Source organism: Eumetopias jubatus, unplaced genomic scaffold (genome assembly GCF_037043125.1).
Source record: "Eumetopias jubatus isolate StellerSeaLion01/CBP00866 unplaced genomic scaffold, mEumJub1_p1.0 scaffold_8, whole genome shotgun sequence".
In the NCBI taxonomy this organism is placed as follows: Eukaryota; Metazoa; Chordata; class Mammalia; order Carnivora; family Otariidae; genus Eumetopias; species Eumetopias jubatus.
Genome location: NW_028274814.1, coordinates 70,570,948 through 70,643,036, shown reverse-complemented (window position 1 = coordinate 70,643,036; position 72,089 = coordinate 70,570,948). Strand labels below are relative to the sequence as shown.

Genomic DNA, 72,089 nt, shown 5'->3' with positions numbered 1-72,089 from the left:
AAGTCAGAAAATAAAATAATCCATGTAAATACAGGATTGGGAAATCTAAACTATTTTATTTTTACTTATAGACATGTGTAATAATCTGTCCTTGGGAGGGGACATCAGCTTTTATGCCCCACTGCCCTTCTTCCACATTTGTCCATGAATAGGTCATGTCTAGTCCAGATTGATTGTGTCTGGTTAAATTATGACCGCCAGCTGGATTACTGATTTAAAGATGAAAGTTCCAACTCTCTAATCACATGGTTGTTTCTCCTAGTCACCAACCCCACTTTAGGTGTTTTCCAAAAGTCCCCTTATTAAACTGACAACAGACAACTTCACTGCTCTCATCACTTGGGAAATTCCAAGAGTTTGGGGAGCTCTGTGACAGACGTGTATATTTAATTATAAATCACAATATCACACCAGACCCTGGGTATGGCTTTTTAAAGATTATGGATGAGTGTGGCAGGGATCTTGACCTCCCAGATTCTAGCTTTGACTCCTAATTGGATTCTCCCCACTGTCAGACCCTCAGTATAATCATGTGCTTTCTGACTTCCAGTTGGGTACTCCTGAAACTGGAATCCGACCCCATAACTTCTCTCTTTCCCACATCTACCAGGACTCTCCAAACCACAATATGAGTGTTTATCCTTTAACTGGACACTCTGGCAAATAATTTTATTGTGAAAAGAGGGAGATAATATTAAAGTTTTATAAAAAGGGATTACTAAAAGCTTCAGGTACATAACAGTAATTTAGGCTGCTCTTCAAAAAATTCTAAGTAATAGAGAAATAAGTTTCTCTGACATATAGGTATGTTTAAATATCATATGAATAATAAGGAATTATAGTTATTTGACCATGTTGACTGACAAAACTAGTAATTTAGTATGATTAAAACAAAGAAAACCAATCCTTCTACATGAAGTGCTTACACTATTATTATGCTGTGCCATAGGAGATTAACTTCTTATAAATGTTAAAAAATTGCCTGCTGACTATTCCAAAAGAATTGTTTGAACTTCCCCCACATCGCATGGCTCATTCCTTTTCAGTATTTTGGGGAGGAGGGATCAACAAGATATGTAAGTAGCTTTACTTTTGGGAATATCCACCAAAACAGTTGCAGTAATGTCACCCTCAAGGGCTCAAACTGTATGCCTCAAACCCTATAAGCAGCCTGTACATTTTTGTTCTGTGTAAGTTAGTTGAACATGCATATTAGGATGGCAATGTCAGACAGTGAAACTTTCAAGCTGGCACTAAAGATAGATCTCATTTTTATTAAAATATGCAAGAACTTTCGACATGTGGGTGTAGAAGAGGGCACAGACAGGGCACAAAACCACAGCAGACAGTGCTGAAGAACGATCAAACTCATGGTGTGACAAGCAGATGTGCCACACACACTGTGAGCTGTTGTCACACTGTGAGAGTCAATGTTCTGTAAATGCTGTGGACTTGTTTCATGTCACTGTGGGTCTTTTCATCCCTTCAAGTTTGCAAATAGCAATTGTATTATTTGAAAGTGTGAAATGAACAAAATATTGAGAATTCAGTATAACTTTCCTCTAAAAAGAAGAAAACCACAGTCTGGGTATTTCTCTGAAATATAAATAAATTTTATTTCAAAGCTTTGTGTAGATAAAGCCTGACATTATCCCCTTTTGCCTCATTGTCTCTAGAGAATCCTTTTTGCCAAATTCCATCCAACATGTGACATAGGAAACACCCAGTGTTCCCCTCTCCTCCCACCCCATGGAAATTTTAAAGCAAATATGAGATGTCGTATAATTCCACCAGTAAAAACTCAGGTATGTATATCTAACTGATAAGGATTAAAAAGGAAAGTAGAAAATACAATCATAATACCATCATCACAACCAGTGGAATTAATGTCAGTTCTTTCATATCACTTACTACACAATCTACGCTGTTTTCCCTGTCTCAAAAATGTCTTGTTATGGTTGATTTGTTCAAATCAGGACCCAAACCATATCCATGCATTGTATCTAATTTATGTGATTCATAAGTCCTTTCTAATATAACATTTCTTCCTCTTTAATACTTCTATTTGCTGAAGAAACTGGGTCATTATTCCTTGTTTTGACAGCATACCTTCACAATATCATTGAACATGGTTCTATAATTGGTATTTAGATTTAGAAGCTTGATTGGATTCAGGTTCAATACTGTTAAAATTAAATACAGAATGGAGGCCAGACTTGAAAATTCCTGGAGCAGACAAAACTATTTAAGTCAAGTAAACAAAACTAAATCTAGCATATTTCATGAACATAAGTGAAAGTTAGATTATTTCTTATAAATGACTCTGATAATCATTAAAGAAATTTAAGTCATCTTCCTAAAAGTAGAATGAGATTATCACTTTTAACCACTCTGCCATCTGGATGCCCCCCGTAATAACCAATCATTGTAAATCACTGTTAAATAACTTCATTTTCACTTTATAAGCCATCCTTGTAACATCATTCCTCTAGCTTTTTATCAGTTTTAAATTTGAAAGCTCTAGTTTGTGAACTGTTCTTATATGCACAATAAACTTTCACTAAATACTATTTATTGAGTGGGTGGTTTTAATTTCACTATTTCTGAGTTTTTGACAGTATTTTCACCTAGAATAGCTTATAACTAGTGTTGTTTCTGGCTATTGCAGCACTAAACATAATGTCTGACTTCTCCACTGTTAATATTAATATTACAAAAAATGGATCAGGGGATTTTAGCTTTTGTAAAACAGTCCTAATCTTTTACATAATGGTTTAGGCAGTCACTGATTATCATTGCCTAGATTTGTTATTTCATTAGGAGTTACAACATGGCAATCTTTGAATTCTCTTCTTCCTACATGTATTAGTTTCTATAAAAAAGAAATTTCACTCATCAACTATTCAGTTATTTTATATATACATGCAAGACTGGCTAGATAAATATTTGATTCTTCCCCTTTATTAATTTTTAGAAAAACCAGTTGATATTTAGCAACTATGCTAAGGTGGCTAAAGAGTTTTATTGTTTTTTTAAGTACCATTATAAACCCATGTTTTCTTTATCTGTTTGGTATGCTTCAATGCATCTGAATAATTACTATTTTGATGCTTGAAATGATTTATCTTTGGCAAGTGTGTGCCCTTTCATGTTGTCTTCTGTGTCTTTTTGAGATTTTTAGAGTTTCCTTGATTTCAGAGATGACAAGATACCTCAGGTTTATCTTATACATTTATTGCGCAGATGAGGAATGAGCCATTTTTTCTAAGGAGACCTAGTTCCTTTTAGCGGGAAATGGTGTTTGAAGATGAAAATGGCAGTAGGGGTGCCATTTCTACTAGTTAGTAATTGCTTCTACACAACTAAGTGGATAATACTAAGAAATATACATATTTTTAGAATGAAAAAATACATTGAGTTCATAAAACTGATGCGTCCAATTAAAATGAAAAAATATGAGGTTTTTGCCTAACTTGATTTATATCACATATCTCTTAATCTCTCATCTCTTAATTTTGCCATGAGATACAGGTTTTCTTTTGGCAACATAATAATGAGAGATAATAGTTATGTCCTAAATACTTAGAAATGTCATTTCCACTTCTGTTTTCTCAATTTTTCTATTTGTAAATTGAAATAAAATAATTAGTATGTAAGTCAGTTCATAGAACTATCATAAGATTGTTTTGCAGTATTGAGGAAAGAGAATAACAACACTGAAAACAATATTTTGCTAGGCAATGTGATAGCAGATGTTTATGTATTACACATATTTCTCATTCCAGCCTTAAACAAAACTATGAAGTAGATATTTTTATTAATCCCATTTTGCAAATGAGAAACCTGGGGCTTAAAAAGAAGTTAAATAACTCACTAGGATGGCGATGATAATAATAATAATAATAAAAAGACAGATAATAACTAGTATTAACAAGGATGTAGAGAAACATTGCTGGTGGGAATGCAGAATGGTGCAGTCACTTTAGAAAAGTTTGGCAGTTCCTAAAGATTAAACATAGATCACTGTGAATTGTGTAAAACTGTTGAATCACAGACCTGTACCTCTGAAATAAATAATACATTATATGTTTAAAAAAAAAGATAGCAGGAAGGGAAAAATGAAGGGGGGGGAAATCCGAGGGGGAGATGAACCATGAGAGACTATGGACTCTGAGAAACAAACTCAGAGTTCTAGAGGGGAGGGGGGTGGGGGGATGGGTTAGCCTGGTGATGGGTATTAAAGAGGGTAGTACTGAATGGAGCACTGGGTGTTATATGCAAACAACGAATCATGGAACACTATATCAAAAACTAATGATGTAATGTATGGTGATTAATATAACATAATAAAATTAAAAAAACAAAGATTAAACATAGATCTACCATATGACTAAATATATACCTAAGAGAACTTAAAATAAATGTCCACATAAAAACTTGTACATGAATGCTCATAGCAGCATTACTCATAATAACCAAAAAAATCAACCCAAAATAACAACCCAAATTACCCATAAATAGATAAACTAAAAGTCAAATAGCTCAATAATAAAATATAATTCAGCCATAAAAAGGAATGAAATACTGACATATGCTACAATCTAGATGAATTGGGAAAATTATGCTAATAAAAGAAGCCAGACAAAAAAGGCAAACCATAAGAGACTCTTAACTATAGGGAACAAACTGAGGGCTGTTGGAGGGGAGGTGGGGTAACCTGGTGATGGGCATTAAGGAGGGCACATGATATAACGAGCACAGGGTATTATATACAAATGGTGAATCACTAAATTCTACCCCTGAAACTAATACACTATATGTTAACTAAATTGAATTTAAATAATTTTTTAAAAAGACCACATATTGTTTGACTCCATTTATACAAAAAGGCCAGAACTGGCAAAGCACTAGAAATAGAATGCAGATTAGTTAGTGGTTGCCAGGGGCTGGAGGGAATGGGGAGTAGATGCTAATGGCATGGACTTTCTTTTTGGAGTGATGAAAATGTTCTGGAATTATGTAGTGGTGATAACTGTACAACTTTGTGAATATACTAAAGACCGCCAAGTTGTATAATTTAAAAGGGTGAATTTTATGGTATATGAGTTATACCTCAAAAAAGCTGTTATTTAAAAATGAGGTTAAGAATTTATGTAGTATTACAAAATTGGAACAGGTAAGCCAATATTTGAACCAAAGCAATCTAGCTCTAGAGCCTGCATTTTTAATAGTTCTATTTTCTCTATCTCTAATGAGAAGAAATATACTAGCTGTTATCATTTTATTTGTCATCTGCTTGCCCCAAGGATATAATTTAGTACACATGGAAGGGCCAGGGTGAAGACTTCTATGAATAGTTTTCTCAAACAGAGATTTTGGTAATAATCAGTTATAATTAATTATAATCACAGGCAATAATCTAGAGGATATATACTTCATTGCAGATAAAACTATTCAGTACCTATTAACTTCCTATTATTGATTCCTCTTATTCTCTCACACCTCACATCCAACCCATCACTAATCTTGGCTCTGTCTTCAAAATATGTCAAGAATCTGATCTCTTCTCACTGCTGCCCCCAACATCATCTTCATCCAGGCCACCATTATCTTTCACCAAGACATTGCAATAGCCTCCTAACTGGTCTTGCTTTCCTTCTGTTCTTATCTAGTATATGTACTCTGCACAGTAGCCATAATGGTATGTTAAAATGAAGGTCAGATCAGATTCCTCCTCTGCCTCTTTTCAAAGCCCATTGCTTCCAGTAAAAAATCTAAAATCTTTCCAGGTCCTCCAAAATCTGCTGACATCTCTGTCTTCATCCACTCATGCTCTTCTTTGCTCATTATACTTAGATATTCTAGTTTCATGTCTTAAACAATAATCTGGTCATATTTCAGTAACTTTGCACTTATTATACAAAGAAAATATGACCTTTTAGGTAGCTCTTGACCTAGAAGTCCACATGATCCCCTCACTTCATTCTCATCTCCTCTCAAACTTCACCTTAACAGAGAGGTCTTTCTCAAATGTCTTGCCTAGAAGATATGCTCTCTAACTTCTTGCCCTGCATTGCTTTTTTTAAATAGCACTTGCCACCACCTGACATATATTTGTTTATTGTTCTCTCCATGTACCACTCCTAAACAGATGGGATTACACTGAAAGCTTCTGCCAGCAAAAACAACAACCAATAAAATGAAAAGACACCTTACAGAGTTGAAGAAAATGTTTGTGAACTATCTGATAAGGGGTTGATATTCAAAATATATAAGGAACTCATAGAATTCAGTAGCAAAAGATGACAAGTAATAATAAACCAATTAAAACATGAGCAAAGGATCTGAAAAGATAGTTCTCAAAGAAGACATATAAGTAGTCAACAAGTAGATGAAAAGGTGCTCAGCGTACATAATCACCAGTGAAATGCAAATCTAAACCCCAATAAGTTATCACCTTATGCCTGTTAAGAAGGGTACTATTTAAAAAAAAAGACAAGTGTTGGTAAAGACATGGAGAAAAGGGAACTCTGGTACACTGTTGGTGGGCATGTAAATTGGTGCAGCCACTATAGAAAATATGGAAAGCTGAAAAATAGAACTATTGTATGATCTAGAACTGCCCCCACTGGATATTTATCTAAAGGAATTTAAATCAAGATCTCAAAGAGATACCTGTACTTTCATGCTCATTGAAGGATTATCCACAATAGCCAAGATATGAAACAACTTAAATGCTTATTGACAAATGAATCAATAAGAACATGTGATATATACACACAATGGAATATTTTCAGCCTTTAAAAAGAAGGAAACTTGGCCCTTTGCAACATGGTTGGATCTGAAGGACATTGTGCTAAGTGAAATGAGCCAGACACACAAAGCCAAATATTTTATGATCTCACTTATATGTAGAATCTGAAATAGCCAAACCTATAGAAGCAGAGAGTAAAATGGTAGTTGCTAGGAACTGAATGGAGGGAAAAAATGGGGAAGTGATGGCCAAATGACATAAGGTTTTAGTTATGGATGATAAAAATTCTGGAGATCTACTATATAGCATAGTGCCTACAGCTAACAATAATATACTAAAAATAACTAATAATAGCTAAGCTAACAATAATATACTAATAATATACTGTAATAACTTAGTAAGAGGGTAAACCTTATGTTAAGTGTTCTAACCACACACACAAACATAAGATAATAATAAAGGAGGCAAGAGGAAACTTTGGAAAGTGATGGATATATTTATTTATTTATTATTAATTTTTTATAGTTATGTTAATCACCATATATTACATCATTAGTTTTTGAGGTAGTGTTCCATGATTCATGTTTGTACATAACACCCAGTGCTCCACGCAGAATGTGCCCTCTTTAATACCCATCACCAGGCTAACCCATCCCCCTACCGTCCTCCCCTCTAGAACCCCCAGTCCGTTTCTCAGAGTCCATCATCTCTCATGGTTTGTCTCCCCATCCGACTTACTCCCCTTCATTCTTCCCCTCCTGCTATCTTCTTCTTCTTTTTTCTTAACATATGTTGCATTATTTGTTTCAGAGGTACAGATCTGTGATTCAAAGGTCTTGCACAATTCACAGCACTCACCGTAGCACATACCCTCCCCAATGTCTATCATCCAGCCACCCCATCCCTCCCACCCCCCACCACTCCAGCAACACTCAGTTTGTTTACTGAGATTAAGAATTCCCAATAGCAGTGAGGTCATATGATACATGTCTTTTTCTGATTGACTTATTTCATTCAGCATAGCACCCTCCAGTTCCATCCACGTAGTTGCAAATGGCAAGATCTCGTTCCTTTTGATGGCTGCATAATATTCCATTGTGTATATATACCACCTCTTCTTTATCCATTCATCTGTCGATGGACATCTTGGCTCTTTCCACAGTTTGGCTAGGGTGGACATTGCTGCTATAAACGTTGGGGTGCATGTACCCCTTCGGATCCCTACATTTGTATCTTTGTGGTAAATACCCAGTAGTGCAATTGCTGGATCGTATGGTAGCTCTATTTTCAACTGTTTGAGGAAGCTCCATACTGTTTTCCAGAGGGGTTGCACCAGCTTGCATTCCCACCAACAGTGTAGGAGGGTTCCCCTTTCTCCGCATCCCCGCCAACATCTCTCGTTTACTGACTTGTTAATTTTAGCCATTCTGACTGGTGTGAGGTGGTATCTCATTGAGGTTTTGATTTGGATTTCCCTGATGCCGAGCGATGTTGAGCACTTTTTCATGTGTCTGTTAGCCATTTGGATGTCTTCTTTGGAAAAATGTCTGTTCATGTCTTTTGCCCATTTCTTGATTGGATTATTTGTTCCTTGGGTGTTGAGTTTGATAAGTTCTTTATAGATTTTGGATACTAGCCCTTTATCTGATATGTCATTTGCAAATATTTTCTCCCATTCTGCCAGTTGTCTTTTGGTTTTGTGGACTATTTCTTTTGCTGTGCAAAAACGTTTTATCTTGATGAAATCCCAATAGTTCATTTTTGCCCTTGCTTCCCTTGCCTTTGGCGATGTTGCTAGGAAGAAGTTGCTGCGGCTGAGGTCGAAAAGGTTGCTACCTGTGTTCTCCTTTAGGATTTTGAAGGACTCCTGTCTCACATCTAGGTCTTTCAAATATTTGGAGTCTATTTTTGTGTGTGGTGTAAGGAAATGGTCCAGTTTCATTCTTCTGCGTGTGGCTGTCCAATTTTCCCAACACCATTTGTTGAAGAGACTGTCTTTTTTCCATTGGACATTCTTTCCTGCTTTCTTGAAGATGAGCTGACCATAGAGTTGAGGGTCCATTTCTGGGCTCTTTATTCTGTTCCATTGATCTATGTGTCTGTTTTTGTGCCAGTACCATACTGTTTTGATGATGACAGCTTTGTCATAGAGCTGGAAGTCCGGAATTGTGCTGCCGCCAGCTTTGTTTTTCTTTTTCAAAATTCCTCTGGCTATTCGGGGTCTCTTCTGGTTCCATACAAATTTTAGGATTATTTGTTCCATTTCTTTGAAAAAAGTGGATGGTATTTTGATGGGGATTGCATTGAATGTGTAGATTGCTCTAGGAGCATTGACATCTTCACAATGTTTGTTCTTCCAATCCATGAGCATGGAACGTTTTTCCATTTCTTTGGGTCTTCCTCAATTTCTTTCATGAGTATTTTATAGTTTTCTGAGTACAGATCCTTTGCCTCTTTGGTTAAATTTATTCCTAGGTATCTTATGGTTTTGGGTGCAATTGTGAATGGGATCGACTCCTTGATTTCTCTCTCTTCTGTCTTGTTGTTGGTGTATAGGAATGCCACTGATTTCTGTGCATTGATTTTATATACTGCTACTTTACTGAATTCCTGTATGAGTTCTAGCAGTTTTGGGTGGAGTCTTTTGGGTTTTCCACATACAGTATCATATCATCTGCAAAGAATGAGAGTTTGACTTCCTCTTTGCCGATTTGGAAGCCTTTGATTTCTTTTTGTTGTCTGATTGCTGTGGCTAGGACTTCTAATACTATGTTGAATAGCAGTGGTGAGAGTGGACATCCCTGCCGCGTTCCTGACCTTAAGGGGAAAGCTCTCAGCTTTTCCCCATTGAGAATGATATCCGCTGTAGGTTTTTCATAGATGGCTTTTATGATATTGAGGTATGTACCCTCTATCCCTATACTCTGAAGAGTTTTGATCAAGAAAGGATGCTGTACTTTGTCAAATGCTTTTTCTGCATCTATTGAGAAGATCATATGATTCTTGTTCTTTCTTTTGTTAATATATTGTATCATGTTGATTGATTTGCGGATGTTGAACCAGCCTTGCAGCCCAGGGATAAATCCCACTTGGTCGTGGTGAATAATCCTTTTAATGTACTGTTGGATCCTATTGGCTAGTATTTTGGTAAGAATTTTTGCATCCATGTTCATCAAGGATATTGGTCTGTAATTCTCCTTTTTGATGGGGTCTTTGTCTGGTTTTGGGATCAAGGTAATGCTGGCCTCATAAAATGAGTTTGGAGGTTTTCCTTCCATTTCTATTTTTTGGAACAGTTTCAGAAGAATAGGTATTAATTCTTCTTTGAATGGCTGATAGAATTCCTCTGGGAAGCCACTGGCCCTGGGCTTTTGTTTGTTGGGAGATTTTTGATGACTGCTTCAATTTCCTTAGTGGTTATAGGTCTGTTCAGGTTTTCTATTTCTTCCTGGTTCAATTTTGGTAGTTGATACATCTCTAGGAATCCACCCCTTTCCTCCAGGTTATCTAATTTGCTGGCATAGAGTTGCTCATAATTTGTTCTTATAATTGTTTGTATTTCTTTGGTGTTGGTTGTGATCACCCCTCTTTCATTCATGATTTTGTTGATTTGGGTCATTTCTCTTTTCTTTTTGATCAGTCTGGCCAGGGGTTTATCAATCTTGTTAATTCTTTCAAAGAACCAGCTCCTAGTTTCATTGATCTGTTCTACTGTTCTTTTGGTTTCTAGTTCATTGATTTCTGCTCTGATCTTTATTATTTCTCTTCTCCTGCTGGGTTTAGGCTTTATTTGCTGTTCTTTCTCCAGCTCCTTTAGGGTGTAGGGTTAGGTTGTGTATTTGAGACCTTTCTTGTTTCTTGAGAAAGGCTTGTATTGCTATATACTTTCCTCTTAGGACTGCCTTTGCTGTATCCCAAAGATTTTGAACAGTTGTGTTTTCATTTTCATTGGTGTCCATGAATTTTTTTAATTCTTCTTTAATTTCCTGGTTGACCCATTCATTCTTTAGTAGGATGCTCTTTAGCCTCCATGTATTTGAGTTCTTTCCGACTTTCCTCTTGTGATTGAGTTCTAGTTTCAAAGCGTTGTGGTCTGAAAATATGCAGGGAATGATCCCAATCTTTTGGTACCAGTTGAGACCTGATTTGTCACCTAGGATGTGATCAATTCTGGAGAATGTTCCATGGGCACTAGAGAAGAATGTGTATTCCATTGCTTTGGGATGGAATGTTCTGAATATGTCTGTGAAGTCCATTTGGTCCAGTGTGTCATTTAAAGTCTTTATTTCCTTGTTGATCTTTTGCTTAGATGATCTGTCCATTTCAGTCAGGGGGGTGTTAAAGTCCCCCGCTATTATTGTATTGTTGTCAATGTGTTTCTTCACTTTTGTTATTAATTGCCTTATATAATTGTCTGTTCCCATGTTAGGGGTATAGATATTTACAATGGTTAGATCTTCTTGTTGGATAGACCCTTTAAGTAGGATATAGTGTCCTTCTTCATCTCTTATTACAGTCTTTGTTTTAAAATCTAATTTGTCTGATATAAGGATTGCCACCCCAGCGTTCTTTTGGTGTCCATTAGCATGGTAAATTGTTCTCCACCCCCTCACTTTCAATCTGGGGATGTCTTTGGGTCTAAAATGAGTCTCTTGCAGACAGCATATTGATGGATCTTGTTTTTTAATCCAATCTGATAGCCTGTGTCTTTTGATTGGGCATTGAGCCCATTTACATTCAGGGTAACTATTGAAAGATATGAATTTAGTGCCATTGTATTGCCTGTAAGGTGACTGTTACTGTATATTGTCTGTGTTCCTTTCTGATCTATGCTGCTTTTAGGCTCACTCTTTGCTTAGAGGACCCCTTTCAATATTTCTTGGAGGGCTGGTTTCGTGTTTGCAAATTCCCTTAGGTTTTGTTTGTCCTGGAAGCTTTTTATCTCTCCTTCTATTTTCAATGACAGCCTAGCTGGATATAGTATTCTTGGCTGCATATTTTTCTCGTTTAGTGCTCTGAAGATATCTTGCCAGTGCTTCCTGGCCTGCCAGGTCTCTGTGGATAGGTCTGTTGCCAATCTAATATTTCTACCATTGTAGGTTACATATCTCTTCTCCCGAGCTGCTTTCAGGATTTTCTCTTTGTCTCTGAGACTCGTAAGTTTTACTATTAGCTGTCGGGGTGTAGACCTATTATTGTTTTTGAGAGGGGTTCTCTGTGCCTCCTGGATTTTGATGCCTGTTTCCTTCTTCACATTAGGGAAGTCCTCTGCTATTATTTGCTCCAATATACCTTCTGCCCCTCTCTCTCTTTCTTCTTCTTCTGGGATCCCAATTATTCTAATGTTGTTTCGTCTTATCATATCACTTATCTCTCGAATTCTGCCCTTGTGATCCTGTAGTTTCTCTTCTTCTCAGCCTCTTTATTTTCCATCATTTGCTCTTCTATATCACTGATTCTCTCTTCTGCCTCATTTATCCTAATAGTTAGTGCCCCCATTTCTGATTGCACCTCATTAATAGCCTTTTTGATTTCGACTTGGTTAGATTTTAGTTCTTTTATTTCTCCAGAAAGCGTTTCTCTAATAACTTCCATGCTTTTTTCAAGCCCAGCTAGTATCTTTAAAATCATGATTCTGAACTCTAGGTCCAACATCCTACTAATGTCCGTATTGAGTAGGTCCCTGGCTGACGGTACTATCTCTTGTTCTTTTTGCTGAGGTGATTTTTTTCATCTTGTCATTTTGTCCAGAGGAGAAGAGATGAATGAGAGAACAAAATGCTAACAGGTTAACAACGTCCCCAGCAAATATACTCTATACAAATCAGAAAAGACATAAAACCGGGGAAAAGAAAGGGAAAGAAAGAAAAAAGAAAGAGAGAAAAAAAAAGAAAAGATAAAAACAAAAACAGAACAATACAAAAAAAGCAGAGTATGATCAAATATGATCAGGCTAGTGCATAGATCAGTGCCACACACTAGATTTTGGGCATATTTTGGTCTGTTAGAAAAGAGTGCCTCCTAAAATTTTAAGGGAAGAAAGACATATGTACAAAATAAGGGTTGATACAATGAAGGGATGGAAGATGACTGTAAAGATGAAAATTATAAAAGATTTTATAAAAGGAATTGATAAGAAGTTGTTTGAGAAAAGAAAGAAGAAGATTTAAAAAAAAAGAAAAAAGAAAATAAAAGGGAGAGAATGTGATCAGGCAGGAGACTAGAACAAAGCCATACACTAGTGATTTAGGGTATATTTTGATCTGTTAGAAGAAACTGTATCTCAAAATTTTAAAGGGAGAACAACTTATATATATATATGCCAAAAATAAGGGTAACTATTATGAAGGGATAAAATATGACTCTAAAAATGTAAAATAAAAAATGTTTTTTTAAAAAAGGGATTGATAAGATGTTGGTTGAAAAAGGGAAAAAGAAAAATTAAAAAAAAATGGTTAAAAAAATTAACTTTGATGAACTAATGAATCATGGTAAAAAAAAGCCATAAATTCTATGTGCGGTATTCCCCTAGCGCTGGAGTTCTCCCGTTCTCCTTGATCGGTAAACTTGGTCTTGGCTTGCTGGCTGTTCGTGCTGATCTTCCAGGGGAGGGGCTTGTTGCTGTGGTTTCCAAATGTCTTTGCCGGAGGCTGAATTGCCCCACCCTTGTCCGTCTGGGCGAAGCAAGCTGCTCGGGTTTGCTCTCAGGAGCTTTTGTTCCCTGCAAGCTCTCGGTACAGCTTTGGAGGACCAAGGTGAAAATGGTGGCCTCCCAATCTCCACTCGGAGGAGCTGAGAACTCAGGGCCCGGCTCCTCAGTGCGCCCCCAGAGAAAAGCAGTCACTCCCGTCTCCCCAGTCTCCCGCCGCACTCCGTGCTCACCCGGCCTGTGACCGAGTGTTTCTGTCTCTGGCACCCGACCCCATGTGGAGTCTCCAAACCCAGCAGATCCCTGTGGTGCGCTCCCGTGCCACTCCTCCCGGGGAAGGAAGGGGAGTCTCCCCAGCTCTGCCGCCTATTGGGTCACTGCTGGAGGAGCAGTGGCCTGACTGGGCCGCGGATCACAGTTTATGGCAACCCCGAGCTGAGAGCCCACGCCTCGGCTCTGTCTCTGCAGCCGGCTTCCCCGCTCTGATACCTGGGAGCTCTGCCGCACTCAGGCATCCCCGGTCTTTCTGTGACCCCGAGGGTCCTGAGACCACACTGTCCCGCGAGGGTTCCACCCCCAGTTTAGCCACTGGAGCGACGTCCCTCAGCGGAGCCTACTTCTAAAAGTTCCGATTTTGTGCTCCGTGGCTCTATCACTTGCCAGAAGTGGCCGATGGAGGCCCCCTCCCACGCCCTGTATCCTCCCGAATATTGCCTCGGATTCACTTCTCCACCAATCCTACCTTCCAGTAAGTGGTCGCTTCTCTGTTGTGATGGATATATTTATTACCTTCATGGTAGTGATGGTTTCATAGGTGTATACTTTTCCCCGAATTCATTGATTTGTATACATTAAATATGTACACTGAAAAATTTTCAGCTTTATTGAGGTATAATTGACAAATAAAATTGTAGGATATTTAAAGTGTACAACACAATGATTTTGTGTATGTATACATTATGAAAGGATCCCCCCATCAAGTTAATTAACATATCCATCCCCTACATATTTACATGTTACCTTTTTTTCTTTTTCTTAAGTTCTAATCCCTTAACATATTTTTTAAATTTTATTATGTTGTGTTAATCACCTTACATTATATCGCTAGTTTTTGATGTAGTGTTCCATGATTCATTGTTTGTTTATGAATTGTGCTCCATTCAGTACGTGCCCTCTTTATTTTTTTCTTTAAATTTTTTTATTGTTATGTTAATCACCATACATTATATCATTGCAACAATGCACATACATTGTTTGTGCATAACACCCAGTGCTCCACGCAGAACGTGCCCTCTTTAATACCCATCACCAGGCTAACCCATCCCCCCACCTCCCTCCCCTCTAGAACCCTCAGTTTGTTTCTCAGAGTCCATCGTCTCTCATGATTCATCTCCCCCTCCGATTTCAATAATACAATACAGTGCTATCAACTATAGCCACCAAGCTATACATCAAATATTCAGATCTTACTCATCTCATAACTGAAAGTTTGTACCCATTTACCAACCTCTATTTCCCTCATTACCCATCCCTGACAGCCATTTTCTACTCTGTTTCTATAAGTTCCACCATTTTTTTTTTCAGATTCCACATACATGTGATACCATACATTATATTTCTTTGGCTAAGTTACCTTAGCATTATACCTTCCAGTTTTACCCATGTTGCCACAAAGGGCAGGATTTCTTCTTTTTTAAGGCTGAATCATATTTTGTATTTTATTGTATACATACACCACATTTTCTTTATCCATTCATCTGTCAAAAGACGCTTAGGTTGTTTCCAAATCTATGCTTTTGTGAATAATGCTGCAATGAACATGGGGAGGCTTTTGGAGCAAGGCCACACCACCTTTTGGAGCAACTATTTTATTTTCAGCAAAAACTAGCTTTTTACTGGCTTCTGGCAATAACAGCCAACCATTTTATTTTATTTTTTTTTTAAAGATTTTATTATTTATTTGAGAGAGAGAGAGGGAGAGAGCACAAGCAGGGGGAGCAGCAGAGAGAGAAGGAGAAGCAGGCTCCCCGCCGAGCAGGGAGCCCGATGTGGGGCTCGATCCCAGGACCCTGGGATCATGACCTGAGCCGAAGGCAGACGCTCAACCAACTGAGCCACCCAGGCACCCCAGTAACAGCCAACCATGAACCAGAGCTACTCATTCTGGACTGGGCATTATCTTATTTATCTAGCCATGAAGTTAGGCATTTCCAGCAGCAATCTACTATCCATTTGAAGTCATATATACAGAATGGAACCCCTGCCCTCATTAAGGTCTCAAAGGTAAAAGTCAGATCAATGGATGGTTTCTTAATGCCTGAAAATGTGATTCCTCCTACTTGACTGCCACCTCTTTTTTAAATTTATGCCTTTTTCTTGAAGGGGGAACTTTCTTATGACCAGTTGACACAAAAGAAAGACTCAAAGCTGGATTACCAATGACCCCAAGACCACATTACCAATGGCCCCAGTATCAGTGAAAAGTGAGCTGTGTGGTATTATAGTTTTTCCCAGGCATGGTCAAAAAAGACAACTGGGGAGGAAATTTCTCATTGGTCATTGTGCTTGGTAGAAGGTTGCCTTGAAGTCAAGATTTACACTGACTCCCTAGAAGTAGCAAATAATTTGTATAAATAACCAAGGGAAGAAATGAAACAAGATAATGACCTCATGAGATGAAGAGTAGAAGAGTATATTGGAGAGCCATGATGTTCAGTATCTCCTTGACATGTGGAATTCTTATTGCTATCAAATAAATACATATGCTCACTAATTGCTTGCAAAGTTGAATTTATTTTTCAGATTCAGTCAGCGTGAGAACAAAATGCCTCATAATTAGAACTCACTTTTTGAGTGAGATACAAATTGGAGAATGACACAAAGAACATTCAGAGAAATCATTTGAGTCACGCAGAATTGATCCAGGTCTGAACGTAAATAAGTGTGTGCTTACCAGAGGTTCCCCACCAGGAATTTTCATGGGAGAATCAGGTAATTAACAGTATGTATTAACTGTAGTTGTTACATTTGTCCTTGTCAGTAAATCTTTCCAATCCTACCTAGCAGTTGCTAAATGAGGTTCAGGAATAAGGTAGCAATTAGGGCAGGATGGAGGTCATATGTGGGCTCAAAAGCCTAAATTTGGTTTCCTGAAGCCAGTATGAATATACCACAATGCTGAAAATAAAGTGATCTGCCTTTTGGCATCACCATGGGTGCCAGTCACCCACTTGGTAACAAGTGAATAACTTTGATCTTTTTCTTTTGGGGAGAGAAAAATATTTGTTTGTTTTTTCTGATATAAACTGCTACTGATTTTGATTTTCCTTTTATGTTCAATATGCCTCAGAAAGTACTGCTATCCATAGGCTTATTGAATATTTCATTCACTACCACGAAATGCTACACAGCACTTCTTCCAACCAAGGAATTTGTTTCAAAAAAAACCACAAAAAACAAATAGGTACATGTTGCATGAATTATTTTATAATTCCTTATTACTCATGGATGGTAAATCTTGAAGGATTGGCCTATTGAGAATTCCACTCTGACACCAGCTGAGGGGTATTACCCCCCTAATTTTCTAGCAAGTTTTGTGTGCTGACTGCAGGAGGTGATACTAGCTAAACCATGAGTCAATGTTTACATTCTCTTCCATTTGCTGAAACTCCCTTTTGTGACTCTAGAGGAGCATCCTAAGCAGAAAAGTCTATCATATTGTCTGAGATGATCAATTCTATCAAGGGAAAATAGAGGTACTATCACACAGTAAGGGCCGAGATGTAAGTGTTGTTGACTCTATGCTTTATCATTCCCTGAGGTAAAAGGCATTGAAAAACTCCTACAACTTCATCCAGTTGGATTTTCAAGGGCTCAAATCCCTCATAGTTTTTCCAACTGACAAACTCTGGTACAGCCTGAGAGGAAAAAAGCTGGAATGAGTGACAGACATGGAGGAAAATCAAGAGCCTTGGGACCAACTATAAAATGATACCTGTAATATACACCTGTGTTTAGATATCATTCATCTTTTGTTGGTAGTTACCAATATACTAACATACCAATTTTCTTTCCCTACCACTGGGCATAGTATTTAATGAATGTTAAATTTACCACTAGTCTAAGTTACATAGAAAGGTGAGTAGTACATAAAAGGGTTATGATAAATTAGGTTGGGCAAGTGTTAATAATTGTACATTTTTATTTATGTAAATAATTTTGTACAAAGCACATTTAGAAATATATGTATAAGAAGAAGGATATGTATGTGGGCAGCAAAGTAGTAGAATATACTGAAGATAACAGTCATGACATTATTGAACCTCAACTTCTCCTTTTATCTAACTACCTCAATGTATACAAAATACAAGGAGAGAAGTGGGCTGGGGGAGTGACCTTTAGTTCACTTTTAGTCTTATCGAGTTTGTGGTAGCTATAGAACATCCAGTTATAGGTGTAAATTCAGAGTTGTATCAATGTGTCTGTAACTCAGAGAAGAGCTTGGGGTTAGAGACACAGACTGGAAATCCTCAGTGTATAAACACATCTACCTGTGTCAGTGAAATCATCCAAGGAGCCTGAGTAATATGAGAAGATGAACAGGATGCAACTTTGGAGAACTGAGATGTCAAGGACTGACAACAGCGAAGGTGTCCACAAATGTAGGAACACTATTAAAAATGATGTCACAGAAACAGCAAGAAAAATGTTTCAAGAAAGAGTGAAAATGGCATCAGACCCTACTTCAAGAATCATAAGGCGACTGGTGTTCTAAGAAGAGAAGTTGTCATAGAATGAAAGGGGTGATGTAACTGGCATAGAAAAGTGAGGAAAGAGAACAAAAACAGTTTCAATAAGTTTAGCTGTGAAGGGAAAGGACGAAACAGGATAATGTCCTCATGAGATAAAGAGTAGAAGAATATATTGGACAGCCATGATATGACTAAGTTTCTCCTTGAGGTGTAGCATTCTTATGGCTATCAATAAAAACATATGCTCAGTAATTACTTGCAAAGTTGTATTTATTTTTCAGATCCAGTCAACAAGAGAACAAAATGCCTCATAATGAGAACTCACTTTTTGAGTGAGATACAAATGTTTAGTTATTCTATTTAGTGATCATTTTTGTTCATTTATAAAATAAATAGCTGGCCTGTTCTACCTGGAAAGGTTATAATAGTGTTAACTAACTGGTGGGGTTACAGATTGTTGGCATATGTCTGAGCAAGAACATGTTGTGACGTGCCTATACTTGTAGGGTATTGTACTGCCATCAGGACAGTTAAGAACAACTTCTCGGAACTCGTAGTTATCTTCTCGGCAGCAAAGGCATGAATTTGTCAACTTAAAGAGTGTGTAATTGTACCTAAGGAAAAGAAAATTCAGCAATAAATATTTTTGGGATATCTTCTGAAGCAAATTGACATCAATGCTCAAATTATAATTGTCGAAGTGATTTAGCAATCCTTCCAACCAATTTATTCTTTTCCTACACCTTGCATTTCCCCCTCACCATGAACTTCTGATGTGGATCAGTGATATTAGTATGTAAGACCAAAATAAATAAATCCAAAATGGAAATGTAAAAGCTCATAATTAGAGCATTATGGTACAGAAATATAAACAGATTTCTAAATTTCATGCCAAATTATTATTCTCCATATATTAATCTGTACATGAAAGTGTCCATGAAGGAAAAAAATATATATATTATGTCTAAAATGCAAGTGATGGTTTAGAAACACACTTTTAAGCAAGAGTGCTTGCTTAAGGGCAATCACTGTGTGAAAATAAATACATTTGCCATGAACATACTATGTTTGATTTATTTAGAAAACTACCTTAAAATGATTCATCACTATTGAAAATGTTTATTTGTCAGATCTTAATATTTTAGATATTTGTTTTACCAGGTTTTGATCATTAGCTGTCATGTAAAAAATGTTCCATGTGATGTTTTAAAAGCTTAATTTCCTCCACAATGTTACAAAGATAATGCACAGTACACATTCAAAGAAAAACTCACTGGACAGTCTTCTTGCATTCCCCTAGACATCTTGTCATCTTGATTCTTTTCTGGCAACCATTGTACTTAATAGTCACATTCACGGGTGAAGATCTACAATTAGTCTTACCTAAAACAAAATGGATAAGAGAGTCACAAATGAGGTTTAACATTAACGATTGTTAAGTCTCAGTTTTCTTAACCTTAAGTAGAGAATAACAACAAAAAAAATACTTCACAGCTTTGTTGAAGGGATTAACTGCCTCAGCACCCAGCACAAGGCACCCAGTTAATATTCAATAATTGTCTTTAATAAATGTTATCTTTTTATTATTGCTATCATTCCTATCATAGGAGGAGGAGGAGGGAGGGGAAAAGGGAGAGAGGAGGAGGGAAGAAGGGGTAGGGAAGGGAAGATGAAGGGAATGGATTGTTTTTGACATCCATTTCTCCTTTTTGATCATCCTTATGATCTAATATATCAATTTACAACACAACCTGCCGACATTAGGAGAGCAAACTACATTTTTTTTCATGAAAATTAAATTTCTCTCTTATAAACATCATTGGTTTTTACTGGTAAGACTGTTTCAACCAACATGAAAAAGTAACTACATTATGTACGAGTATCAATTATTAGTTTATACATATGGGCTAGATAACCTGTTATGTTAAAAACACAGGAGGCTTTCTATTAATGATCTGCCATTTCGTTTTAAACAAACACTAAATTTTTGTCAACAGTTGACATTTCCTCTACATGTGGAGCTTAATGCTACTTACATGTATAGCAACATTTTTTTGAATCGTAGACTCTGTCTTCCTATAGGGGCAAGAGAAATAGAAAAAAGACTTTAAAAGTCTGTATTTTTGTACAAATAATATAACATTTCTTAACTTACTGGAATAGTATTACAAAGGGGAAAATGGAACAGATAAACATGCTGATCTCAGATCCAGGAAGCATGGATGAAAGAGCATAGTAATAAAAATGAGTCTGAATATTTGCACTAAAAGTTTTCAATAGTGGGTAGACAGGGAAAAAATATTTAAATTAAATTCATCTTTCAAATAACATGCAAAAAGGTAAAAAAGTTACCCCTCCCTTATTTTAATTGAACAATACTTTAATAATAATATTACGACTAGACACTGTAAGTTTCTCATAGGAAGGATTTTTATCTTACACATTATTATAATCTCATACCTATCAATGTCTCAAAGTAAAAACTCAATAAATGCTTAAATCCAAAATTAGAGTTCTGAAATCAAACTTTAGGCCATTTTATCAATTATATCTTCAGAAAGAAAAATTAGCTAACTTTGAACCATAAATTGTGAGCATTTATTATTATATTAACTAATTAATTTAATTAAAACAGCATTTATCAATACAAAACCTCACCATATCGGGGTGGGGAGGGTAAAAATGAAGACTGTGTTACAAGGAAAGTTCTGAACAGTAAACTTATATGTGATTTTATGAAAAGTTTGCATTTTTATTAAAAATGATTAACCGGGGGTGCCTGGGTGGCTCAGTCGGTTAAGCATCTGCCTTCGGCTCAGGTCATGATTCCTGAGTCCTGGGATCAAGTCCCATATCCGGCTCCCTGCTCGGGGGGGGAAGCCTGCTTCCCCCTCTCCCTCTGCCTGCTGCTCCCCCTGCTTGTGCTCTCTCTCTAATAAATAAAATCTTTAAAAAAAAAAAAAAGATTAACTGGAATCCATGAGCCTTGGAAAAAAACCAAGATTTTTTTTTTTTTGGTTTGTTTAAAAATGGTAAAATCCTTTCTAAAGTAACTTACTTCTTCTAGAATAGCACTAAATTAAGTTTTATAGAGCCTGCAAATATAACTTTGATATGAAAAATATACTTGGCAATAAAAGGTGTGAAACATATCTGGAATGGAATCCACAAGGAATTTATGTCTGTTGGCCAGACACATACTTTTCCAAATGAGAAAGAAGACAGCTTGTGTTTACAAGAAGTGGATGTTGTTGATCACTACTTAAGAAGATGACTTACTTCTGGACACCAGGTCTGCTTTGGGCAGTCTTGGACCACTGCAACAAAACCAGTGTCGTAGCAGGAATAGGAGATGCATGGGTTGTTGGGATCATCAAATGAAGCACCAATCTGGGAAGCAGGGAGGAAGAGAGAACGAAGTAATTATTCACCATGATTTCTTTTTGAGGTTGAAAATAAAATCTGTAAAAAAAAAAATTCAGATTCATAATGTTTAATGAATTTCCAAAGATGCTTTCAGTCATTAATTAATATTTAAGAAAAAGTGGATTAAAAGACTTCTACTTCCATGAATAAGCCAGCGTGCCTCCTTGAGAGCACAGAATGTGTCAAGATTCTCAATCCTTAAATGAAGATCCACATACTCACTCTATTCACCTACTCAGTTACTCTATTTTTCAAGTATTTCGAGAAAGGTTATTTTATGGTGAGCAATCAACCAATTGTTATACTCTAAGTTTGAGGGGAAAATCTAAGTAGAAAAAAATGGTACAAAATAGTTTTATCAGATTACCACAAATGGCAGTCCCACAAGACATCCTACTTCTGCTTCTGGTTGTGTTCCTACTTCTGCTTGCGTTCCTATACTTTTAAAGTTCTCTGGATTGCTTTAAAAATAATTTATGTTCAAAATTCAAACACCAGTTTGGGAAACCATATTTCAAACTGCAAAATCAACTTTCTGGTAAACTGGAATTTTGTTAACTATTTTGCATATAAATGGTTAGAGGTAAAACTTTCCTTTTGTTCTTTAAACATCATCGTATTTTGTGTTTAAAAACTAGCATAGATTCTCAAGTCACTATCACCTTTGGAAACTAAAAATTAAGAAACCCAGACAGGAATTTGAGTGTGATAAATAAGTTATTGAGCTAAAACTCTCATTGGCTCTATTTTATATATTTCTTAGCATACTGCATAGATTTTATTTTAGACTTTTTTAATATCTAGTATCTCCAGTTCAAATGTATTATCAATTTGAGAACCATCTGGGTTTTATGACTTCTTGGTACTTTCTAAAAAGCTAAATTACTTTCCAAAATGCCAAATCAGTTGTCAAAATCCAGCCCTGAATATATGTGTTGCTATATTCACATAATGCAGTTCTAGTCTTTGGGGGTTTTTCATTTGACCTCTGACAGTTTGGCCATCTGATCTTTATGGTTATAATTACAGTTCAACTCTGTTCATCGATCTGAATGTCACAGAGTTTGCCTTCTCCATCTGGTCAGACCCCTGGGAAATTTTATTCAGAAGTTAGGTAGTTAATGATTAAGTAAATTTTCCCCCTTTGAACTGAGCCATGCTGAGTATTACATTTGATGCTCCTTTTGAAATGAATATAGGGGGGGAAATTAACAGATTCTGCTCCACCATTACCTATGAATTTTCCATATTATAAGGTGAAAGAGCCTATTCATAATTATGCAAATAAAAATATTTTAAAGTAAAAATGGCCTTACCTCATAATCAATACTGTTAAACAAACATGTTCTTGGTTCTGAAAAATAAATACATTATTTTATCCTAAAATAAACATAATTCTGTTTTTATTTATAAACCAGAAACTGTATATGGGATCATATTTATCCACCAATTAAAATGCTTCTTCCCACAACACCATCATCTCCTTCTAATCTACTGATTATATTCATAATTGTTAATTCTCGGTTTCCTCCACTCCAAAGATAGTGAGCTTTAAGAGGGCAAGTATGATTCTGTTTTATTGATCACACCCATCTAGCATAGAGTTGACACATATTAGAAGCTTGATAAATATCTCTTGAATACATGAATAAGTAAACAACTATTCAATTCAAATGTATTGTGAATACACACCACAATATCCGATTTCACAGCAGGTGTCATTATCTCGGAACTTTACAAGTCTCTCTCCAGTTTTGCATGTGGGTGCAGAAGGGCACTCCTTGAGGTTACAGTCCACAGTATTTGCATCAGTACAGGCGCATGTGTAACAATTGGCAGTCCATTCCTCTCCAGGCTACAGACACAAACCAAGTTTAGACTTCTATTCAAATACAGGAATGACAGCAAATGTGTATTAGAGAAAAACTGTACTTACAGATTTCTCTTCTCCCAGTGGACCATGACAAACTGTTAACATGAGATGATAAATGCTAATTAAATTTGGCAAAATAGAATCATCTGTTATATGTAGATAACCACCAGGTTGCCAATACTGTAACTGGGACTAGGCTTTCAGAAACAGAATTATGGAGAACTGTATGGTGCCTTAAGGTGGATAAATCACATCCACTTATTTGAGTAAACAGTCTCTAACGAGTATAGATATATTTCCTATTTTACAATCCCAGCATAGGATAATTATTAATTTCTGCTGGCAATGGTCAATAAATCTTATGACTACTGTTTTACTTACTATTTTGCAGTCTAACTTCTACCACCATAATCCTACAAGTCACTAAGACTTTGTAATTATCAGTCCTTAAGGCCCTTTATCAGTTTTTCAAGTTTCCTACAATTGCTGACATATTTAACTCTCAAGCTCTTGGAAATGTTCTCCTTCCTTCAAATTCAACACTCTGAAATTCCTTTCTTTATTAGCAGCTCTTTCTCTTCCCTTTCATTTCTCTCTGCCCTTTTTCTGGTACTTTCTACCATCTCCAGTGTCCACTGTAATGTCAAGTAGATGACCCTCAAACTTGTAGCTCCCGTCCAGACACCTCTTGTAAAGTATGGACCCAGGATTCCCTCAGCCAAATAGTATCACGGCAGATCTATCAGACATTCAAATTCAATACGCACGAAACAAATTATATCATCTTGCCCCTGAAACCAGTTTCTCATCTGAACTGGCTTCCTCCTGTTGAGAACCAAACTATTCTTTCAATTATTTGAGCTTAAAACTCAGGAGTCATTTTGATTCCTTCCATTCCATCACTTGGCATCCAATCAACCACAAAATCCTGTATCTTCTTCTTCACTTCAACCCCTTCCTTTTCTGGTTATTCTACAATACTACTCCAGGACTTTGTTATCTTTAAGCTAGCATACTTGGGCTTTTCCAGAAAACTCTGACTCACACCTCTCCCTGATTCAATCAATTCCTTATACCACAGGTAGAATAATTCTTCTAAAGCCTAATTTTTATCTCATCATTGCCTTGGTTGAAAACTTGTTTTTAAAAGTATTTATTTATTTATTTGAGAGAGAGAGCACAGGTGAGAGGCAGAGGGAGAGAATCTTCAAGCAGATTCCCTGCTGAGCACGGAGCCCGACTTGGGACTTGATCTCACAACCTATGAGATCATGGCCTGAGCCAAAACCAAGAGTTAGATGCTTAACCAATTGAGTCCTCCAGGTACCCCTGGCTAAAAACTTCTGATGGCTCCTTATAGACTTGTAAAATAAATACCTTCTTTTAGCATTCTAGCTTCTGAGGTCGGCTACAGTGTGGCTCCAATCTCCCTTCTCAACTTAATCTCACTTCTCTCATTTTCATACCCTGGACTAGTCTACATACTGTTCTCAGATTGCAGTTCTGTAGTGAAATACCTAAGGACTCCTCCAAACTACACAAAACACTTAACACATATGTGACACATAAAATGTGCTCTCTATCTAATACATATTTTACACTTTTTGTTTTTTTTATTATTTTTTTAAAAGATTTTATTTATTTATTTATTTGACAGAGAGAGAGAGACAGCAAGAGGGAACACAAGCAGGGGGAGAGGAGGGGGAGAAGCAGGCTTCCTGCTGAGTAGGGAGCCCGATGCAGGGCTCAATCCCAGGACCCTGGGATCATGACCTGAGCTGAAGGCAGATGCTTAATGCCTGAGCCACCCAGGCGCCCCATATTTCACAATTTTTAAGGTGAAATTTATTTTTAGCCTTATATGAAAATTGTCTATGTTTCTTTTAAAATATTCCTCTCCAACTATATACTAAGATTAGAGAATGATTTTGGGGGGTAACTTCTGTTACTTCCTACAAAACACATCATATGGATTGAGAATAGTGGGAACTCTAAATCCTCTAAAATTATTGAACTTTGGTTAACTTTAATTTCTCATGCTACAATTCAATCCTCAAAAAATCTGTAATTATCTAGTTTAAAAAATATTATCAAGGACAGAGGCTGCCAAGCGCCAGTCTGCAGAGGGAAGTGACTGGCTGTGTCCACTGTCGGCAGCTCCCTGCAGGAGCTATATATTGAAGACAATGTCGGGAAGCTTCTACTTTGTAATTGTGGGCCACCATGATAATCCAGTTTTTGAAATGGAATTTTTGCCAGCTGGGAAAGCAGAATCCAAAGATGATCATCGTCATCTGAACCAGTTCATAGCTCATGCTGCTCTTGACCTTGTAGATGAGAACATGTGGCTGTCCAACAACATGTACTTGAAAACTGTGGACAAGTTCAATGAGTGGTTTGTTTCAGCGTTTATTACTGCAGGTCATATGAGATTTATTATGCTTCATGACATAAGGCAAGGAGATGGAATAAAGAACTTCTTTACTGATGTCTATGATTTATACATAAAGTTTGCAATGAATCCATTTTATGAACCCAATTCTCCTATTCGATCAAGCGCATTTGACAGAAAAGTTCAGTTTCTTGGAAAGAAACACCTTTTAAGTTGAATGTGGAAAAATTTGGAAATAAACAATGTCACTACAATGGGGTATTCTCAGGAATGTGTATGTTGTAAGTAACTTGACTAAATAGCCTGGAAAAGTTTTACTTGTAGTCTAAATTTATCTAAACCTAATGAAATTCCTTATTATTTCAAAACAGTAAATTGAGTTTCTTATGATTATCAACAGATCAATATTTGCTTGTGAACAGTGTTATTTATAAACTCTCTATGACCTTAGAATATATAACCATATCTTTCTTCTAAAAATTAAGAATGAGCTTTTGACTTTACTCATTCAGATAGCTTGATCTTGATGTCACAATTCAGAACCAAATGTCATTGTCAAGATTTTGGTAGACAGATTGAAAACTGGAAGTTTCTGTAGTATTGACTGAAGTTGATAGCATGTACATGGGCTTCTGCACATCTAGAGATATTGTTATAAAACCATATAGGCAGTATACATAGCACTCCCCAAGAAGCCGGAGCAAACAGCATTTGCAGTGCCAAATGCCACAGGCCTGCCTCTGTCAAAGTGATGCCGCTATAAATCCAGAATCCTGGATCCATGTTTGTAAAATGGGAGGCTGGGACCAAAGTGACAGGTTATGTTCTTATATTGCCTTTCCCTCCAACAGTAAACCAAAGTAAGTGAACCTGCTGGTAGTTATACCAGTAAAAAGTTATAATTCTAGAATTGTAAACAAAGAAAAGTTTATATTACATTAGCATTTGCATTCTTAGCTTTTTTAGGCTGCACACCAAGGGGGTGGGGAGTGGTCTGTAACAAGTGGGATCTTACTGTAAACTAGTAAATGTCTGTTTAAAAACAAGTACTATAACCAGATATTTTCTGTGCTAATTGTGAGCATTTAATTTTGTTCTGTCCTGAATAACTTGAGTAAGTAGTTCTAAGTTTGGTCTCATACCCTTGTGTGAAGTTGCTACCATAAATTTTTAACCCCATCTATTTATTGGATTTCTTAAATAAAGATGTTTGTCCAAAAAAAATTATCAAATGACAATTTTTTGATGAAGATATATTATTATATAAAACCCTTCATTTTTTCTAATATTCATATATAGATATATTCATGTGTATTCAGCATATATAGTTCATATATATTGAACTATAACTTCTATTCCACCTTCCACCCCCACAAAGCCATTCTTTTTTTTCACATTATACAATTTTATTTTATTTTATTATTTTATTTTATTTTATTATGTTATGTTAGTCACCATACATCATTAATTTTTGATGTAGTGATCCACGATTCATTGTTTTCATATAATACCCAGTGCTCCATGCAGTACATGCCCTCCTTAATATCCATCACTGGGCTAACCCATCCCCCCACCCCCTCCCCTCTAAAACCCTCAGTTTGTTTCTCAGAGTCCATAGTCTCTCATGGTTCATCTCTCCCTCCGATTTCCCCCCCTTCATTTTTCCCTTCCTTCTCCTAATGTTCCATGTTATTCCTTATGTTCCATAAATAAGTGAAACCATATGATAATTGACTTTCTCTGTTTGACTTATTTCACTTAGCATAATCTCCTCCAGTCCCATCCTGGGGTCTTTATCCTTTCTGATGGCTAATATTCCATTGTATAGATGGACCACATCTTCTTTATCCATTCATCTGTTGAAGGGCATCTCAGCTCTTTCCACAGTTTGGCTATTGTGGACATTACTGCTATGAACATTGGGGTGCATATGGCCCTTCTTTTCACTACATCTGTGTCTTTGGGGTAAATACCCAGGAGTGCAATTGCTGGGTCATAGGGTAGCTCTATTTTTAATTTTTTGAGGCACCTCCACACTGTTTTCCAAAGTGGCTGTACCAACTTGCATTCCCATCAATGGTGTAAGAGAGTTCCCCTTTCTCCACAACCTCTCCAACATTTGTTGTTTCTTGCCCTGTCAATTTTTGCCATTCTAACTGGTGTAAGGTGGTATCTCAATGTGGTTTTGATTTGAATTTCCCTGATGGCTAATGATGATGAACATATTTTCATGTGTCTGTTAGCTATTTGTATGTCTTCTTCAGAGAAGTATCTGTTCATGTCTTCTGCCCATTTTTTGATTGATTATTTGTTTTTTGGGTGATGAGTTTGAGAAGTTCTTTATAGATCTTGGATACCAGCCCTTTATCTGTAGTGTCATTTGCAAATATCTTCTCCCATTCTGTGGGTTGCCTCTTTGTTTTGTTGACTGTTTCCTTTGCTGTGCAGAAGTTTTTTTATCTTGATGAAGTCCCAAAAGTTCATTTTTGCTTTTGTTTCACTAGCTTTTGGAGATGTATCTTGAAAGAAGTTGCTGTGGCAGATGTCAAAGAGGTTATTGCCTATGTTCTTCTCTAGGGTTTTGATGGATTCCTGTCTCACATTGAGGTCTTTCATCCATTTTGAGTTTATTTTTGTGTATGGTGTTAGAGAATGGTTGAGTTTCATTCTTCTGTGTGTGGCTGTCCAATTTTCCCACCACCATTTGTTGAAGAGACTGTCTTTTTTCCATTGCATATTTTTTCCTGCTTTGTTGAAGATTATTTGACCATAGAGTTGAGGGCCCATATCTGGGCTCTCTATTCTGTTCCATTGGTCTGTATGTCTGTTTTAGTGCTGGTACCATGCTGTCTTGGTGATCACGGCTTTGTAATATAACTTGAAATCGGGCAACGTGATGCCCCCAGCTTTGTTTTTCTTTTTCAACATTTCCTTGGTGATTCGGGGTCTTTTCTGATTCCATACAAATTTTAGGATTGTTTGTTCCAGCACTTTGAAAAATGTCATTGGAATTTTGATCAGGATGGCATTGAAGGTATAGATTGCTCTGGGTAGCATAGACATTTTAACAGTGTTTATTCTTCCAATCCATGAGCATGGATTGTTTTTCTATCTCTTTGTGTCTTCTTCAATTTATTTCATGAGTGTTCTGTAGTTCCTAAAGTATAGATCCTTCACCACTTTGGTTAAGTTTATTCCAAGGTATCTTATGGTTATTGGTGCTATTGTAAATGGAATCGTTTCTCTCTCTTTCTACAGATGCATTGTTAGTGTATAAGAAAGCAACCGATTTCTGTGCATTGATTTTGTATCCTGCCACATTACTGAATTGCTGTATGAGTTCTAGTAATTTGGGGGTGGAGTCTTTTAGGTTTTTCACATAAAGTATCATGTCATCTGTGAAAAGAGAGAGTTTGACTTCTTTGCCAATTTGAATACATTTTATTTCTTTTTGTTGTCTGATTGCTGTTGCTAGGAATTCTAGTACTATGATGAACAATAGTGGTGAGAGTGGGCTTCCTTGACACGTTCCTGATCTTAAAGGGAAGGCTCTCAGCTTCTCCCCATTGAGGATGATATTCACTGTGGGTTTTTCATAGATGGATTTTATGAACTTGAGGAATATTCCCTCTATCCCCATACTCTGAAGAGTTTTAATCAGGAAAGGTTGCTGTATTTTGTCAGATGCTTTTTCAGCATCAATTGAGAGAGGACCATATGGTTCTTCTCTCTCCTCTCATTAACGTGTTCTATTACACTGGTTGATTTGCGAATGTTGAACCACCCTTGCATCCCGGGGATAAATCTCACTTGGTCATGGTGGATGATCCTTTTAATGTATTGTTGGATCCTATTAGCAAGGATTTTGTTGAGGATTTTGGAGTCCATATTCATCAGGGATATCGGTCTGAAATTCTCCTTTTTGATGGGGTCTTTGCCTGATTTGGAGATTAAGGTATTGCTGGCCTCATAGAATGAGTCTGGAAGCTTTCCTTCTGTTTCTATTTTTTGAAACAGCTTCAAGAGAATAGGTATTATTTCTTCTTTGAATGTTTGGTAAAATTCCCCAGGAAATCCATCAGGTCTGGGACTCTTGTTTTTTGGGAGGTTTTTGATCACTGTTTCAATCTCATTACTGATTATTGGCCTATTCAGGTTGTCAATTTCTTCCTGTTTCAGTCTTGGCAGTTTATAGGTTTCCAGGAAGGCATCCATTTCATCCAGATTGCTCAGTTTATTGGTATATGGTTGTTGATAATAATTTCTAATAATTGTTTCTATTTCCTTGGTGTTAGTTGTGATTTCTCCCCTTTCATTCATAATTTTACCAATTTAGGTCCTTTCTCTTTTCTTCTGGGTAAGTTTGGCCAGTGGTTTATCAATCTTATTAATTCTTTCAAAGAACCAGCTTCTAGTTTCGTTGATCGATCTACTGTGTTTCTGGTTTCTAATTCATTGATCTCTGCTCTAATCTTAATTATTTCTCTTCTAATGAATGGCTTAGGCATCATTTGTTGCTTTTTCTCTAGTTCTTTAAGGTGTAGAGTTAGTTGGTGAATTCAGGATTTTTCTATTTTTTTTTGAGTGAAGCTTGGATGGCTATGTATTTCCCCCTTAGGACCACCTTTGCAGTATCCCATAGATTTTGGACCGATGTGTTTTTGTTCTCATTGGTTTCCATGAATTGTTTAAGTTCTTCTTTGATTTCCTGGTTGACCCAAACATTCTTGAGCAGAGTGGTCTTTAGCTTCCAAGTGTTTGAATTTCTTCCAATTTTTTTGTTGTTGTTGTTGAGTTCCAGTTTTAAAGCATTATGGTCTGAGAATATGCAGGGAATAATCTCAATCTTTTGGTATCAGTTGAGACCTGATTTGTGACCCAGTATGTGGTCTATTCTGGAGAAAGTTCCATGTGTGCTCGAGAAGAAGGAGTATTCTGTTGTTTTAGGGTGGAATGTTCTGTATATATCTATGAGGTCCATCTGCTCCAGTGTGTCATTCAAAGTTCTTGTTTCTTTGTTGATTTTCTGCTTAGATGATCTGTCTATTGCTGAGAGTGGAGTACTGAGGTCTCCTACAATTAATGTATTGTTATCAATATGACTCTTTATTTTGGTTAACAGTTGGCTTATGTAGATGGCTGCTCCCATGTTGGGGGCGTAGATATTTACAATTGTTAGATCTTCTTGTTGGATAGACCCTTTAAGAAAGATATAGTGTCCTTCTGTGTCTCTACCTACAGTCTAAAAATACAGTTTAAAATCTAATTTGTCTGATATAAGAATTGCTACCCCAGCTTTCTTTTGAGGTCCGTTGGCATGGAAGATGGATCTCCAGCCCTTCACTTTCAGTCTGGATGTATCTTTAGGTTCAAAATGAGTCTCTTGTAGACAGCATATGGATGGGTCCTGTCTTTTTATCCAATCTGCAACCCTGTGCCGTTTTATGGGAGTATTTAGGACTTTCACATTGAGAGTGATTATTGAAAGATATGAATTAATTGTCATCATGTTGCCTGTGAAGACCTTGTTTTTATAGATGGTCCCTGTAAATTTATGTTGTATATCATCCTTGGGGTCTTTCTCCTTTTGGAGAACCCCCTTTAATATTTCTTATAGGACCGGTTTAGGGGTCACATATTCTTTCAGTTTCTGCCTGTCTTGGAAGCTCTGCATCTCTCCCTCCATTCTAAATGACAGCCTTGCCAAATAAAGTATTCTTGGCTGCATGTTCTTCTCAGTTAGTACCCTGAATATGTCTTGCCAGGCCTTTCTGGCTTGCCAGGTCTCTGTGGATAGGTCTGACATTATTCTGATGTTTCTCCCTCTGTGCATAAGGAATCTCTTCCCCCTAACTGCCCTTAAGATGGTTTCCTTGGTTCTAAGATTTGCGAGTTTTACTATTACATGCCAGGGTGTTGGCCTGTTTTCCTTGATCTTGGGAGGGGTTCTCTCTGCCTCTAGGACACAAATGTTTGTTTCATTCCCCAGATTAGGGAAATTCTCAGCTACGATTTGTTCAAATATATCTCCCAGTCCTCTCTCTCTCTCCACCTCCTCCGGGATTCCAATAATTCTGTCATTGGAACACTTCATGGTTTCACTTATTTCTCTGATTCTATTTTCATGGATTCTGAGTTGTTTTTCCTTGGCCTCCTCTTTTCCCTTTTTATCTATTAAATGGTCTTCCAGGTCACTAATTCATTATTCTGCCTCATTTACCCTAGCTGTTAGATTATCTAGATTAGATTGGATCTCATTGATTGCATTTTTAGTTCTGCCAATTCAGCTTTCATTTCTGCCCTTAGAGATTCTATGTTGCCATTAATTTATTTCTCCATTCTAGCTATTGTCCTCACAATTGCTGGCCTGAATTCTATCTCCAACATCTTGGTTATATCTGAATCCATTTGTAAATCTGTGGCATAAGTTATAATCTTTGAGTCTTTCCTATTTGGGGGGTTTCTGCTTCTAGTCATTCTGTTGACGGGTGGTTGAGGGAATGTATAGAGTCCAAATTACTGACCACAACCCAAGCAAGATGCACCTGTTTTCTAGTGACCTTAGGGTTGCCAGCCTCTTGTTTTCCCAGCCTGTCTTCTGGAGGAGGTGCCTGCCGCACTGTCACTTAGGCAACCCTGTTTGGGCAGAGTTGCCCTGCCCCCTGTGGTGGGGGATGGGCTCAGTGAAAACCAGTTTTGGGGGGGCTTTTGTTCTCTGGCGGCTTTCCCTGGTGGCTTTCTGCATCTCTTCCAAGAGTCAGAGCAGAAGAGACTGTTTCCAACCCTCTGCCTCAGAGCAGAGAGATTGCAGTCTGTTCTTCAGTGAGCTCTCCAAGCTACACTGTCTCTGTTTCTGTCTGTGCTGCTATAAACTGCAGCATTCTGGGTTGTGTGCCCCTCAATAGCGCTCCCAGTCCTCGCCTCCAGGTCAGGGCACATCTCTGCCCTTTGTGCTTCTAAAACCGCCAGTCTCCCCCAGTTCACACACGTGGCCCCGCAGCTCTGGTTTCAGTCTGGGGGACTGCCCTGAAGTCCTTTCCCCACTGCTACTGGTCTGCAAGTCTGTGCCCCATCCCCAGCGTGGGAGGCTATCCCTCACCGGCAGTGCAGGATCCCCATGGCCAGGCTCCCTCCCACTGTCGTTTATCCTCTGATATCTGCCCACGGAATCACAGTTCCCTGTTTCGTACCTTGAAACCAACCACCTGCGATATTCTGTTTGTAGAGATCCAGATCTATCTTCTTACATCTCAGGCTGATTTCGTGGGTGCTCAGAGTGGTCTGATAGATATCCAGCTCAATTCCGGGGACCAGTTGGAATAGGGTCCCCTCTCCTCTGCCATCTTTCCCTCCCCACGAAGCCATTCTTAACTGTCTAAAACATTTTATTTAGTAGGTAAATTCTACTTTGAGTAAGTAACAAGATGCATTTGTTTGGTTTGGTTGCATTAGTTTATGGGTGAGAAAACAGACTACCTTTCACTATTTGGTGAATAAAAGCTAAACTCATCCATTTCAAGTTTTCCTATTCTGTAACATTTCCATAGCTAGCGATTTTTATTGGCATGACCTCTGATATTTGATTTGCAAGGAGAACAATGAATGTAGAACGATTCAATTTCAAGTGGAAGTATTATTACCTGGAGGTGGTGGATGTGATGGTGGACACCCTGTATAAAAACAGACACTGCATGTTAGCCTCTAAAGTTATGGAATTGTTTGGGGGTAAAATTTCTAATAACTGAAAATAATTGGCTACATCGCTAGTCTTACAAACAAACTTATTCCTGTCTACCTTCCCATTCTGCTCCTCATGGCATTTCAAATTCCACCATTAGAGAATGTTCCCTTTGAAGCTCAAATTTTAGTGGGAGGGGAATATGAGAGTCTAAAGGAGAAAGGAGAAAACATCAAGGTAAACTTCTCTTGAAATTTTTTTTTGGCAGACACTTCCAATTAATATGACAGTAAAATATATATTCAAAAAGGAAGAGGATAATTCAGATATAGGAAAAATATAAGTATTATTACTTATCCAGTTTTAGTCCTTTAAGAACTTTTATCCTTTTTTTTTTAACTTCTTGAAATATTTCAATCTTACTCCATCTCCACCTCCACCAAATGGTTTAAGCTGGTTATATGTTTCTTTTTAAATCTTCACACATCACATATTTTGGTCAATTCAACAATTCACTCAAAAATTTCAAGTTCTATTTCCAAACTTCTAAAACATCAAATTAATATTTTTATTTACCTACCAAGCAAAAGGCCAGCCTAGAAGTAACAGAATGTTTGAGAGGAACTTAAAATTGTTACATGTTTAGGTAAAGGGGTCTCAACAACCAATAGGTACAGAAAAAGAGAAAGGAAATTCGTTAAAGATGTGGGAGTTTGGGGAACAAATGTCTCTCTTTACTGAGGGAGGCTAAGCTAATCCCCAATTATAAATGCTTAGAAGATTAGCAGAAGCCAGCAACAGGAGAGAAATGACCTAACAGACACAGGTACACTGATCAGGAAGTTATATTGCCAGCACTCATTTGTTTGCATTCTAGTTTCAGAGGTTTCCTTGACTTCTGTGGAAGCAGTGACTGCTAAGGGAATAACAAAAGTGGTGACTGGAGAAGCTAGAGTTTGACTTCCGATAAGCTGCTCTGTCTTCTGAGATGTCACCAAGCAAAGTTCATTTATTATTATTTGACTTACCTGTCGTAGAAATTCCAGGAACAGTGGTTGTTTCAAATACTTCCCTGGAGGTACCTAAAATGAAGAGAGGAAAAGCAATGAACTTTTTCTGCTCTCAGAAGAAAAGGTCCTAAGACACCTTCACATGGAACAAGAGTCTCAGAGCACCTTCAGTGTACTAATGCATCTACTAATGCTAGTGCATGCTCTTGTGGCTGAAACATAAGAGCTCTGTCTTAACAACACCCTGCTGACAGAAATGAATTGAATATTTTCCCATGACCATGGTAAATTTCTCACTTATAAGTCACTTTCTCTAAATGATACAAACTTTTTTCACAACTAATTCTTTTACTTCCTAAAATTTGGTTTCCTGGTTCTCCTGTATTAGTTTTTAGGAGAGTTATAATACAGTTAAAAAAAAAACCAGAAAACATCTGTGTTGATCAAGATGTCCTAAAGTCAGCTTGACTAAATTTTAGACAGGTTTCCTGATTATAGGGCCCTGGACTCTCTTCTCTTAGCACATTTACTTTAGAAAACTTGTAGTTGTAAATTCTTTCTCTCCCCTTTTGAGATATAAATCTTCCCCCAGTCTCTGGATAGTTTTACAACCCAAGAATGTCTTCCTCAAAGACCTGGTTCCAAGGTCTGTCTCTATGAAATGTAGTCACTGAGAATAACAGTAACCCTAACTCTCTGTCTCTGCAGAAGCTGGAGCCTAATTTCATTCATTCTTGATCATAAGTTTAGATGCAATTATTTTTCTGGGTTTCCTCCAGTGGAGAATCAGAGTTAACTCACTGGAAATAGATCATGTGAATATAAGACAGACATTCTTTCATTTACTATTCAGATTCTGGATGATTCTGGATCTATCAGCTGATAATTTAGTTGTTCCTAATTCTCTAGCTGGTGAGCCAATTGTCCGTCACTCCAGCTGAACCTAAAATAGATTGTCCTGTTGTTCCTGATCCTCCATGGAATGGTCCTGTTTTCCCTGATCTTCCAGCTGCTCAATCTGTTGTCCCTGCTTCTTTGGCAGATCACCCAGTTGTCCGTGATCCTTCTATGGATGGTCTGGTGGTCCCTAAACTTACAACAGAGGTTCCAATTGTTTCTGATTTTCCAACAAATGATAAAGTTGTCCCTGTTCTTTTCCAGCAAATGATCCAGTTGTCCCTGATCCTTCAGGAAAATCAGCCTTCTCATTTTCCAGAAAATCGTTGCTAACCCAAGTGATGGTCCAGATGTTTCTGTCAATTCTGCTGATGGTACAGATGTTTCTGATTCTGCAACAGATGGTCTAGTTGTCCATGATCCACCAGTTGATGGTCCACTTGTCCTTAATATACCAGATGATGATCTAGTTGTTCCTAATTCTTTAGCTGATGGTTCAGTGGTGTCTGAATCTCCAGATGATGATCCCATTGTCCCTGTCACTCCAGATGATGGTCGGTTGTCCCTGAACCTAAAACAGATGGTCTAGCTGTCCCTGATTCTTCAGATAATGGGTAAGTTGTCCTTGAAACTAAAGCTGATGATCCCATTGTTCCTGATCCTCTAATGGATGGTCTTGTGGTTCCTGGACCTCTAGCTGTTCATCCAGTTGTTCCCGCTTCCTCATGTGATCATTCAGTTGTCTGTGATCCTCCTGTGGATGTTCCAGTAGTCACTAATGTTACAGCAGAGGTTTTAGTTTTTCTCTGCTACTCCAGCTAATGTTCCAGTTGTCCCTGATGCTCCAGTAGATAGTGCTATGGTCCCTGACCCTAGATGCTGTTCCAGTGTCTCTGGTCCTCCAACTGATGGTCCACTTGACCCTGCCAACCCTGTAGATGGTGTAGACATTCCTCATCCTACAATAGATGGTGCCTTGTTCCTTATCCTCAGCAGATGGTCCAGTTGTTCCTAACCCAAGTGTTGATACAGATGTCCTTGTGAATCCTGCTGATGATACAGATGTTCCTGATTTTACAACAGATGTTCCAGTTGTCCCTGAACATCCAGTTGATGATCCAGTTGTCCTTGATATACTAGCTGATGATCTAGTTGTTCCTAATACTTCAGTTGTTGGTCCTGTCATCTCTTTATCTCAAGGTGATGGTCTAGTTGTCCCTGGCACTCCAGATGATGGTCTGTTTGTCCCTGAACCTATGACAGAGGTTCTAGTTGTTCCTGATCCTTCAGATGATGGTTGAGTTGTCCCTGAACTCAGAACGAATGGTCCCGCTGTTCCTGATCCTTCAGTGGATGGTCTTGTAGTTCCTGATTCTCCAGCTGCTTGTCCAATTGTCTGTGCTTCTTCAGCCAATTGTTCAGTTGTTTGCAATCCTCCTATGGATGGTCCAGTAGTCCCTGACTTCACAACAGAGCTTTCAGTTGTCTCAGATACTCCAGCAAATAATCCAGTTGTCCCTAATCCGTCAGCTAATGGTCCAATTGTTGCTAACCCAAGTGATGGTGCAGTTGTTCCTGTCAATCCTGTTGGTGGTATATATGTTCCTGAGCCTACAACAGATGGTCCAGTCCTCTCTAATTCTTTAGCTAGTGATCTGGTTGTTGCTAATCCTCCCAGTGATGGTCGTGTTTTCCCTGTCACTACAGATGATAACACAGTTATTCCTGATCCTTCAGCTGATGTTCTAGTTATCCCTGATCTTCCCTCTGATGGTCCAGTTTTTCCTGCTTCTTAAACAGAATTTCTAGTTGTCCTTGTCAAAACAAGTAGTAAAAATATGTGCCATGTTTTAAAGCTGTCATGTTTTTTTGTTAACCCAGGTAGGGGCTCATGCTGCTTTCTTTCTCCACTATAGCTTTCAAGCCTCTTCATGGGCACCAGTATATTTCATACCTTTTATTCTATAGTGCAACTTCTTCCTGTTTATGCATTCAGCAATCCTTTATTGAGTATCTTTTGTGTTGTGTAAGTTCTCAGCAGCATGTAAGTATTACTCATTTTACCATCCGAACAACCCTATGGCATATATAGTACAACTTTCCCTTTTGATAGAGTAGAAACTAAAGCACAGATAGTTGAAGTAGCTTTTCAATGATAATGTAGCTAGTAGTTAGATAGTTCTTTGTTCCCATAAAGCATTCTAGCTGGATGTGAGAGACATTTATATGTGCAGACATATAAATGAAATTACAGTCTAACCAAACAAACAAATTCACACACAAGAAAAGTGTCAGAGCACTAACAGAAAGTGAGGTGCTATTGAGCAACTGGGATTCTATTTTAGACTATGTGGCCAGCAAAGATCTCTCTGAAAAAAAAAAAGTCTTTTATTTTGAGATCTGATAAGAAGCAGAAAGCTATGTGAAACTCTAGGGAAATAGCGTTCCAGGCAGTGGGAACAGCCAGTGCCAAAGCCATAAGACTGAAATGAACTACATATGCTAGAGAAGCAGAACTAAAAGGTGAATGTATTTGGATCACTGGAGGTTACAGGGAGAACATTAGAAGGTGAGGACAAATATATGATTGTTCAAGTTATTGTGAATCCAGTGAAGGAAATTGGACATTTTCCTAAATACAATGGAATATAATTTTATGCAAGGGAATGGTAGATTTGTATATATTTAAAATCCCTCTTTCTATTCTATAGAGAATATATGGTAAAAGGTGTACAAAAGAAGAAAGAAGACTAGTTTGAGGTGACTTCAGGAATCAAGACTATTCATGAGTGCTTTGGGCTAGAGTGATGACGAAAGTATTTGAGAACAGAGGATGGGTTTAAAATATGTTTTAGAAGTAGCATTAGCAACCTTTGTTTTTATGTGTGGGGTGTAAAATAAAGAGAAGAGAGGCATCAAGGGTAATTGTAATTTTTTTTGTGTGAGTAAACTGAATCGGTTATGGCACCATTTATTGATATGGGGAAGAACAGGGATATGGGATTGATATGGGAGAACAGGTTGTGGGCATGAAAATAAACAAGAATTCAGTGTAGGTCATGTCAATTCTGCAATGCCTATCAGACATCCAAATGGAAATGTCAAGTTAGCAACTGAGTATGAATCTAGACTTCCAGAGAAATCAAGATTAGAAACATATATTTGGAAATTTGTATCTAAGATGTCTTTAAAAGTTTCCTATACTTGAATTACTTCCTACAGATTATGCAACTACCCCCACTAGACCTGTCTTGTCTCTGACAACAGAAGCTTCTCTCTGAGCTCAGCTTAAGGGAAAATCCCATTATCCAAGTCATGCTCTTGCATTTTTCTACATACTAGTTTGTTAACACTCTGATTGCCTCTGAAACCTCAAGTTTATTTTCTTTCTTTTTTAACAAAATATTTTATTTATTTGAGAGAGAGAGTGAGAGAGGGAGCATGAGCGGGGGGGAGGGGCAGAGAGAAAGAGGGAGAAGCAGACTCCCTGCTGAGCAGGGAGCTCCACACAAGACTCCATCCCAGGACCCCAGGATTATGACGAGCTGAAGGCAGACGCTTAACTGACTGATCCACCCAGGCACCCCATGAAACCTCAAGTTTATTTTCATCCAAGTAACTTTGAATTAGTATTCTGTTTGAAGTCTTGAAACAATCCCACCTTATCTCATATCCTCTCGTCTTTTAACACTAAGTAAAGCATAAATGTTTGTTTCCTCTATCATCTTCAGCATTCTAAAACCATGTTGGGCTTTGTCTCTTTTATTCTAAGCTCCTACTTCTTCCATTCTATATCACAATTATTTCTACCCTGTCCTGTAGAATCCACATTCAATGATTAGAAAACCTCTTTTATATGCTTAACTATTTTAAAAAATGCTTTTACCTCCTCCTGTCCTTAGCCTAATATGACCAATTCTATAACAACTTGGCATCACCCAGAATGCTCTAGATCTGAGATCCTATTATCAAGAATTCCCCCAAGGGAACAGATGAGGATAGAAACCTTAGATTTGTAGGGACATGGATCTACACAATAGTGTGTGTGTGGATGGTGCCTGTTTCCAGCAAAGCTTCACTATTTGGGTATAGCAGCAAATAGACTATTCCCTCCCATATCTTTAATCCTTCTGGAAGGTTCTCTTCCCTACAGTCTGTTATTTTTATCTCATTAATAAAAATAAAGCCTCTGAATCTGTTACTATATTGGCAACTCTTATTCATTTTTTTACATATTCACCAGATATCCACCAGATATTTATCAAGTCAGGCACTGAGCTAGGCACTAGGAACACAAATGTAAACCAGAATAGGCAAAGTGACAAGACCTTCTGTCTCCAGATTGACAGAAATCCACCATGTTGGTGGCCTCTCTCATAATCGAGAATGACTGGATGAAGAATCAACCATCTAGGCCCTGTTTTAGCCCCAAAACATACTCACCCTGTAACTAAAGTAAACACTTGATTTTTCATTTATATGAAAATGTGAATAATTAAATAATCACTAATGTACTGTCAATTGCACAGGGTAGTTATATAATTCAAATAAGTAAATATATGTAAAAACATTTTGTTCATTTTACACTCAATATACTTTTTCTGATTATCATTTTTATTTTTGCAAAAACAGATTAAGATGATTTTACAAATGATATTAAATGATGGTAAATGACTACCTCATATTTTTATTTTTATTTCATTAAGTTGTATTCAATATATTCAGTAAAAAATAAAGTATAAAAACAGTATTATTTTGTTTTACTAATTACATTTTTCAAGCACTTTTCTTTGCCTATTTCATGAGAAATATTTACCACTCCCCTTTCTTTTTCTCTTTCTTTTTTTCTCTCTGGTCCATATCTTTAGTCCTGTGAAACAAGTTAAGTATTAAGAGACACAAACATTGTTTACTAAGGGGTGGCTATAGCCATTTCATAGTGCATGCACTCATTGCATATTTCCCCATCAGGTGAGTTTTGAGCAAATGAGGTATGTATAGTCATGTCCTATTTGCAAATCAAGAAAAAAATATTTTTTAAACCAATGTGTAGAGATTTTAGGGAGCAAATTATTTCTGAATTTTTAGACAATTCAGAAAGCAATGTTACTGATTATTCTCAGAAATAGGGAAACTGTTCATCAAAGTTCTAGATCACTTTGCTGCCCAATAAGGAACTTATAAAGAAATATGTTAATATTTTAAATTATGACATGTTCTCATACTAAACCATGAAATTTGGGGTGCCCGGGTGGCTCAGTCATTAAGCATCTGCCTTCTGCTCAGGTCACGGTCCCAGGGTCCTGGGATTGAGCCCCGGGTCGGGCTCCCTGCTCAGAGGGAAGCCTGCTTTTCCCTCTCCCACTCCCCCTGCTTGTGTTCCCTCTCTCGCTATATCTTTCTGTCAAATAAATAAATAAAATCTTTAAAAAAACATGACATTTTTTCTAATACTAAAGGTAGTGGTTTTTGTGAAAGATTGCAAAAAGAAAAATTCTAACTTGAATTTAAATATACTTTTTGACATCTAATAACTGTTTAATATCCAGAAGCCTGTTATTTAAGAAGGAAAAAGATTTGTTGAATTCTCAAATATTTCTACTAGGGGAAAATCTATTATCAATCAATCAAATGCAAAAATAGCTAATATATCATTTTGTGATTATTTAGTACTTTGAATTTATATGTTGTGCAAGTGATTTTCTGTAGCAATGCAAACCTTAGATGAACAAATGTAACTAACTGGATGTGCAAATGTCCCTAACTCAAAACCCTAAGGACCAAATATAAGATGAAATATTAGATGGTCACTATTACTTTTTTACTTAACTCAGTTACAGTTGTATCAAGTAATATTCCAGTGATTTCTATATTGGCCATATAAGGATACCAGATTCAAAATGTTGCATTAGTCTTATTTAGTAATGGAGAACACCTAAACTGTCAGATCACTGTCATTATCTGTGAATCATGTGTTGCACTGATCACCTAATAGTGCATAAATACTGAATAATGAAGAATTTAATGGCAATCTTTCTAATTGATTCATATAATATTCACATAACTGTAGTGCTATTTTTAAGGAGGAAGGATTTCCAACTAAATAAATATTCTACTAAAAAGTCTTTTATAAACACGTTTCTACACTGACAGATTTTTGTAACATCTTGTGTTTAGCTAATGTCACCTGGTTTATCTGAAGAGCTTGTAGTACCACTGTCTGCAATATTTTTTTGGATCTTCTCAATTGTATCCTCTACAGCTCCTGCCATGATTTCAGTCTCATATATTTTCTTCTGTGTAGCTTCCAACTTGGTCTGTATTTTTAGATAATTTTTCTTTTTCTTTATTTTTTACTATTTCTCCTCAGTTTTCATCAGTTCCAATTTAACATCTTCTTACTATTTATTTTGATCCTTAGTTTTTTTTAAATTTATAATTCTGATGTCTATAGCTGCAGTTTGTTTCTTTTTTTTTTATTTTACTTTGTTATGGTTAGTCACCATACAATACATCATTAGTTTTTGATGTGGTGATCCACAATCCATTGTTTTTGTATAACACCCAGTGCTCCATGCAGTACTGCCTTCCTTAATACCCATGGCCAGACTAACCAATCCCCCCTCCTCTCCCCTCCCCTCTAAAACTTGTTTGTATCTGAGTCCATAATCTCTCATGGTTCATCTCTCCCTCCAATTCCGTCCCCCTCATTTTTCCTTTCCTTCTCCTAATGTTTCTTATTTTAAATTCTTGTTAATGTTCTGTTTCCTCTGTTTCATGACTAGCTTTTTAGTTTGCTTGCTATTGCTGAGAATTGCTAAAAATGTATACAATGAATAGCTTTCTACAGAAATTGGAATTTTATTTTTAATTTATTTATTTTTTGTATTGGATTTTCCTGAAACATCGCAGGAGATCTTATGCAGTGAGGACAGAGAGACTTTTGCGTGACTCGCCAGATTTCTCAGATCAAGGGCTTCCTCTTATGTTGTTCATGTTGAAGGGAAGCTTCTTTTATAAAGTAGCATCTCTCCTTTGTCTTCTAATTCTTACTTACTATCTTATGTACTTACTTACTATCCTGTTTTCTTGAGGCCCTTGGCTTTGAAGATTTTTTTTGTTTGTTTTTCTTGTTTTTTTTCTTTCTTTCCTTTCCTTTTTTTTTTTTTTTTTTTTTTTTGACACCCAGGCTGCAAGGATTCCTCCACCTTCCTGGTGTCCCTCCCTTGCCTCCAACACAGTCAGCACCTTCACAGGGCTGCCTGGCCTCATTCTGTGAACTTTCCCATCTTCTTTCTTTGAACTCCACATACACAAGTGCTAGGTCTCAGACCTTCTCTCAGCAGTCTCCATTCAGGGTGGAGCCCTTTCCCTCAAGGGGTAAACCCTAGTTGATGCTATCTATATTCCACCACTATTAAGTAATTCTCTATACTCTCTTCTCCTCTGGGATGCCCTGACCTGAATCTCAGCTCCATTATGAGCCCCAGAGCCATCTTCCCCAATGATTGGAGTCTCAGTCCGTTCTATCCCTCTAAACTCCCTAGGTGTGGGCCCAGTGATATTTATGGTTTGCAGAAGGAGGTATGTGTAGATTCTAATGTATGCAGCCACTACTTTCCTGGCTCTTTCCCCCCCCCCCCACTGGTTCCCCATTGAGCTTAAATGCTACCCAATTCTAGGATCATCAGTGCAAATTAAAAATCAGGTTAGTCTAGATCACACACTGCCCAGGCAGGTATGGACAGACACAGCTGAAAACTGAGGACCAGCCTTGTCTGATTTCTCAGGACTTAGAGTTCTAGTGCCTACTTCCCCAGTGGTGCTGCCACCTCCAGTTCCAGGGGTTGGCTTAGACTTGGCTTAATTTTACAATAGAAACACATGTTAGCTAATTAAAATATGAAGTTGATCATGTTTGGAGGATGGCTTGTGAAAAGACAAAAATTTAAAATAAGAGGCTTAATTATTTCTGGTACAAATAAGGAGAGACTTCCCCCTTCCTTTTCTTAGACCATTTGCTTTAAAAATTTGTCATTTCAGATGTTTTCTCTGTCTTTGAAATGTATGTAAATCTTTTAAAAATCTGAAAAGGTTTTTTTCCCAGCTTAATGACCCAGGAAGGTCTTTCTCAAGGCCTTGGGAGCTATCTCTTGGAAATGTAAACATCAAGGGAGAGGGTACCCTTATCTCCCTCTAGGGACAAATCTTCCTCCCTCATTAAGATTGGAGTTTATTTCCCCTCCTATAAAACCAGTTAAGTAACAAATTGTCATCCCAATTAACAGGTGAATTTAGGATAAGCTCTGTATAATCAATGCTGTTTTAAAATTCCCTTACTTGAGAACCAGTAATCATTTTTCTTGAGAAAAAGTATGTAAAGGTGGTCTGCTTGTAAGATTCCTGTCTATAATCTCCAAGTGAATTACCCATAATTTGCATCACTTTCTAGTTTAATACTTATTCAATTATATACCTGTTTTTTTTTTTTCCCCCTCTACTGTCTTTGGGGCCTGGGTCTCTGGGTTGAGATAAGATTTTGTTTTCCAATTCTATGACCCCAACAGCTGAAATATGACTGCTCTTTATTCCCATGAAATTGAATATATCCATAAATTCCATTCAACTCACTCATGTTTTCATGTTTTGCTCAAGTTAAAGCATATAGATATAGTCATAGTGCACTGAACATATTTTCACTTTATTTTCAAGATAGAATATTTCTGTTGTTTTTAACTCCAACTAATGAGTTCCCTACTAGAATTTCCTCTTGAGTTCCCATTCCAAGGCTGTCATGGAACATTTCCTTGATTTTGATTCTTTTCTGCCATACATGGTATTTGCCTTTGCATGTATGTAAATATTAATTTCTTCTGCTCAAAAATCAAATTCTAAGGGAACAAGTATATGACTATTCTGTTTTGTAGAGCACTCAGTATGATGTTATTCACAAAACAAATAGCTCTTGATTTATTTCTGATCTCCAGTTTTGACATTAAACAAATAATAATGATTAAATTCTTTAGGAAACATTGTCTCTGTCAAAATGGTAAGTAAAGAAATCACATTTCAATAGCCTGGATTTATTCTGATTATGCTCTTTCAGTACCTGGTGTGCCAGAACTGGTTTCACCAACAACTACAAAAGTGGCTGCAAATCCCCTTTCTGCTGATCCTAATTGAAAAGAAGAGTGGCACTCAGTCCCCAATTGGATTGTTGGATTTAGCAAATAATAACAAAAGACACCCCATTAATTTGAATCCCAAATAAAAAGGAAACAATCACATTCCAATGGAAAATACTTATACTAAAAAGCATTTCTTATTTATGTGAAGTTCACATTTCAATGGCATCTTGCATTTTTAACTGGCAATTCTAGTCTAAATAAACACTTATGATACAAATGATCAAAATACACCTGTTCAATAGTCATAAAATCACAGCCATTAAAACTATACCCATTGCAAAATTGACTTAAATATCTCATGAAAATTTGAGTTCCCAGGGAAGCTCACGATGGAGCACTGTCAAAATGGGCAGGTGAAACTGCACCTTGCCTGCAGAATTCCAGCTGGCCTGAAACCAGTGAAAGGTGATCTAGTTGTGATGCAATCACCAGTTCCTGTGGAACTTCCAACAGGCTCCCCTGTTACAATTGATTAACTGTGTACTAGGACAGCATATGCATTAATATATATTTAATACAAGCCAATAGTAATTTTGAAGTAATAGTAATTTTGAAGGAAAGATCTGGAGAACTGGTAAAATAAAGATCATCAAAAATGGTCAATCATTTTTTTAAAAAATTTTATTTATTTATTTGAGAGAGAGAATGAGAGATAGAGAGCACGAGAGGGAAGAGGGTCAGAGGGAGAAGTAGACTCCCCGGGGAGCAGGGAGCCCAATGTGGGACTCGCTCCCGGGACTCCAGGATCATGACCTGAGCCGAAGGCAGTCGCTTAACCAACTGAGCCACCCAGGCACCCCAAAAATGGTCAATCATTTTTATATCATTATATTTTTCATTGATATTTGAATAATAAAAATAAATGAAATAAGAAGCGTTCTGATGAAAGATATTTCCTGTTTTGCTTTTGGTTTTTAATTTTAAAAAAGCTATGTCCACTAAATGATATTGTAAACCAATGCTTTGATGGGGACATTTCCCCTCATGGGTCTAAAATGGAATCACCGGTGGGTGAACAGGTAGTTCCATTCAAAACCAACCATCACTCTGTATTGGGAACATTGGTGGGGCAGAACAGATTGTGCTACACTCTGCTTTCAACGTATTTCCCAACAATGGTTCATGCATGTTGCACATCTTTGTTCATGTGTAGCCTCAGTTCTCCTTTGTAGACAAGACAGCACAGCATGAACCTATCCCACTCCAGACGCAGTCGCAGAAGTCCAAAGGCAGCAATCTGGGAATGCCAAATACACACGCTCTGCTATCTATCACATCTGAGCTGTTGTTAGAGAAACACTGCCATGAAACCCACAACAAACAAGGTAGGGGGTCATGAATAGGGGCACTACCAATTCAAGAGAAACTAATCCCTCAGAAGCCACTGGCAAATTCCTTCAGGCCAGGCGTGGCCTGCTCTGAAGCCTCTGTCCCTTGTGTGTTTGTCTTCAGGGTGAAAACAACAACAAGTACAACATGTACAGCAAGTACAACAATACCACCAACACCAACAAAACCAAACAGCTTCTGCAAAAGGGTATAGGTGCTATCACCTCTCAAGGTAACAAGCCAGATGTCTTTTAGCCTGAAAACTACTGTACTGAGCAGCATTGCCTGACACCAGTTGCTGAGCCATCGAGGTGATTCTTTATTGTGAACTCAATTTACCTGCTTTGCGCCCAGGGCTGGTGAAGGTGGGGCCCACTCTGGTGCTGCCTATGGTGCCACCATGCAGGGTCGTGGAATCTGGACGTCCAGCAGCACCTGAGAAAAACGTAAAATGAACTTCTCATTTCAACCATACTTGGACTTTATCACCAAGGGGTGATTTAACTCTTCAGGCAGTTCCCACCACAGAAAATGGAAGCATGAATCCAGCCATTTTCACTCCACACTTCCCTAAGACTATGTTCTCGTGTAAGTTTCCCCCAAGATTTTCTTATCCTCCTTGCTATTTCCTGGTTGGGGTTGTTGCTACTTTCTTTTGCACAGTCATGTTTTCTACATCTTGAATTGCATCACACAAGGTCCTCCTAAATTTGTCTCAGTGAGGTTAATTTCATAGAAATGGAACTTTCTGCCCTCATCACACTGTCCCTCAGGCATGCTAGTAAAAATGATGAAATGTCACAATGTAGATAATTACATCTACACACATAAGGGAGCAAAATATAAGAATAGGGAATGGCATATTTTCTCTTGCACTATATGCCTTTTTCTTTTTTTTCTAAATTTGGCGTTCCATGGTATTGAGTTAGTTATATATACTATATTCATCCTAAATGATACAGAATAAATGGAAACTACTAACCATATGACAGCCACTCAATTTACCCTGGTCAAAAACAAGGTAAATTCCAGTCTGTTGAGTTAGAGGCTGAAAAGAGTGGGGGGAGCTCAGTAAAATCTTTGTGTGCAGGATTCCTCAAAAGCCATACACTCATATAAATTCTTTCCTAAAAACCCAAAGTTCCAGAGAAATTTTAATCAGACATATTTTACTTACATAGAAAACAGAATATAATATACTAACCTCTACTGAAAGCTTCACTCTCAAGACCACGAGCTGTTCCTGAGAAGAAAAAGCGAAACGACGGGCCAATTAGTGACTCAGACGGGTGAGCCACAGACTCCTGATTAAGGCCCGGTCATGATCCCATGATTACATTACAAAGGATCCATTCATCTCCAATAATTGTGAGATGAAACCCCGAGGCAGGCTCCAAGCTGGTTCTGGAGACTACCTCAGTGTCTCACTCCCTTCTCCCTCTGCCCTCTATGCCCAACACCACAAAGAAGAAAAAAGAACACAAAAGAACTGGGCTCAGAAAAGTTAAGTGATTCCAGCAAGATGGTTCATAGTCTGTGACAAGGCTGGGACTGGAAGCCAAGTCACCCAGGACCTCGGAGTGTAACCCATATGTCATACTATGTAACATGCCTCTGTGTATCCTGAAAAGCCTCTTGTAGTTTTCTTAGTACCCACTCACCATATTGATGGAATTGGTATAACTTTGAGGAGAAAAACATCCAACAGAATATCAAATCAGTAATAAAGTGTCCTTTCTTGACGGCTTCACACAATGGATATGATAAATACGTTAAGTAGTGTGAGAGAAGTTGGAGGGGAGATTTCTCAATATTAGCATCAAGCTTTAGTTGACAGGCATGGTCAACCCAGTGGCAAGCACACTCCACCAACAGACCAATACAGATCTCATCTTGTCTCACTGACAAGAGGGTTAAATTAAATTAAATTAAATTAAATTGGACATGGTTAAATTAAAGTGTCTGGATGCAAGGATCACGCTGAAAGACTATTTGTCCATGGCCCACAGAGACTCCCAAGACTAGAATGATGGAGCAGGATAGACCCCGCTACTCCAAAAGATTCTGGCACAGATTCCATTTACCAGGATAGGTTTCGCCTTTGGGGAATTTCAGTCTTTTTCATTTGAGCTCCTTCACATTGAACACAACCACATTTCATGAAAAGCAGCACGATCCTGTGGAACAGAAGCCACTCTCCTCTGAAACGTCCACATCTCAACAGGCTCTGATGCACATGGGGTTCAGGGGAACACAGTGGCTCACCATAGATCCTAGAGCGCACATTGCAAAGCTTTCCCGCACATGAATGAGAAAACACCTGTCTGGGCTCTTCCTTGTGATTGGGTGTGGCTATCGGGGCAACAGGCTCACTTTCTTTTGGGAAGAGGATCTCAAGGACCCATATTTAAACAGGGTCCAAAGACTTCTCTAAACTCCATCCCAGACGGCAGAATTGGAGGACATCCCAGTTGGGCTATTTTACTGTAGCTTGCCCCCCACACCCAAACCCCGGCCCTCCCACAGGCCAGAAATCACCTACAGAAAGCACAAGTCAAAAAGCCTTGATCCAGTAATCACAATACGGGGAAGCTTTTACTAACAGGAATATAGAAGAATCCACTTTGCTTCACCCTTCAATTATCAAAACTGATGAAGCATTCTGCTTCTCCTTAATTTTGCCATCTATAACCAGGGCCAGTACACTTGATTTTTCTTTCTATCACTTACAGAGGAATTACCTGCCTACAGTCCTCCATATGGTCATTGCTGCGTCTCACATTCTTTGTCACCAAGATATAGCTGCTCCTAGGACGAGCTGCCTTTGCTGAAAGTGTCATAGCTCTGTGCACTACAAGGGAGCAATCCACTTGAAAAACTGTCAAAGTAACCGAGTCCATTTATTCTTACCCCATGAGAAACTTAGGTAAAATAATCTCATTCGCTGTATTATTTTTACCTTGTTGATTTTTCAACTCATAATGCACTGAATAATTGAAATAAAATAAATAAAACTGTCCTGCTCCGACTAAGATTTTCTGATTACTGGAAGGATCACGTCAGATCCTATACAAAAAATCATTTTGCCATTTGCCCTGAGCAGATGACATTTACTTAATATACACGACTCAAAAGTCAGCTGCAGGAGTTTCCAAAAAATGTCCCACAACAAGCAACCAGTTTGGTAGTACAGAGTTGGGCGACTATGCCAAATTACCTATTTCTGCTAAAAGTGACCCCTAAGGTCGTTTCGAATCCAGGAAGTATTATGTGTCTGATTCCTGCAAAAATACCAAACGCCTCGGCTAAACTCTAACTTCATTGGCACAATGAATTGCTCTTTAAAAAACGGCTCATGCTAAGACAGTGGATGTGACTGAGGACCCCCTGGGTCTTCCACTACGCTGCACTATCACAGGCACAATGATTCTTTTCTCAAGTCCTGTAAGGTCAATCTATAGCCTTCCCATGCAACAAATGAGAAAAGGTCGTTCAGAGCATAGGAAGCCTTCAACTAGTTTTAGGCAGCTGGGAAGGAGAACAGGCGGTATCGAATTCTTAATCTTTCAACCTCTCAATCTCACTGCGCTCAGCTAGTTCTCTCTCATGGCCCAATGGAATTAGGTTCTTTCTGTGGTGGATGCTCTCTTAGAATAAGCTCCTTATACCAAGAGAATTCCTATAGAACTTCAACATGTAACATTCTGAGGATTTAACATTTTGAAGAAAGAAGAAATGCATTTTAACACGTCAAATTTATACGTCCCAGAAACCCACTTTTTCATGAGAGTCACCATGGCTCTAAATGACATTTTCCACTCAGTCCCCCTTGCCTCTCATTGCTAGGGATCTCGTGATGTCAGCTGCCGGTGACCGAGTACTCAGTTGAAAACCGACACTCACTCAATATTTGGAGCTTTGCTGGAGCAGAACAGATTGTGCTGCACTCTGCTTTCAACGTATTTCTCCTACAATGGTTCATGCAATTGTTGCATGTCTTTATTCATGGTCTAGGCTCAGCTCTACTTTGCGGCCAGGACGACAGAGCATGACCCTATCCCAGGCGAGACCCAGTCTCAGAAGTCGAAGGGCAGCAATCTGGGAATGCCAAATACACCCTGCTCTGCTATCCATCACGAATGAGCTGATGTTAGAGCAACACTGCCATGAAGCCCACCACAAACAAGGACCGGGGGTCCTGAATACGGGCACTACCGACTGAAGAGTAACTAATTCCTCAGAAGCCACTGGCAACTCCCCGCAGGTCAGGAAGAAGATGCTTTCCACCTTGCATTTCCATACCTGGTCTGCCTCCCAACGTTGTGCCTGGGGCCGTCGAGGCTCCACTTGTCTTCTCACTGCCAGCTGCTCTTGGGAAGCCCTCTGTACCTTCTGAGGTCCCTGACACAACAGTGGGGAAAGGGTTTTACTTCCACAGTGGCAGGATTCTGCATATCCGGCTACCCGGATAGGACAGAATTGAGGTTGCTAAGTCCAAAGCATCTTTGTAGGACTCCTAGCATGTCTGCAGCTACATATCTAATATCCGTCTAATATCACCTACACTTCTGCCTTGCGGTCGACCTGTGTCATGTTCAGTGCCACTGCCTAGGTGCTAAAGGGTATATATATATCCTGACTTGTCTGATCTCCCTGTGCATGGCGCTCCTGGGCTACGTTCCATGGGCGTGCTGTCTTCTTTACCTCCTCTGGGTGCTGCAGTAGGGCTGCCGGGTCCTCCTGAAAAGATACAGCACACTGAAAGTCACCCTGCACTGACATCAAGTCATTTGATCCGATAGAAGCCCTCATGCGTCACGAGTGTTAGCATTCCCATTTAGCAGACTCGGCTCGCTGACATGCCCCGGGTCCCCCAGTTAGTGGGCAGCCCATCCAGGAGCCAAACCCAGGCAGTCTCACCCTGGACTCTCGACTCTAAAGGTGCATCTCAGAGCATCTGTGCCAAGAGAGCAATTCCCTACAATTTCCAGTCGGCCCCATTTGGAGGCTTTGGGAAAGGGCCATAACGGTAGAGAAATGACATTTTACACAGCAAACGCCAAGGGAACATATGCTTTTACCTAAAACAGACAAAACCCCTGTGTCAAGTCGCTACTCAGTTCTTAACCCAGCACGAACACACAGTTCTGGATGGCACTCATCGGTACACCAAACTGGCAGGAGCCGTGCTACAAGCCCCGGTCCCTATTCTGGCCCGACAGCCAATAGACGGAGCTGACTGACTTGTCATCCTTCCCCAACGATTCGGACCCACATGTGTGGAAATAGACACTAAGTAGTCTTTCCCATCACGCTTCAGTGAATTCACTGCTCTCATCGGAAGCACAACCAGTTGCTTGGTTTGGGCTGCTGTACACGTGACCTTTGAACATGCTAGGGTCGTGCGCTCAGGAAGTCCTGCCCAGAAACTATCTACCAGAAAAACTTTAAACCAGGAATTTGGTTAGGGGAATACATAGGTAGGAAAAGAAAATCGGGCCATGGGTCTGCTAATCAATACGTTCAGGGGAAGTCCCATTGTGGGTAATAAAGAGACAATATCTAAAGGTATGGGATGGACTTTTGGGATCCATCCTGAAAGCGATCAGAACCAAGGAGGGCTTCGAAGGAGTGGAGTGACATGGTGACAAGTTGAACTTTTGGAAGTTCCCTGGGTTGGGGTATTGACTAAGCGTTAGTTGGGAGGGACGTGGCGAACGAGTGGAAATGTTCTCAACCGTGATATGCTTCGGGCGCTTTGAGTGCTTGTTCAGACACTGCGGCCGGCCTCCTCCTCCAGAGCTTCTGGTTCTAGGCAGGTGGGCCTGAGCACTGGCCTTTCTACAAAGTTCCCAGGACATGTGGATGCTCTGGTGTGACAGGCACACTTGGAACCCTTCTGGCTTACAGGAAGGTGAGCTATGTGCCCAACTGCAGGTATTCGGTGGAACACGTGCAACAGCTCAGCCAAAGCCCAGGCAAATGGGACTCCGAGGTGAGGAAACTGGACGGGGACTTGAAATTAGTGACTGACTGCCTAAGCGGAAGCAGGGAACTGAACTCGGGCTTCTTTGCTTTGAAGCAAAATCATCTACACTTGCAGAATGGCCCTCCTATTTTCTTCTGGAAACCAACAGGACTTGAAATGCGGTCCCCGATGCGCACAGACAAGCATATTCTCCTTGGTTGTTCTTGGATGCATGCTCTTATGTACAGATCCCAGAGCTGCGGAGCCATTCCAGAGGAGGCTAAGGGTTCGGGGTTCTAATCCTGCCTCTGCCGCTTCTGAGACAGACCTTTCATTATTTTCTTCCTTCTTTGGAAGAAAGATACCCATCTGCCATGGTGTCAAAGGGATTTGAGTCCCCTGTTTTCCCTTTGAGCATAAACCCGAAAGTTTAGGGGCCCATAAATATGTCATTGGCTATGGGAGTCTTTCATATATACACGCTAGTGAATTTACGCCCAGAGCCACTGGCAGACCAAGCACTGACACTGGACGCCCAGTATCGAATGCTGTACAATGGGTCCTGACGTGAAATGCAGGAATACGGGCGCAAAGAAGCCATGGAAGACATGGCCTTTGATTCCTTTCTTTGTGTGGCCTGCTCTGAAGCCTCTGGCCCTTGTGCCTTTGTCGTCAGGGTGAAAACAACAACAACAACAAGTACAACACGTACAGCAAGCACGACACCACCACCACCACCAACAAAACGCAACAGCTGCTGCAAAAGGCTATAGGTGCTATCACCTCTCAGGGTAATGGGCCAGATGTCTTTTAGTCCGTACACGACTGTACTGAGCAGCATTGCCTGACACCACTTGCTGAGCCATCGAGGCGATCCTTTATTGTGAACTCAACGTACCTGCTTCGCGCCCAGGCCTGGTGAAGGTGGGGCCCATTCTGGTGCTGCCTATGCTGCCAGCATACAGGGTCGTGGAAACTGGACCTCCAGCAGCACCTGAGAAAAACGTAAAATGAACTTCTCATTTCAACCATACTTGGACTTTATCACCAAGGGGTGATTTAACTCTTCATGCAGTTCCCACCACAGAAAATGGAAGCCTGAGTCCAGCCACTTTCTCTCCACACTTCCCGAAACTTTGTTCTCGTGGAACTTTCCCCCAAGATTTTCTTATCCTCCTTGCTATTTCCTGGTTGGGATTGTTGCTACTTCCTTTTGCACACTCCTGTTTTCTGCATCTCGAATTGCATCACACGAGGTCTTCCAATATTTGGCTCAGTGAGGTTGCTTTCATAGAAATGGAACGTTCCGCCCTCATCACACTGTCCCTCACGCACGCTAGTAACAAGAGTGAAATGTCAGGACGTACCTAATTGCACCCTTACGCTTAAAACAAGTACGGGACCAAAATACACCATTAGAGAACGGCACATTTTTTCGTGCCCTGTAGGGCTTTTTCTCTGTTTGTTTGTTTTGCATTTTTAAATTTGGCGCTCCATGCTATAGAGTTCTGGTAGAGATACTATATTCGCCGTAAGCGACACAGAAAAAAAGTGAAACTAGAAACCCTATGAGGGCCAGTCATTTTACCCTGATCAAAAACAAGGTAAATTCCAGGCCTTTAGGGTAGAGGCTGAAATCCCTGGGTAAAGCTCAGTAAATTCCTTGGGTGCCAGGTTTCCTCAAGAGCCATGCTCTCATATAAATTCTTTCCTAAAAACCCAAACTTCCAGAGAACTTTCACTCTTAGATCGATAGATAGACGACAGATAGTTAGAGAGATAGATTTTTTTTTTTTTTTTACCTAAGGAACCAGAAAATAATATACTAACCTGTACTGAAAGCTTCAGTCTCAAGACCACCAACTGTTGCTGAGAAGAAAAAGAGAAATGAGGGGCCACTGGGTGACTCGGTCCGGTGAGCCTCTGACTCCTGATTAAGGCTCTGGTCATGATCCCAGGCTTGTGGGTAGAAAGCCCGAGTTGGGCTCCGAGCTGCTTGTGGAGCCTACCTCAGCATCTCTCTCCCTTCTCCCTCTACCCCTCTACGCCCACCACCACAAAGAGGAAAAAAGAAAACGAAAGAACTGGGCTCAGAAACGTTACGTGATTTCTGCCAGATTGCTCCTAGTCTGTGACAAGGCTGGGACTGGAAGCCAAGTCACCCAGGACCTCGGAGTGTAACCCATATGGCATTCTACGAAACGTGCCTCTGTGTATCCTGAACTGCCTCTTGTAGTTTTCTTAGTATACACTCATCATCTTGATGGAATTGGTATATCTTCGACGAGAAAAACATCCAAGAGAATATCAAATAAGACATAATGTGTCTTTCTTGACGGCTTCACACAATGGATATGATAAATACGTTAAGGAGTGTGAGAGAAGTTGGAGGTGAGATTTCTCAATATTAGCGTCAAGCTTTGGTTGACAGGCATGGTCAACCCAGTGGCAAGCACACTCCAACAGACCAATACAGATCTCAACTTGTCTCACTGACGACACGGTTAAATTAAATACACTAAATTTGAATTAAATTAAATTAAATTGGACACGGTGAAATTAAAGTGTCTGGATGCAAGGATCACGCTGAAAGACCCTTTGGCCATGGCCCACAGAGAAAGAGACTCCCAAGACCAGAATGATGGAGCAGGATAGACCCCGCTCCTCCAAACGATTCTGGCGCAGATTCCATTTCCCAGCATAGGTTTCGCCTTTGGGGAATTTCAGTCATTCTCATTGGAGCCCCTTCACATTGAACACAACCACATTTCATGAAAAGCAGCACGATCCTGTGGAACAGAAGCCACTCTCCTCTGAAACGTCCACATCTCAACAGACACTGATGCACATGGGGTTCTGGGGAACACAGTGGCTCACCATAGATCCTAGAGCGCACATTGCAAAGCTTTCCCGCACATGAATGAGAAAACACCTGTCTGGGCTCTTCCTTGTGATTGGGTGTGGCTATCGGGGCAACAGGCTCACTTTCTTTTGGGAAGAGGATCTCAAGGACCCATGTTTAAACAGGGTCCAAAGATTTCTCTAAACTCCATCCCAGACGGCAGAATTGGACGACATCCCAGTTTAGCTACTTTACTGTAGCTTGCCCCCCACCCCTGACCCCCGACCCCCCACCCCCACAGGCCACGGGCCCCAAATCACCTAGAGAAGGCATAACTCTAAAAGGGTTGATCCAGTGATCACACTACGGGGAAGCTTTTACTAACAGGAATATAGAAGAATCCACTTTGCTTCACACTTCAATTAGGAAAACTGATGAACCATTCCGCTTCTCCTTAATTTTGCCATCCATAACCAGGGCCAGTACACTTGATTATTCTTTCTTTCACTTACCCAGGAATTTACCTGCCTACAGTCCTCCATATTGTCATTCCTGCGTCTCACCTTCTTTGTCACCAAGATTTGGCTGCTCCTAGGACGAGCTGCCTTTGCCCAGAGAGTCATGGCTCTGTGCACTACGAGGGAGCAATCCACTCCAAAAAGTGTCAAAGTGACCGAGTCCATTGATTCTTACCCCATGAGAAACTTACTTAAAATAATCTCATTCGCTGTATTACTTTTACCTGGGTGATTTTGCATCTCATAATGCCCTGAATGATGCAAATAAAATAAATCAGAGTTTCCCACTCCTACTAAGATTTTCTGATTCCTTGAAGGATCACGTCAGGTTCTATACCAAAAATCATCTTGCCATGTGCCCTGAGCCGATGCCATTAGACTCAATATACACGTCTCAGAGGGCAGCTCCCGGAGGATCCATACTATGTCCCCGAACAGGCAACCAGTTTGGTAGTACAGAGTTGGCCGACTGTGCCAAATCATCCTATTTCTGCTAAAAGTGACCCCTACGGTCGTTTCGAATCCAGGAAGTATTATGTGTCTGATTCCTGCAAAAATACCAAACGCCTCGGCTAAACTCTAACTTCATTGGCACAATGAATTGTTCTTTAAAAAACGGCTCGTGCTAAGACAGTGGATGTGACTGAGGACCCCCTGGGTCTTCCACTACGCTGCACTATCACAGGCACAGTGATTCTTTTCTCAAGTCCTGTAAGGTCGATCTATAGCCTTCCCACGCAACCGATGAGGAAACGTCGTTCGGAGCCTAGGGAGCCTTCAACTAGGGTCAGGCAGCTGGGAAGGAGAACAGGAGGGATTCCAATTCGTACCTTTCCACCTCTCATTCCCACTGCGCTCAGCTAGTTCTCTCTCATGGCCCGATGGAATTAGGTTCTTTCTGTGGTGGATGCTCTCTTAGAATAAGCTCCTTAGACCAAGAGAATTCCTACAGAACCTCTAGGTGTACCATTCTGAGGATTTAACTTTTTGAGCGAAGAAGAAATGCATTTTAACGCGTCAAATTGTTACGTCACAGAACCCGACTTTTTCATGACAACGGCCATGGCCTCTGAATGACATTCTCAACACACTCCCCCTTGCCTCTCATTGCTTGGGGCTCTGGTGGTGTCACCGGCCGCTGACCCAGTAGTCCCATCGAAAACCAACACTCACTCTGTACTCGGAGCTTTGCTGGGGCAGAACAGATTGTGCCGCACTCTGCTTTCAACGTACTTCCCCTACACTGGTTCATGCGATTGTTGCACGTCTTTGTTCATGGTCTAGCCTCAGCTCTCCTTTGCAGCCAAGACGGCACAGCATGACCCTATCCCAGTCGAGACCCAGTCTCAGAAGTCCAAGGGCGGCAATCTGGGAATGCCAAATACACCCCGCTCTGCTATCCGTCACGTCGGAGCTGACGTTAGAGCAACACTGCCATGAAGCCCACCACAAACAAGGACCGGGGGTCCTGAATACGGGCACTACCAACTGAAGAGTAACTAATTCCTCAGAAGCCACTGGCAACTCCCCGCAGGTCAGGAAGAAGATGCTTTCCACCTTGCATTTCCATACCTGGTCTGCCTCCCAACGTGGTGCCTGGGGCCGTCGAGGCTCCACTTGTCTTCTCACTGCCAGCTGCTCTTGGGAAGCCCTCTGTACCTTCTGAGGTCCCTGACACAACAGTGGGGAAAGGGTTTTACTTCCACAGTGGCAGGATTCTGCATATCCGGCTTCCCGGATAGGACAGAATTGAGGTTGCTAAGTCCAAAGCATCTTTGTAGGACTCCTAGCATGTCTGCAGCTACATATCTAATATCCGTCTAATATCACCTACACTTCTGCCTTGCGGTCGACCTGTGTCATGTTCAGTGCCACTGCCTAGGTGCTAAAGGGTATATATATATCCTGACTTGTCTGATCTCCCTGTGCATGGTGCTCCTGGGCTACGTTCCATGGGCGTGCTGTCTTCTTTACCTCCTCTGGGTGCTGCAGTAGGGCTGCCGGGTCCTCCTGAAAAGATACAGCACACTGAAAGTCACCCTGCACTGACATCAAGTCATTTGATCCGATAGAAGCCCTCATGCGTCACGAGTGTTAGCATTCCCATTTAGCAGACTCGGCTCGCTGACATGCCCCGGGTCCCCCAGTTAGTGGGCAGCCCATCCAGGAGCCAAACCCAGGCAGTCTCACCCTGGACTCTCGACTCTAAAGGTGCATCTCAGAGCATCTGTGCCAAGAGAGCAATTCCCTACAATTTCCAGTCGGCCCCATTTGGAGGCTTTGGGAAAGGGCCATAACGGTAGAGAAATGACATTTTACACAGCAAACGCCAAGGGAACATATGCTTTTACCTAAAACAGACAAAACCCCTGTGTCAAGTCGCTACTCAGTTCTTAACCCAGCACGAACACACAGTTCTGGATGGCACTCATCGGTACACCAAACTGGCAGGAGCCGTGCTACAAGCCCCGGTCCCTATTCTGGCCCGACAGCCAATAGACGGAGCTGACTGACTTGTCATCCTTCCCCAACGATTCGGACCCACATGTGTGGAAATAGACACTAAGTAGTCTTTCCCATCACGCTTCAGTGAATTCACTGCTCTCATCGGAAGCACAACCAGTTGCTTGGTTTGGGCTGCTGTACACGTGACCTTTGAACATGCTAGGGTCGTGCGCTCAGGAAGTCCTGCCCAGAAACTATCTACCAGAAAAACTTTAAACCAGGAATTTGGTTAGGGGAATACATAGGTAGGAAAAGAAAATCGGGCCATGGGTCTGCTAATCAATACGTTCAGGGGAAGTCCCATTGTGGGTAATAAAGAGACAATATCTAAAGGTATGGGATGGACTTTTGGGATCCATCCTGAAAGCGATCAGAACCAAGGAGGGCTTCGAAGGAGTGGAGTGACATGGTGACAAGTTGAACTTTTGGAAGTTCCCTGGGTTGGGGTATTGACTAAGCGTTAGTTGGGAGGGACGTGGCGAACGAGTGGAAATGTTCTCAACCGTGATATGCTTCGGGCGCTTTGAGTGCTTGTTCAGACACTGCGGCCGGCCTCCTCCTCCAGAGCTTCTGGTTCTAGGCAGGTGGGCCTGAGCACTGGCCTTTCTACAAAGTTCCCAGGACATGTGGATGCTCTGGTGTGACAGGCACACTTGGAACCCTTCTGGCTTACAGGAAGGTGAGCTATGTGCCCAACTGCAGGTATTCGGTGGAACACGTGCAACAGCTCAGCCAAAGCCCAGGCAAATGGGACTCCGAGGTGAGGAAACTGGACGGGGACTTGAAATTAGTGACTGACTGCCTAAGCGGAAGCAGGGAACTGAACTCGGGCTTCTTTGCTTTGAAGCAAAATCATCTACACTTGCAGAATGGCCCTCCTATTTTCTTCTGGAAACCAACAGGACTTGAAATGCGGTCCCCGATGCGCACAGACAAGCATATTCTCCTTGGTTGTTCTTGGATGCATGCTCTTATGTACAGATCCCAGAGCTGCGGAGCCATTCCAGAGGAGGCTAAGGGTTCGGGGTTCTAATCCTGCCTCTGCCGCTTCTGAGACAGACCTTTCATTATTTTCTTCCTTCTTTGGAAGAAAGATACCCATCTGCCATGGTGTCAAAGGGATTTGAGTCCCCTGTTTTCCCTTTGAGCATAAACCCGAAAGTTTAGGGGCCCATAAATATGTCATTGGCTATGGGAGTCTTTCATATATACACGCTAGTGAATTTACGCCCAGAGCCACTGGCAGACCAAGCACTGACACTGGACGCCCAGTATCGAATGCTGTACAATGGGTCCTGACGTGAAATGCAGGAATACGGGCGCAAAGAAGCCATGGAAGACATGGCCTTTGATTCCTTTCTTTGTGTGGCCTGCTCTGAAGCCTCTGGCCCTTGTGCCTTTGTCGTCAGGGTGAAAACAACAACAACAACAAGTACAACACGTACAGCAAGCACGACACCACCACCACCACCAACAAAACGCAACAGCTGCTGCAAAAGGCTATAGGTGCTATCACCTCTCAGGGTAACGGGCCAGATGTCTTTTAGTCCGTACACGACTGTACTGAGCAGCATTGCCTGACACCACTTGCTGAGCCATCGAGGCGATCCTTTATTGTGAACTCAACGTACCTGCTTCGCGCCCAGGCCTGGTGAAGGTGGGGCCCATTCTGGTGCTGCCTATGCTGCCAGCATACAGGGTCGTGGAAACTGGACCTCCAGCAGCACCTGAGAAAAACGTAAAATGAACTTCTCATTTCAACCATACTTGGACTTTATCACCAAGGGGTGATTTAACTCTTCATGCAGTTCCCACCACAGAAAATGGAAGCCTGAGTCCAGCCACTTTCTCTCCACACTTCCCGAAACTTTGTTCTCGTGGAACTTTCCCCCAAGATTTTCTTATCCTCCTTGCTATTTCCTGGTTGGGATTGTTGCTACTTCCTTTTGCACACTCCTGTTTTCTGCATCTCGAATTGCATCACACGAGGTCTTCCAATATTTGGCTCAGTGAGGTTGCTTTCATAGAAATGGAACGTTCCGCCCTCATCACACTGTCCCTCACGCACGCTAGTAACAAGAGTGAAATGTCAGGACGTACCTAATTGCACCCTTACGCTTAAAACAAGTACGGGACCAAAATACACCATTAGAGAACGGCACATTTTTTCGTGCCCTGTAGGGCTTTTTCTCTGTTTGTTTGTTTTGCATTTTTAAATTTGGCGCTCCATGCTATAGAGTTCTGGTAGAGATACTATATTCGCCGTAAGCGACACAGAAAAAAAGTGAAACTAGAAACCCTATGAGGGCCAGTCATTTTACCCTGATCAAAAACAAGGTAAATTCCAGGCCTTTAGGGTAGAGGCTGAAATCCCTGGGTAAAGCTCAGTAAATTCCTTGGGTGCCAGGTTTCCTCAAGAGCCATGCTCTCATATAAATTCTTTCCTAAAAACCCAAACTTCCAGAGAACTTTCACTCTTAGATCGATAGATAGACGACAGATAGTTAGAGAGATAGATTTTTTTTTTTTTTTTACCTAAGGAACCAGAAAATAATATACTAACCTGTACTGAAAGCTTCAGTCTCAAGACCACCAACTGTTGCTGAGAAGAAAAAGAGAAATGAGGGGCCACTGGGTGACTCGGTCCGGTGAGCCTCTGACTCCTGATTAAGGCTCTGGTCATGATCCCAGGCTTGTGGGTAGAAAGCCCGAGTTGGGCTCCGAGCTGCTTGTGGAGCCTACCTCAGCATCTCTCTCCCTTCTCCCTCTACCCCTCTACGCCCACCACCACAAAGAGGAAAAAAGAAAACGAAAGAACTGGGCTCAGAAACGTTACGTGATTTCTGCCAGATTGCTCCTAGTCTGTGACAAGGCTGGGACTGGAAGCCAAGTCACCCAGGACCTCGGAGTGTAACCCATATGGCATTCTACGAAACGTGCCTCTGTGTATCCTGAACTGCCTCTTGTAGTTTTCTTAGTATACACTCATCATCTTGATGGAATTGGTATATCTTCGACGAGAAAAACATCCAAGAGAATATCAAATAAGACATAATGTGTCTTTCTTGACGGCTTCACACAATGGATATGATAAATACGTTAAGGAGTGTGAGAGAAGTTGGAGGTGAGATTTCTCAATATTAGCGTCAAGCTTTGGTTGACAGGCATGGTCAACCCAGTGGCAAGCACACTCCAACAGACCAATACAGATCTCAACTTGTCTCACTGACGACACGGTTAAATTAAATACACTAAATTTGAATTAAATTAAATTAAATTGGACACGGTGAAATTAAAGTGTCTGGATGCAAGGATCACGCTGAAAGACCCTTTGGCCATGGCCCACAGAGAAAGAGACTCCCAAGACCAGAATGATGGAGCAGGATAGACCCCGCTCCTCCAAACGATTCTGGCGCAGATTCCATTTCCCAGCATAGGTTTCGCCTTTGGGGAATTTCAGTCATTCTCATTGGAGCCCCTTCACATTGAACACAACCACATTTCATGAAAAGCAGCACGATCCTGTGGAACAGAAGCCACTCTCCTCTGAAACGTCCACATCTCAACAGACACTGATGCACATGGGGTTCTGGGGAACACAGTGGCTCACCATAGATCCTAGAGCGCACATTGCAAAGCTTTCCCGCACATGAATGAGAAAACACCTGTCTGGGCTCTTCCTTGTGATTGGGTGTGGCTATCGGGGCAACAGGCTCACTTTCTTTTGGGAAGAGGATCTCAAGGACCCATGTTTAAACAGGGTCCAAAGATTTCTCTAAACTCCATCCCAGACGGCAGAATTGGACGACATCCCAGTTTAGCTACTTTACTGTAGCTTGCCCCCCACCCCTGACCCCCGACCCCCCACCCCCACAGGCCACGGGCCCCAAATCACCTAGAGAAGGCATAACTCTAAAAGGGTTGATCCAGTGATCACACTACGGGGAAGCTTTTACTAACAGGAATATAGAAGAATCCACTTTGCTTCACACTTCAATTAGGAAAACTGATGAACCATTCCGCTTCTCCTTAATTTTGCCATCCATAACCAGGGCCAGTACACTTGATTATTCTTTCTTTCACTTACCCAGGAATTTACCTGCCTACAGTCCTCCATATTGTCATTCCTGCGTCTCACCTTCTTTGTCACCAAGATTTGGCTGCTCCTAGGACGAGCTGCCTTTGCCCAGAGAGTCATGGCTCTGTGCACTACGAGGGAGCAATCCACTCCAAAAAGTGTCAAAGTGACCGAGTCCATTGATTCTTACCCCATGAGAAACTTACTTAAAATAATCTCATTCGCTGTATTACTTTTACCTGGGTGATTTTGCATCTCATAATGCCCTGAATGATGCAAATAAAATAAATCAGAGTTTCCCACTCCTACTAAGATTTTCTGATTCCTTGAAGGATCACGTCAGGTTCTATACCAAAAATCATCTTGCCATGTGCCCTGAGCCGATGCCATTAGACTCAATATACACGTCTCAGAGGGCAGCTCCCGGAGGATCCATACTATGTCCCCGAACAGGCAACCAGTTTGGTAGTACAGAGTTGGCCGACTGTGCCAAATCATCCTATTTCTGCTAAAAGTGACCCCTACGGTCGTTTCGAATCCAGGAAGTATTATGTGTCTGATTCCTGCAAAAATACCAAACGCCTCGGCTAAACTCTAACTTCATTGGCACAATGAATTGTTCTTTAAAAAACGGCTCGTGCTAAGACAGTGGATGTGACTGAGGACCCCCTGGGTCTTCCACTACGCTGCACTATCACAGGCACAGTGATTCTTTTCTCAAGTCCTGTAAGGTCGATCTATAGCCTTCCCACGCAACCGATGAGGAAACGTCGTTCGGAGCCTAGGGAGCCTTCAACTAGGGTCAGGCAGCTGGGAAGGAGAACAGGAGGGATTCCAATTCGTACCTTTCCACCTCTCATTCCCACTGCGCTCAGCTAGTTCTCTCTCATGGCCCGATGGAATTAGGTTCTTTCTGTGGTGGATGCTCTCTTAGAATAAGCTCCTTAGACCAAGAGAATTCCTACAGAACCTCTAGGTGTACCATTCTGAGGATTTAACTTTTTGAGCGAAGAAGAAATGCATTTTAACGCGTCAAATTGTTACGTCACAGAACCCGACTTTTTCATGACAACGGCCATGGCCTCTGAATGACATTCTCAACACACTCCCCCTTGCCTCTCATTGCTTGGGGCTCTGGTGGTGTCACCGGCCGCTGACCCAGTAGTCCCATCGAAAACCAACACTCACTCTGTACTCGGAGCTTTGCTGGGGCAGAACAGATTGTGCCGCACTCTGCTTTCAACGTACTTCCCCTACACTGGTTCATGCGATTGTTGCACGTCTTTGTTCATGGTCTAGCCTCAGCTCTCCTTTGCAGCCAAGACGGCACAGCATGACCCTATCCCAGTCGAGACCCAGTCTCAGAAGTCCAAGGGCGGCAATCTGGGAATGCCAAATACACCCCGCTCTGCTATCCGTCACGTCGGAGCTGACGTTAGAGCAACACTGCCATGAAGCCCACCACAAACAAGGACCGGGGGTCCTGAATACGGGCACTACCAACTGAAGAGTAACTAATTCCTCAGAAGCCACTGGCAACTCCCCGCAGGTCAGGAAGAAGATGCTTTCCACCTTGCATTTCCATACCTGGTCTGCCTCCCAACGTGGTGCCTGGGGCCGTCGAGGCTCCACTTGTCTTCTCACTGCCAGCTGCTCTTGGGAAGCCCTCTGTACCTTCTGAGGTCCCTGACACAACAGTGGGGAAAGGGTTTTACTTCCACAGTGGCAGGATTCTGCATATCCGGCTTCCCGGATAGGACAGAATTGAGGTTGCTAAGTCCAAAGCATCTTTGTAGGACTCCTAGCATGTCTGCAGCTACATATCTAATATCCGTCTAATATCACCTACACTTCTGCCTTGCGGTCGACCTGTGTCATGTTCAGTGCCACTGCCTAGGTGCTAAAGGGTATATATATATCCTGACTTGTCTGATCTCCCTGTGCATGGCGCTCCTGGGCTACGTTCCATGGGCGTGCTGTCTTCTTTACCTCCTCTGGGTGCTGCAGTAGGGCTGCCGGGTCCTCCTGAAAAGATACAGCACACTGAAAGTCACCCTGCACTGACATCAAGTCATTTGATCCGATAGAAGCCCTCATGCGTCACGAGTGTTAGCATTCCCATTTAGCAGACTCGGCTCGCTGACATGCCCCGGGTCCCCCAGTTAGTGGGCAGCCCATCCAGGAGCCAAACCCAGGCAGTCTCACCCTGGACTCTCGACTCTAAAGGTGCATCTCAGAGCATCTGTGCCAAGAGAGCAATTCCCTACAATTTCCAGTCGGCCCCATTTGGAGGCTTTGGGAAAGGGCCATAACGGTAGAGAAATGACATTTTACACAGCAAACGCCAAGGGAACATATGCTTTTACCTAAAACAGACAAAACCCCTGTGTCAAGTCGCTACTCAGTTCTTAACCCAGCACGAACACACAGTTCTGGATGGCACTCATCGGTACACCAAACTGGCAGGAGCCGTGCTACAAGCCCCGGTCCCTATTCTGGCCCGACAGCCAATAGACGGAGCTGACTGACTTGTCATCCTTCCCCAACGATTCGGACCCACATGTGTGGAAATAGACACTAAGTAGTCTTTCCCATCACGCTTCAGTGAATTCACTGCTCTCATCGGAAGCACAACCAGTTGCTTGGTTTGGGCTGCTGTACACGTGACCTTTGAACATGCTAGGGTCGTGCGCTCAGGAAGTCCTGCCCAGAAACTATCTACCAGAAAAACTTTAAACCAGGAATTTGGTTAGGGGAATACATAGGTAGGAAAAGAAAATCGGGCCATGGGTCTGCTAATCAATACGTTCAGGGGAAGTCCCATTGTGGGTAATAAAGAGACAATATCTAAAGGTATGGGATGGACTTTTGGGATCCATCCTGAAAGCGATCAGAACCAAGGAGGGCTTCGAAGGAGTGGAGTGACATGGTGACAAGTTGAACTTTTGGAAGTTCCCTGGGTTGGGGTATTGACTAAGCGTTAGTTGGGAGGGACGTGGCGAACGAGTGGAAATGTTCTCAACCGTGATATGCTTCGGGCGCTTTGAGTGCTTGTTCAGACACTGCGGCCGGCCTCCTCCTCCAGAGCTTCTGGTTCTAGGCAGGTGGGCCTGAGCACTGGCCTTTCTACAAAGTTCCCAGGACATGTGGATGCTCTGGTGTGACAGGCACACTTGGAACCCTTCTGGCTTACAGGAAGGTGAGCTATGTGCCCAACTGCAGGTATTCGGTGGAACACGTGCAACAGCTCAGCCAAAGCCCAGGCAAATGGGACTCCGAGGTGAGGAAACTGGACGGGGACTTGAAATTAGTGACTGACTGCCTAAGCGGAAGCAGGGAACTGAACTCGGGCTTCTTTGCTTTGAAGCAAAATCATCTACACTTGCAGAATGGCCCTCCTATTTTCTTCTGGAAACCAACAGGACTTGAAATGCGGTCCCCGATGCGCACAGACAAGCATATTCTCCTTGGTTGTTCTTGGATGCATGCTCTTATGTACAGATCCCAGAGCTGCGGAGCCATTCCAGAGGAGGCTAAGGGTTCGGGGTTCTAATCCTGCCTCTGCCGCTTCTGAGACAGACCTTTCATTATTTTCTTCCTTCTTTGGAAGAAAGATACCCATCTGCCATGGTGTCAAAGGGATTTGAGTCCCCTGTTTTCCCTTTGAGCATAAACCCGAAAGTTTAGGGGCCCATAAATATGTCATTGGCTATGGGAGTCTTTCATATATACACGCTAGTGAATTTACGCCAAGAGCCACTGGCAGACCAAGCACTGACACTGGACGCCCAGTATCGAATGCTGTACAATGGGTCCTGACGTGAAATGCAGGAATACGGGCGCAAAGAAGCCATGGAAGACATGGCCTTTGATTCCTTTCTTTGTGTGGCCTGCTCTGAAGCCTCTGGCCCTTGTGCCTTTGTCGTCAGGGTGAAAACAACAACAACAACAAGTACAACACGTACAGCAAGCACGACACCACCACCACCACCAACAAAACGCAACAGCCGCTGCAAAAGGCTATAGGTGCTATCACCTCTCAGGGTAACGGGCCAGATGTCTTTTAGTCCGTACACGACTGTACTGAGCAGCATTGCCTGACACCACTTGCTGAGCCATCGAGGCAATCCTTTATTGTGAACTCAACGTACCTGCTTCGCGCCCAGGCCTGGTGAAGGTGGGGCCCATTCTGGTGCTGCCTATGCTGCCAGCATACAGGGTCGTGGAAACTGGACCTCCAGCAGCACCTGAGAAAAACGTAAAATGAACTTCTCATTTCAACCATACTTGGACTTTATCACCAAGGGGTGATTTAACTCTTCATGCAGATCCCACCACAGAAAATGGAAGCCTGAGTCCAGCCACTTTCTCTCCACACTTCCCGAAGACTTTGTTCTCGTGGAACTTTCCCCCAAGATTTTCTTATCCTCCTTGCTATTTCCTGGTTGGGATTGTTGCTACTTCCTTTTGCACACTCCTGTTTTCTGCATCTCGAATTGCATCACACGAGGTCTTCCAATATTTGGCTCAGTGAGGTTGCTTTCATAGAAATGGAACGTTCCGCCCTCATCACACTGTCCCTCACGCACGCTAGTAACAAGAGTGAAATGTCAGGACGTACCTAATTGCACCCTTACGCTTAAAACAAGTACGGGACCAAAATACACCATTAGAGAACGGCACATTTTTTCGTGCCCTGTAGGGCTTTTTCTCTGTTTGTTTGTTTTGCATTTTTAAATTTGGCGCTCCATGCTATAGAGTTCTGGTAGAGATACTATATTCGCCGTAAGCGACACAGAAAAAAAGTGAAACTAGAAACCCTATGAGGGCCAGTCATTTTACCCTGATCAAAAACAAGGTAAATTCCAGGCCTTTAGGGTAGAGGCTGAAATCCGTGGGTAAAGCTCAGTAAATTCCTTGGGTGCCAGGTTTCCTCAAGAGCCATGCTCTCATATAAATTCTTTCCTAAAAACCCAAACTTCCAGAGAACTTTCACTCTTAGATCGATAGATAGACGACAGATAGTTAGAGAGATAGATTTTTTTTTTTTTTTACCTAAGGAACCAGAAAATAATATACTAACCTGTACTGAAAGCTTCAGTCTCAAGACCACCAACTGTTGCTGAGAAGAAAAAGAGAAATGAGGGGCCACTGGGTGACTCGGTCCGGTGAGCCTCTGACTCCTGATTAAGGCTCTGGTCATGATCCCAGGCTTGTGGGTAGAAAGCCCGAGTTGGGCTCCGAGCTGCTTGTGGAGCCTACCTCAGCATCTCTCTCCCTTCTCCCTCTACCCCTCTACGCCCACCACCACAAAGAGGAAAAAAGAAAACGAAAGAACTGGGCTCAGAAACATTACGTGATTTCTGCCAGATTGCTCCTAGTCTGTGACAAGGCTGGGACTGGAAGCCAAGTCACCCAGGACCTCGGAGTGTAACCCATATGGCATTCTACGAAACGTGCCTCTGTGTATCCTGAACTGCCTCTTGTAGTTTTCTTAGTATACACTCATCATCTTGATGGAATTGGTATATCTTCGACGTGAAAAACATCCAAGAGAATATCAAATAAGACATAATGTGTCTTTCTTGACGGCTTCACACAATGGATATGATAAATACGTTAAGGAGTGTGAGAGAAGTTGGAGGTGAGATTTCTCAATATTAGCGTCAAGCTTTGGTTGACAGGCATGGTCAACCCAGTGGCAAGCACACTCCACCAACAGACCAATACAGATCTCAACTTGTCTCACTGATGACACGGTTAAATTAAATACACTAAATTTGAATTAAATTAAATTAAATTGGACACGGTGAAATTAAAGTGTCTGGATGCAAGGATCACGCTGAAAGACCCTTTGGCCATGGCCCACAGAGAAGGAGACTCCCAAGACCAGAATGATGGAGCAGGATAGACCCCGCTCCTCCAAAACATTCTGGCGCAGATTCCATTTCCCAGCATAGGTTTCGCCTTTGGGGAATTTCAGTCATTCTCATTGGAGCCCCTTCACATTGAACACAACCACATTTCATGAGAAGCAGCACGATCCTGTGGAACAGAAGCCACTCTCCTCTGAAACGTCCACATCTCAACAGACACTGATGCACATGGGGTTCTGGGGAACACAGTGGCTCACCATAGATCCTAGAGCGCACATTGCAAAGCTTTCCCGCACATGAATGAGAAAACACCTGTCTGGGCTCTTCCTTGTGATTGGGTGTGGCTATCGGGGCAACAGGCTCACTTTCTTTTGGGAAGAGGATCTCAAGGACCCATGTTTAAACCGGGTCCAAAGACTTCTCTAAACTCCATCCCAGACGGCAGAATTGGACGACATCCCAGTTTGGCTACTTTACTGTAGCTTGCCCCCCACCCCTGACCCCCGACCCCCCACCCCCACAGGCCACGGGCCCCAAATCACCTAGAGAAGGCATAACTCTAAAAGGGTTGATCCAGTGATCACACTACGGGGAAGCTTTTACTAACAGGAATATAGAAGAATCCACTTTGCTTCACACTTCAATTAGGAAAACTGATGAACCATTCCGCTTCTCCTTAATTTTGCCATCCATAACCAGGGCCAGTACACTTGATTATTCTTTCTTTCACTTACCCAGGAATTTACCTGCCTACAGTCCTCCATATTGTCATTCCTGCGTCTCACCTTCTTTGTCACCAAGATTTGGCTGCTCCTAGGACGAGCTGCCTTTGCCCAGAGAGTCATGGCTCTGTGCACTACGAGGGAGCAATCCACTCCAAAAAGTGTCAAAGTGACCGAGTCCATTGATTCTTACCCCATGAGAAACTTACTTAAAATAATCTCATTCGCTGTATTACTTTTACCTGGGTGATTTTGCATCTCATAATGCCCTGAATGATGCAAATAAAATAAATCAGAGTTTCCCACTCCTACTAAGATTTTCTGATTCCTTGAAGGATCACGTCAGGTTCTATACCAAAAATCATCTTGCCATGTGCCCTGAGCCGATGCCATTTGACTCAATATACACGTCTCAGAGGGCAGCTCCCAGAGGATCCATACTATGTCCCCGAACAGGCAACCAGTTTGGTAGTACAGAGTTGGCCGACTGTGCCAAATCATCCTATTTCTGCTAAAAGTGACCCCTACGGTCGTTTCGAATCCAGGAAGTATTATGTGTCTGATTCCTGCAAAAATACCAAACGCCTCGGCTAAACTCTAACTTCATTGGCACAATGAATTGTTCTTTAAAAAACGGCTCGTGCTAAGACAGTGGATGTGACTGAGGACCCCCTGGGTCTTCCACTACGCTGCACTATCACAGGCACAGTGATTCTTTTCTCAAGTCCTGTAAGGTCGATCTATAGCCTTCCCACGCAACCGATGAGGAAACGTCGTTCGGAGCCTAGGGAGCCTTCAACTAGGGTCAGGCAGCTGGGAAGGAGAACAGGAGGGATTCCAATTCGTACCTTTCCACCTCTCATTCCCACTGCGCTCAGCTAGTTCTCTCTCATGGCCCGATGGAATTAGGTTCTTTCTGTGGTGGATGCTCTCTTAGAATAAGCTCCTTAGACCAAGAGAATTCCTACAGAACCTCTAGGTGTACCATTCTGAGGATTTAACTTTTTGAGCGAAGAAGAAATGCATTTTAACGCGTCAAATTGTTACGTCACAGAACCCGACTTTTTCATGACAACGGCCATGGCCTCTGAATGACATTCTCAACACACTCCCCCTTGCCTCTCATTGCTTGGGGCTCTGGTGGTGTCACCGGCCGCTGACCCAGTAGTCCCATCGAAAACCAACACTCACTCTGTACTCGGAGCTTTGCTGGGGCAGAACAGATTGTGCCGCACTCTGCTTTCAACGTACTTCCCCTACACTGGTTCATGCGATTGTTGCACGTCTTTGTTCATGGTCTAGCCTCAGCTCTCCTTTGCAGCCAAGACGGCACAGCATGACCCTATCCCAGTCGAGACCCAGTCTCAGAAGTCCAAGGGCGGCAATCTGGGAATGCCAAATACACCCCGCTCTGCTATCCGTCACGTCGGAGCTGACGTTAGAGCAACACTGCCATGAAGCCCACCACAAACAAGGACCGGGGGTCCTGAATACGGGCACTACCAACTGAAGAGTAACTAATTCCTCAGAAGCCACTGGCAACTCCCCGCAGGTCAGGAAGAAGATGCTTTCCACCTTGCATTTCCATACCTGGTCTGCCTCCCAACGTGGTGCCTGGGGCCGTCGAGGCTCCACTTGTCTTCTCACTGCCAGCTGCTCTTGGGAAGCCCTCTGTACCTTCTGAGGTCCCTGACACAACAGTGGGGAAAGGGTTTTACTTCCACAGTGGCAGGATTCTGCATATCCGGCTTCCCGGATAGGACAGAATTGAGGTTGCTAAGTCCAAAGCATCTTTGTAGGACTCCTAGCATGTCTGCAGCTACATATCTAATATCCGTCTAATATCACCTACACTTCTGCCTTGCGGTCGACCTGTGTCATGTTCAGTGCCACTGCCTAGGTGCTAAAGGGTATATATATATCCTGACTTGTCTGATCTCCCTGTGCATGGCGCTCCTGGGCTACGTTCCATGGGCGTGCTGTCTTCTTTACCTCCTCTGGGTGCTGCAGTAGGGCTGCCGGGTCCTCCTGAAAAGATACAGCACACTGAAAGTCACCCTGCACTGACATCAAGTCATTTGATCCGATAGAAGCCCTCATGCGTCACGAGTGTTAGCATTCCCATTTAGCAGACTCGGCTCGCTGACATGCCCCGGGTCCCCCAGTTAGTGGGCAGCCCATCCAGGAGCCAAACCCAGGCAGTCTCACCCTGGACTCTCGACTCTAAAGGTGCATCTCAGAGCATCTGTGCCAAGAGAGCAATTCCCTACAATTTCCAGTCGGCCCCATTTGGAGGCTTTGGGAAAGGGCCATAACGGTAGAGAAATGACATTTTACACAGCAAACGCCAAGGGAACATATGCTTTTACCTAAAACAGACAAAACCCCTGTGTCAAGTCGCTACTCAGTTCTTAACCCAGCACGAACACACAGTTCTGGATGGCACTCATCGGTACACCAAACTGGCAGGAGCCGTGCTACAAGCCCCGGTCCCTATTCTGGCCCGACAGCCAATAGACGGAGCTGACTGACTTGTCATCCTTCCCCAACGATTCGGACCCACATGTGTGGAAATAGACACTAAGTAGTCTTTCCCATCACGCTTCAGTGAATTCACTGCTCTCATCGGAAGCACAACCAGTTGCTTGGTTTGGGCTGCTGTACACGTGACCTTTGAACATGCTAGGGTCGTGCGCTCAGGAAGTCCTGCCCAGAAACTATCTACCAGAAAAACTTTAAACCAGGAATTTGGTTAGGGGAATACATAGGTAGGAAAAGAAAATCGGGCCATGGGTCTGCTAATCAATACGTCAGGGAAGTCCCATTGTGGGTACTAAAGAGACAATACCTAAAGGTACGGGATGGACTTTTGGGATCCATCCTGAAAGCGATCAGAACCAAGGAGGGCTTCGAAGGAGTGGAGTGACATGGTGACAAGTTGAACTTTTGGAAGTTCCCTGGGTTGGGGTATTGACTAAGCGTTAGTTGGGAGGGACGTGGCGAACGAGTGGAAATGTTCTCAACCGTGATATGCTTCGGGCGCTTTGAGTGCTTGTTCAGACACTGCGGCCGGCCTCCTCCTCCAGAGCTTCTGGTTCTAGGCAGGTGGGCCTGAGCACTGGCCTTTCTACAAAGTTCCCAGGACATGTGGATGCTCTGGTGTGACAGGCACACTTGGAACCCTTCTGGCTTACAGGAAGGTGAGCTATGTGCCCAACTGCAGGTATTCGGTGGAACACGTGCAACAGCTCAGCCAAAGCCCAGGCAAATGGGACTCCGAGGTGAGGAAACTGGACGGGGACTTGAAATTAGTGACTGACTGCCTAAGCGGAAGCAGGGAACTGAACTCGGGCTTCTTTGCTTTGAAGCAAAATCATCTACACTTGCAGAATGGCCCTCCTATTTTCTTCTGGAAACCAACAGGACTTGAAATGCGGTCCCCGATGCGCACAGACAAGCATATTCTCCTTGGTTGTTCTTGGATGCATGCTCTTATGTACAGATCCCAGAGCTGCGGAGCCATTCCAGAGGAGGCCAAGGGTTCGGGGTTCTAATCCTGCCTCTGCCGCTTCTGAGACAGACCTTTCATTATTTTCTTCCTTCTTTGGAAGAAAGATACCCATCTGCCATGGT

At 41.1% G+C, this 72,089-nt stretch overlaps 2 protein-coding genes across 2 annotated transcripts; one reads left to right on the top strand and one right to left on the bottom strand.

The window, feature by feature from the left end:
- Positions 1–18,429: 18,429 nt before the first annotated feature.
- LOC114224066 (apomucin-like) lies at positions 18,430–51,109 on the bottom strand. Its single transcript, XM_088025712.1, has 14 exons — positions 51,076–51,109; positions 50,652–50,687; positions 50,250–50,348; positions 47,152–47,190; positions 46,287–46,382; positions 34,552–34,605; positions 33,486–33,515; positions 23,517–23,548; positions 23,273–23,435; positions 22,897–22,934; positions 21,434–21,544; positions 20,191–20,230; positions 19,429–19,537; positions 18,430–18,768 (listed from the first exon to the last, which is right to left on the bottom strand). The coding sequence occupies exons 1-14, from the start codon at positions 51,107–51,109 to the stop codon at positions 18,585–18,587; spliced, it is 1,065 nt and encodes a 354-aa protein (XP_087881838.1). The 3' UTR covers positions 18,430–18,584.
- LOC114224090 (trafficking protein particle complex subunit 2-like) lies at positions 25,613–26,210 on the top strand. The gene has a single exon (XM_028123126.2). The coding sequence runs from the start codon at positions 25,640–25,642 to the stop codon at positions 26,060–26,062; it is 423 nt and encodes a 140-aa protein (XP_027978927.1). The 5' UTR covers positions 25,613–25,639; the 3' UTR covers positions 26,063–26,210.
- Positions 51,110–72,089: the final 20,980 nt, after the last annotated feature.

Excerpts from the sequence above, each read along its gene's own strand:
- LOC114224066 (XM_088025712.1), bottom strand. The coding sequence starts at position 51,109 with ATGAGTGCCATCCAGAACTGTGTGTTCGTGCTGG. Across the intron at positions 23,549-33,485 it reads ATCACATCCACCACCTCCAG|TTTGTCATGGTCCACTGGGA; the intron begins GTAATAATACTT and ends TCATGTTAACAG. Across the intron at positions 20,231-21,433 it reads AGCAGACCTGGTGTCCAGAA|GAAGACAGAGTCTACGATTC; the intron begins GTAAGTCATCTT and ends TTGCCCCTATAG.
- LOC114224090 (XM_028123126.2), top strand. The coding sequence starts at position 25,640 with ATGTCGGGAAGCTTCTACTTTGTAATTGTGGGCCACCATGATAATCCA.